This window comes from Netta rufina (genome assembly GCF_964035555.1).
Source record: "Netta rufina genome assembly, chromosome: 15".
In the NCBI taxonomy this organism is placed as follows: domain Eukaryota; kingdom Metazoa; phylum Chordata; class Aves; order Anseriformes; family Anatidae; genus Netta; species Netta rufina.
In genome coordinates this window covers 8,793,630-8,865,718 of record NC_140138.1, presented here as the reverse complement: position 1 = coordinate 8,865,718, position 72,089 = coordinate 8,793,630, and the positions used below count along the sequence as shown (strand labels likewise).

Here is a 72,089-nt window from a genome sequence, read left to right as displayed (position 1 = left end):
ACCGCCAGTGAAGCTTTCTTCACATAACCCAATGTCCAGTGACAAAACACATTTTGCTTTGTTTAATTTTATACCATCCCATTAACAGCTGCCAATATCTGGTCACCAGCAACCAGAGACAAGGTGCGAAGGGATCTGTTGTACTGCTGATCATTACTTGCACCTCTTGCTTTTCTCTTTGGTAGATTATGCAAGTGTCCTACTACACCAGTCAATATAATTTCCAGCAATATATACCTAGCAAAAATAAGAACAGCAAAAGGCTGCAGCATTTAATGAGAAAAATGTTAGGCATTGATGCACATTTCTGACTAATTCAGTACATTTCACAAGTGTAGTACTCTTATTTCCATATGCATTTTTTCATCATATGTTCAAGCATGATTATGCAGCCTGCTTAATATTTCTGAATTAAGTAAAATGAGCCTCTTGTGAATAGAGTTGTTTATCATTCTAAGTATTTTATATTGTTAAACTAATTCTATTTAATTTACTATCCACTGCCTTACACCTTTAATATATTTCAGTGATATCCCTTCAGGGTTTTATTTTACCCTAAAGTCAACTTCAGCAAAACAGTATGTAAACTCCCTTTCAATTCACCTTTGATTTTACCATTACTAATTCTTCACAGCTCTTCAGATACAGTGCATCCCTAATAGTATTCTGTAGCATGGAGACACTTGCACTTTTTTTTAAAATCAGCTATTCCATTTGAGTTAAAAGCAAGTTGTCAGAAGAGCTCACAGCAGCACACTGGGATTCCCATGAAGCCTGCTGCCCAGCCTCCTTCCACTGCAATAGCCCTGGCCACAGGCCACACCTCAGCACCTACACATTCAGCAGAGCCAGCCTGCTTGGTAACAGATATGCGATGGCTTCCTAATGGTCCAGAAGCCCTCTCATAGTCTGCATATTAAGTTGCATTGTTAATGGTTTCTTCCCCAACCTTGTCACTGTCACTTATCTACCACTTCATCTTACAGCCCACAAAATATATGATCTAGGCACACGTGAAGTGCTCCCTCCTGCCTCCTTGATCAAGCAACCACAATCACCACGGACAAATCTTAATATTTGCCATCTTAGCTTTCCAATAAGCACCAGACTTGTGATAAAGCCTCATGATTTAACGTTCCCTTCCTGTTTGAACCATCAGGCTACAAATGGCACTGTCTGAAGCTCCCTGCAGTACTGTTGGTCTTTGTGTGGCCTGAGGGCAATCAGCTTCTCGTTCGGTGACACATCAGCCCTCAGCAGGTCTCATGGCAGAACACACTTACCATGCTGCTCACATCCATCACAGCAGTACAAGCGATGCTCCACGTGCTCCACCCTGGAGTCAGCTAACTACGTCACACAACAACAGGAGCTCAGGCTGCACCAACCCTGGAAAGCTGTGGGAAGGTTGCAGTTCGCAATAGAGATACTGCTCAGAAAAGGGAGAGAAATGAACCCTTGAGGAGTCACACCACCACGAGACAAGACAATTTGCTCCAGCCTCACTGCCTTTATCACATAACTGGCATATTTAAATGTTCAATGCAATGCTTGGTTTTCACTATAACTGTAACAGCCAAGACCTGCACTTGGTACATCAGCCAGTTATTCCTATTCAAGGCTTTGCTAGAAGCCCCCACAGACCAGAATTCAATTCTTTTAATTTTTGTCACATACTTCACAATATTTAAGGCAATAAATATATGTCAACAAAAGGGTGCCTAGGGAAATCACACAATATTAGCAGAGCAAACTTTTTAATGTAGAGCAAGAAAAACATCAAGTTTAATTACTAGTTTTACAATAACTGTATGATACAGTAATTGGGATAGATTTGAAGTGCCTTCAGCAAACTCCATTTAAAGAAAAAAATCAAGATAGTTAATAGTGATATTCATTATATTCAGCCATTAGCAAATATTCTCAACTAACACAGTAACTGGAAAAACAATTCCTAGAAGAAACACTTCCATTTCTCCAGTAATTACTGGAAATGAAAACATATTTAGTAATATGAAAATTAATTATTTGTCTGTACTGACAAACTCGCAGCTATGAATGCTTTCTAATTAATGAAACCTTGCTTCAAGAACCAAACTTATTTTCTTTTTCTCCACTTCTATTCACTCATTAGATTAACAAAATGCTATTCCAGATTTAAAGCATTACTCTACTACTGTGCAACTCAGCTACAGTCACTTGTAAGGCTGCATACCTTCAAACGCATCATTTTTAACTTATAACCATGTCAAAGTTTGAATAAGAGTATCTGATTTTGAGCCTTGTGGTTTACTTTCATTGCACATCCTACCCAACAGCACACTACTAAAGTCACTTAGAGAAGACCTCTGAGGACTAAAATACTCTTATCAGGCAAACTGCAATACAAAGCCACTAGAAAAATCACTAAGAATAGCTGATTTAACATGACACAACACACGCACAAAACGTGAGCATGTGTAAAACGTTGGTGCTCCACCAGCTTTAGTTCACATCAGTCCAGATTCCAGCTCCACACCAGCAAGCCTTTGTCTGCTGACTTAATCCTGCTTGTGTTTTAACAAAAAAAACCACAAGTATGACATAAAGTTGCCAGTAGACTAGAGTGCTTTCTATGCTGCTTTAGCCCTTACTGCTATCTACATTCAGAAAACAAACCAAGCACACTGCAAAGTTAATTCCCCCAAGCCCTTTTGATTTGGAATTGTTTTTTAAACCAGCGTGTCTTGTCTGTGTATTAGACTCCGAGATAAACTAGCTACAGCATCTTGTGATAACATCACATACAGCAAACACTGTCATCATGAGCTTGATGATTTCTTTATCTCTAATATGATTTGTATATTTTGTCCTTGCAAGCGTAAATTACCTTCTTTGCTCCTTTTTTTCCTTCCCTTTTGCAACTCTTATCACTGCAAGGTCATCACGCTATTATCAGCCACCATTCAGAGAACGCCAGTTGGCCGATAAAGTGCTCGGTGAAGCCTTCCATCCACCCGTCTAAGGATTGTGAGGCAGCTGGGAGAGGAATTGAGTCATTTGGAAACATAATTCAATGTCAAACTGGCTCACATGCCACAGTAACTCAGACCTGTAGCTCAGATACATACTGTGCCATAACTACAGCCTTAAACATAACCATTGTTTTCATCAGGTAGCTAAAAACTCATTCATTACATCAAGCAAATTTTAATCAAGCATGTCACTGGAACATCAAATCTGGCTAAAAACAACTTGAAGCAAAGGTATTTCAGCTGGTGTTTTTAAAGCCTCCAGAAAGTCAGATGCACACCTTCAAATGGGGCTTCTGTTTTATTTAGAAAATGTTGGCCTCTCTCCCCAGCTCCAAACACATGCCTGCAGGCACAGAAGGACCCCTGGTGATGGTCTCCATGCTGTCATCCCTTAACAGCTGCTCCTTCCAAACACAGTACTTGAAGGCTTAGCTTGAGGTTGGAAGCCCAGAGCTCAGCCTCCATTATTTCTTTTACAACACGGATAAACTAAACCCCAAGAATCAACTCGCAAGTGTTAAATGTGCTAGAAAAACACGTACCCAAATAATTATAATACATCACTAATGCGGATTAAACACATTAATAAAATTACATGCAGAGAGTTCAGTCAATTGCTGGTATCTTTCCAGCTAATTAATACTTGGCACTGCATAAATACTCAAGACTGTATTTTACTCCATTATATTCATATAAGACAGCTTCCAGAACCTTTTTAGGTAGCTACTAATGAGAACTAATACTTGCCTGAGCAGAGCTCTGGACTAAGTTGAAATGCAAGGTTTAGCTGCAGAATTTATTTTACCTACAAATCCTAAAGAAAATGACTTTCACTTCAGGATTGCGATTCAGACCCATACCTCATGTGGATGGGCTAACTTCTCCAGATACAGCAGCTTTGCCATATGCCTCAATCCTGATCTGTTTGCAGGACAATATCCTGCACTTGGGAGTAGCCCCAGAAACCTATGAGTTCTGTATGTTGTACATACCTTGTTTGTAGCTGTGATGCTAACTACTATACATAAGTCGTTCTTTTGTGCACCTCTTCCTCACAGCAGAAGGGACGACTTCAGCCATTTTTCTTCAAGATCAGAATACGAATGTGTGTTATCTGCAGACCAAACACTGCAGTGAGTTGGTCTGGCATCTTCCTCTCTTAGAGACTGCCACAGTAAGCCTTTGTTTTGGCACCCATTCCTTCCAGAAGCAACAACTGGGGCCTATTTAGCTTTGGTCTGGCTGCGTGGAAGCATTCATTTGGACAGTCAATAATGCCAGTCTCCAAAATGCCTGCCGAACACTGCAGCAGAGAAGCTAAAAGCCCTTTTACCTGTGCTAAAAAAACATCTTCACAGTGGAGAAGTTCAGGTATTCATTTACATAGCAATTATGCACCCTGCAGTAGATACATTTAAGGTGGTTGCAGAATTATCTGACCTGTCAGATGGGAATAACTGTCTGCTGACCCTAAACCTTTACAGCTCCAGAGCTCTGCGTCATGCAGAGACATTACCAGCTTCTATACCCAGGAATCAACAAGTTCCCATCTATTACATTATATTCATGCATTACACAGAAGAGGGGTAACTTCAACTCCTCTCTCCTACAGAGGCAGGTATTTCCTGCAACAATAAGATTTCTGAAAGAAACATGATGTTTGAGCTGATGATTTCATCTTTTCCACTGAAAATTAAACCGTAAGTTACATCAGGATGTCCTCAGTGGCCAGTCAAGATGCTCTGACTCTACCGCCACAAATGCCCAAGCAATCTTCCGTGCTGCAAGAAAATAATCATTCCTCTGCAAAGTAGTAAAACTTTTCCATATCCTCCCTAGGACACCACGATTTTTCTGCTCCTGCCAAGTCTGGAGGATGACAGTACTAGACAGGTTATCATCACCCTGTCAGAAATTCTTCAATCTGCTGCTACTACTTCAGCCCAGTTTTCAATAACCACAGCTCACCCTGCTCCCTGCCAAAGTCTTCCGCTGCTGGAACACAGTCATTGCCGACTGGCAGGATTGCTTCAAGGAGGGGAAAGGCTTTGCTAGTTGTCTGCTGTGCATCTTCCCCTTCACTTAAAAAGCAGATGCCATTTACTGACAGTTCCCTGTCAACAGGGGACAACGGGCAGGTTGCTTGTATTTCTCAAGAGAACAAGACTCTTGAGAACAAGACCTGCAAATACCCACTTCAAACTTTTAAGAACCCATAAGCCAAAAGGCTTAATAGTAGCTCTTCAAATAGAAGGACAACTTAAGGCTAACTGCTCCATTAGCATGCAATACTAAAATAGATTTACATAAATACAAAGTGCTTTGCTTTTTAGCATTCTTTCTCTTCAAATCATTCCATGGCAGAGGAGTTGTGACCTTATTTAAGCACCCTTTGAACTAGCAGCTTAAGAAATCTTTCAAACTCAAGTTTTCTTCAGTTAGCTGAATCAAGGAACTTTCTCTGCAGCAGGGAGAAGATCAAACATTTGTTACAGGGTTTTACTCAGTAACGAGTAGGTCTGGTGGGTAAGCATAGAAACCTTGGCTGGGTCTCAACTGTGCTGATACAGCCCACTCCACAGAACAGACATTTCTATATCAGTTTCTATGTCAGTTTTACATATCACCAGACCTTTAGCATTTACCATTGAGAGTGCTTTCTTACTGCCTTCTCAGGCAACAGGAAGATGCCTGAACATGGACCACCCTTGCTTCCCAACACCCACCCTGGCAGGCTGCACAGGCTCTCAGCTGAGCTCTTGCTTAGATTTCACCTGAAATGAAAGCCATGGGTGCTCAGAGCGTGTTCTGCACAGCACCCCTACAAAAACTTTCTTACTACAGGTGTTCACCTTGTGTCAACCTTTTTAAAGGAAAAAATAAAAATAAAAATCTTTCAGCAAGCAGGACAGCCTGTCATAAAATTCAAGAAATGAAGCCCTGATCTAGCAAACTATATCCTTTCAAGTGTTTCTCATTCACATACCTAGCCCCACTGAACTCAATAAGAGCAATGGGATCTATTTGGTGAGTGTCTGCAGCCTGTCAGGATCCACTGAATGCTATGGAGCATGTGTCAGAGTATATGGGCTTCCCTGAACAACTCAAGTATTTCCAGCACTGAAAACAGCTTTAGGAACAGTATAAGTAAATAACACAGAATAGCCCTGTTTGCAAAGTTTGAAGGATCACCGAATGCTTTAACTGATCTGCACACAAAGAGCAGGAGACATCCTCCTCGAGGATACAAGCATCACCTCAGCGTCCCTCTGCCATCTTGTTGGGAGCATTAGTCCCCACACCTGAGAGTGCACAAATCTTTGTGAAATCTGCTTTCACAAGGAAAATCTGGCATACTTTAAAGCCTGTCATTCATGGTCTAATAGGTATGGCTGAGAGAAGACATAACCCCTGTCTACAAGGTTTTTCTGCTATTATCCAGACAGGAACTTTAAAAAAAGATCAGATTATCATTCTTATATTATGATCTTCCTCACACATGCCTTGCTTTGCTCTGCTCCCAGACAGAATCAGCAACCTCAGTACTGACTCACAAGGCCTGGAAATACCTTAGCTTGGCCTTCCCGTTTCACACACCACACCAGCTCCAGAGCTGAGGTTACACCAGCAGCCATCTTGTCAAACACAGCCGCACTGAGGGAAGAACAGGAAACATCCACTTGTGGCACCTTAAAGGCTGCCGTTAATGGCTCTAGGTGTTGTTACATGCCTGAGGAGGAGCATCTGGACCCACATGTGTCCCTAGATCACTGAAGGAAAGTGGCTTGACTGCCGCAGACACAATGCCCTCTGGATCCCCCCATGTGCATCTGCCCTCACCCAGCCCACAGCAGCTGAAATCAGTCCCAGACAGCTCCACAACTCTGCAAACTACAGAGGATAAACCCACTGCGCCCCAAAACCTTACCCACTGTGCCCCAAAACCTTTCCCACTGCAGCAGGGCTCCATGAAGGTCAGGAGAAACCCCCCCCCCAAGGCACACCAGTGACCTGACAGGGCCCCACACCCTGCCCACTGCCTCGAGGGAGGAGTGCTGACACCCACAGCAAAGAGGCGGGAAGTAGAGACTGGGGAGTGGGAAGGAGACGTTTCATCGTGTTCATGTGTTTTCTCAATACTCAAATCAGTAACTAGAAGTTTGTGCTGACTGGTATCAAGTTAAACTTCCCCACTAGGGACTGCTCTGCCTGTGCCACAGGGAGAGCTGGCAGGCAGCCTTGTCACCGTGCTACCACCTCCCTCCCAGCACTGGCACTTCTGTTTCTACACAGCAAGGTTTAGGTTGGAAGGGACCTCTGGAGGCCATCTTCTCCAACTCCCCTGCTCATGCAGGGCCATCTACAGCTGCTTGCCCAGGACTATGTCCAGGCAGCTTTTGAATCCCCAGGGAGAGAGACTCCATAGCTTCTCTGAGCAACTTGTGCCAGTTCAGTCACCCTGGCAGCAAAAATACAGTTCCTCACATACCTCCTGTGTTTCAGTTCATGCCCATTGTCTCTTGTTCTGTCACCAGCCCCACTAAAAAGATCCTGGCACTCTCCCCTCAGGTGCACCCACCTGCCTGACATTCAGCCTTGCACAAAGCACCCTGCAAGTGCCCAAGGCTGAAGCCAGACAGCTGTCTGGCCAATGCAACTGGGATAGCATCCAGAAAATGAATACTAATGTATCATGTTTGCTTCAGATTAAAGCATTAATTATTGCCCTTCTACAGCCATAAGAATCCCCCCAAAATTTACTTTCTTCCCATATTCCCACTAAACAAGTTTGATATTAGTCTCCAGTTATTCATTTTGCAGAAGCAAATCCACCAGTGAGCTAACACAGCAATTTTACATACTAACTCCAAATCTCTTGCTTTTTTTTCCCTTCCCTAACTGCTAAGAAAAATGAAAGGTCAACGGTATAAAGGTACTGTTATCCAGGCACGGCAGGGGGGAGCATGGATGAGACATGGAAAACATACCCATATCAGGAGCAACATAGTTTATGAGATCAGATCCTGCACCTAAAAGTGCCTCATCAGTAGCCTGAAAATTAAAGTGACCTAGAGCCACTTACATGAATTTTATTTCTTTGCTCCAAAGCAGGAGCCTCTGAAGGAGCCAACTCACAGCAAACATGGAATTTAAAATATGTCAGGTTTGGAAACAGTGAGTGGCTTGCCTGTAGCACGGTTTCTAATCATCTGAGAAGAAAAAAAAATCCTAATTCATATATATATACACACACACACGAAAATGTTTGCTAGTTCTTCAGTGCTTCTCCAATGCATTGGAATATGTTGGGTTATGGTTAATAAAAACTGCCCCAGTACCTGGTATGATTAATGCTGATTACTCCAAAGAACAGGATGAGAACAAAGAGAATAAACATTTAGCCTCATTTTAAAAAACAAGGATTATATTCAAGAAGATTAAATCAGCAGACAGAAGTCTGGCAAGTAACTACGTAGTCCCATTTAAGCACTTGAATTATTTTCTTGTTTCCTTTAGGTCCTAAGCACACAAACACATGAAATTTAGGCATGTGCTGAACAACTTTCTTAAAATAGACCCTAAAGAACTTCAGTGAAAACACCTGGAAGGGGAAGTTACCAGCTAAAAAGCTTTCTCTACTAGTGAGGTAATGAAGTAGTTGGCAGTTAGTCTTACCTGGATCCCAGAAAGAACCCCTCTAGAAGTACCAAAGTCTGATGCCATTCATTGCTACAAGTGTACAAGTGCCCTGCAGACGTGGGGCAAAAGAGCATCAAAAACTGCGTGGGAAGCTGGCTCACGCAGAGACCACAACAGGCTTTCTCCAGGGCAGCTGTATACTGGTATTACAGCCCTCCAGCAACTTTTTGCTATTTGAACCTCACTTTGAATCTCTTCATTTGTTCTACAGCCCAGGCTGAGATATGGACTACTTGAGGTTCAGTAGTACCAGCTTAGATATAACATACCCTGTCCACATAGGGCACAGGGTCGGGCAGTTCATACAACAACACAGCATGTCAAGTGCCTGTTCCTTCTGGGAGTACCTTCCAGTCTCACCAAACAGAATAGAGGATGTTTTGCCAATAATTTAACACTGATTTAAAATTTTATCTTTTATCCACCTCTGATAGGCTTCCTCTACTACTCAGGCTGCCACAATTAGAAAAGCACTGCTGAGTTAAAGGGAGCAGTGCTACCAAGGCTCACTGATGTCCTTCTTATGGACAGTCTCAAGACTAGTGGCTCAATAGGCTGTAAAATAAATTGGGATAGTATCAAAAAAAATTTAATAAACATTAAATAGTATTGCATTATGAATTTGAAATTCTTCCCTCTAAACGTAATCACAGCATTAGAGCTGGGTGTTTTGACAACTTCTGAGAACTCTGCCAAAGCCATTGGAAATACAGGCTTTGTATCAGTGAGCCAAGGAATAATATCTTAGAAAAAAATCATGATCCACACAGCAGGTGGATGTCCTACTCTATCCTCAAACGGTTCATACATTATTTCCAGTGGAATGTGAAGATCATGACTGGGGAAGTGGAGAGGAAGGCAGACAGGACATCCAAGTTTACATATTTCTCATTATTTTTTCTCAGAAGAAAAAAAAAAGACAAATTTTCTCAGCCCTGCAAGGCCCAGGAATTTGTTACAAGCTCTTCATTGCTTTCTAACTCATCTTCATTCAAAACAGAGCAAACTCCTGGAACAAGACAAATAAGGCACACAAGGCCATCGTTCTGTTCTTGCGAGGAGTGTTAAGCCTTATCCCTTTAGGGGGAAACTAATTCTCTATCTCTACCCTCTATGTACAGCGCCCAATACCAGTGAAAAACATGACAGAAACTGGGAGCAAACACAGAGTTATTGCTCCAGTGGTGCCACCTACACCTGCTCCCACACTCACAAGCACAGAGGCACAACTCTCTCCTCAAAAATAACACAGCACTTAACAGGAGAACTTACCTCAAGGTGCAGCAGAGGAGCTCACCATCTCACTTTTTCCTCCTCTGCAAACTCAGCTTGTGTTTCAATCTTCCAAGTTAAAGTATTTCACCAGGAGACCCAACCAGAAAACCCCTCATCTCCCTGCTGCCACCACTGTAAACTTAATCAGTAGGACTCTGTAAGCCAGGTTGTTTAAAAAGTGAAGCAGAGGAGAGCACAGGTGATGGCTCTCTGAAATATTTATCAATAATCATGTTATTGCTATCAGGTTAGGCCCACAGCCACTTGACCACAGTGTATTGCAGAGACAGCTGAGTTCCCTAAAACCAGCTGCCTTCCCTGCTAGTAGCTGTTTAACTGTGGTGTTGTGAAGGTCAGCCCTGACTACCATCTCTTATTTTTTCACTATCTTTTTCCTGTGCTGTGTTTAACACTGTGGCAGCTAGTCATTCTCTGTCTCTCCTAGCTTCATGTTTAAAAACACCTTCGTAAGCTGTTGGGATCCCTTTACCAACTCTAGCAGGGAGGAGTGACCTGAATCTGAATGATTTCCTACCCTCCAAACAAGTGCTTCAAGTAGTAAAGGTGGGACTGGCTGTAAAGGAGCAGAAAATGTTTCAGGGAAAAACAGAAAGGCATGATTTATGTCCTAACCTGGAAAAGGTAAAAAAATCCAAGCCTCCAAGCTATTTTAGAGATCTGGAAAACACTTTCTAACCCAGACCTACTTTACCTGACAGATTTCCCCTGGGGAGGCTGAAGGATGGAGCAGTGAATTTCTGCAAGGAGAGATTGTTTCTCCCAGTGGCAGACATACATGAAGAACCCCACTGGCTGCCAGCAGTGCCAGGTGTATCCCATACCCACCTGAATTTCACAGATTAGATAGCTGGCCTGCATAAACATCAGCTTTCAAGACAAGGACTTTCTTGTTCTGCAGAAAACCTGCTGAATGTTCTGGATTCTCTGGCTAGGGCCATTTGAATTGACATTTTCTTTTCAGGAGAAACACCTGGCAATTAGAGAGTTCTTTCTAGTACCAAATGAGATGGAAAGAGACAAAAAAAACTACATAAACATCCAGTTAAATGAAATTTCCAGAATTGTTATGGGCAAAACCAAACCTATTTTTTATTAAATTAAAAGTTCTTGTTCCATTTTTTTATTTTTACTATTACTGTAAGGAATTTACTTTAGATGATACAGTATAATAAAATAAAAACTTATTTAGAACTGTCTCTCTCAATATGCTGCTTTATTTCCAGTCTTTTAAAATATGTTTTTACTGAAATCAGCACTTTCTCATTAATACAATTAATCACAAATTTCTTAGATTCTTAGTGCCAGTGTTAACCCGAGTATTTAGCTCCTGAAAAAAAAAGTGATTACATGTCGTAAAGTCAGAAAGTATTTTCATCTGGAATATAAATGGAAGTAACCTTTCCAAACAGAATATATTAACATATGCTGGAGAATCCATTGGTTATTCCAAGACCTCTTTCTTTCAGTCTTTAATCACTAAGCCATCATTTTAGAGTCAGTTTTACAAATGACAAAAAAAAAAATATAGCTGTCACATGAATGCATTTTTTTTCTTGATCCAGACAAGGTCTCACAAATGTGTTATGTTCGATAAGTTATTTTTTAAGCAGAAACATCATCCCATTCCCTAAAATGATAAACAAATCTGATTCTTCAGTGTACCATTAAGCTCACTGCAAATGAAATAATCCTTGTCTGAGAGGTACAAATATGCAGATGGCTTCTCCCTATTTTATCTTATTCTTTCAAACAGAAGGAAATTAGAAGAAACCAGAAACTGAGAAATATCCCCAGGCAAGAGTTGCAAGACCTTGAAGAACGTGAAGAAACACATCTGTTGCTCTCCTCCTCTTGTGATATGAAGAACAAAGCTGATATGCTACAACTTAAAAAAGGGCTCCTGTAAGGAGAAAGGAAAATATTTAACATTACTTTAAGGAAGGAAGTTGTCAAACACTCAGGAGACCTGCATCATCGTGTTGTTTTAAAGAGCAGATCTCTCTGCTACATCTAAAATCAATAAAGTCAACTTCCTGCCTTTGGGACAAGTTGCAAAACTACGGATTTCAGTGCATGACATGCTTTCCTTCAGTCCCTTTTCCCCAGATACCAGAAGCACCATAACATCTTCTTGAACATACATCTAAAAGCTTTGTCCCTCAGAGTCCAAGCAATGAGGGGTGTGGATCCACTAGCAGGGAGCAGCTACCTAGGGAACGGGCACTGCACTGTTCAGTGACTGAGGTGTAGGTCTTGACCACTTTGCATCTCAGTGGCCATCATATAGACTATGTACAGCTGAATTTCCAAACATCTTTTATCTGTCCAGTCTGTTTAGACTGTAAACTCTTTGGACTTCATGTAGGAACATTTTATTATAGAAGTAATGGTTAGAATGACAGGCATGAGAGCTTCAGCTTGGCTTTCAGAAAGCCTTCACACTTCAGCCAATAAGTAAAAACTAAGTCAGACAATGTCCAGACCATTTAGCACTAAAAATTTCCAGATTTCCAGTATGCCCTGAAAGACAGAGATTGAAAACTTCCCTGCTCTTGACAAAATCTTTTTTTCTGAAACATAGTAATACCAGAGGAGTTTGGAATCTGGGACTGTTACGTACTTTATAGCTGTGGAGCAAGTGAATATAACGGACTCTTGGGGTGTGAAGAATAGGTGAAATGACTAACTGATTGTCAGTTGTACATTCTGACATTAAATCTGATTATTAAAGAAAGTACTACAGCAAATATGATTAAAATTACAAAGGGAATTAGAATTTACTTAGTGAGTTTTGTTAAGCAAAGAATGATTTTAGATGCAGCTCTTGGCTATAATCACCAGACCTAGAGATGGAGTTTTGATACCTGAGAGAGAGAGGCTGAAACAGATGAAGAAAAAAAAACATGAAACAAGGGAGCATCAGAAAGGTTCTGCAGAATTGTAAGCAAATTCATGAAAGAGCTGGAAGCTGTAGTTCACAGGTCTCTAATCCACACCTCTGATGTCTCTAACAAAGTGAACCGGGAGAGACAGGAAGATGAAAGACAACAATGGAATTCAGTTCTTCTTCAAAAATGTAGCTTGCAAATTGTTTAACACTTGTGCATAAAACTCATCTGCCTCTGTGAACCACAGCTGGGAAAGGTGGAGTTGCTGGTAGAAGGAAGGCTGCATACTAATGGTGCTGTTCCTACAAGAAATGTCCAGGTTGATTTGAAGAGCATACAGCTTCACATACAGTTCTCCTTATGTCCAGATTAATAATCAAAACTAGGTTAGCCAAGGACTTTGGGCTCCATTTATGCCAGGAACTAAGAATTCCCATTCTTGACCCCACCAGCTTTGTGCAGGTCAGAGAAAGCAATTCCCTTTGAATCGCCCCTGACCTTAACTAGTGTTCAACATCATAACGTTCGCACTCCATCCTTCATCAACATCTCTGCGGGGAGCATCTGCAATGGTCTGAACAAAACTGGTCATGACCAGTAAATACAAGTCATTGTCCAGCCTTATCTAATATTGGATCTGAAGCACACTGAAGAGAACCCAGCAGTCTAAGGGCACATCCATGTCTACAGTCTGAATGTTTTGTTTTTAAGAGTTATGAGTCACACAAAATGTAATCAATGCAACTCATTTGCCCCAATGTATCTTGTGTAATAGAACAAACATTAACTACTATTGGGTATTTTTACGAAATTGCATTCTTTTAATTGATTTAGCACTATATTAGCTCTCTACTTCCTCCCAGAAATAGCACATAGTACAGAAGAAGTTTGATTTGGAACAGGAATCTATGTGTTTATACAGATCAAGACAGAGGTATTATTTCCTATATAAAAAATAATGAATGCAATAATCACAGACAGCACTCACTACCAGAAAGAGCACAGGCTCATTGACCTAGCAATAAGCTCAGGCAGGGCTTTATGGATGGAGTTTTTCACTAATTAGTTTGATGGAGAACAGAAATGTTGCACAGCATAATGAGGAATAAAACTTAAACAACCAAATACATTTGTGCCTTCTATTATCTTCTCTGCTCCTTTCTCTCCCTATTTACATAGTTGATAATTAAATAACTGAAGATCATTAAAAAAAAAAAAAAAAGGAAGCCTTCTAATTGTGTAGGCCATCTTGCCATCTTTTTATTGAAAAGCTGAGGTTTTCCAGTATTATTTTATTCCCCTCCTTTAGAAGATCTGTCTACATAGATCAAGTGCAACAGAAACACACCTGAAGACTGAAGCTGTATTTAGATGTAAGTCTCCAGCTGAGTCTGGACCATGCAACAAGCATTTTGCAGGGGTATAGCTGCCGTCTTCTGGAGAGATCAAGCTTGTAGCCTGGGAATGGGAATTTTGACCACTCAATGCTCTTGTGGCAAAGCTTGCAGGAAAAACAGCAGCTGATTTATGAAGTAGCCATCTGTTCCCTATATTTAAGACACAGCAGAGTGTGTTGGTACCAGCTTTCAGTGACCAGCGATTCTCATTTTAGAATGTTAGAATCCTATTGCAACTATTTATTTAGGTACCTCAAAATGCAAATAGATGTTTACTGGATATTTTCAAAAGTATGTAATTATGTAATTTTTATTAAAACCCTCTGAAATAGTGTCCTTGCTTGTTTAAATCATTTTAGAAATTCAATTTTTTAAGCAATGAAATATCTTTAAACATCGGCCTTCAGTGTTCCAGGAAGCCTAGTTGGAGAGAAAGATAACAGCTCTTATTTTAAGGAAGATTAGGAAAAACGACAGTGTGTGATAGCAGAGCATCCAGCTAAGGTGATGATCACCATGGGCTAAACATGTCCTAGAAGTCCCTTACTCTCTTATAACAAGAGGAAAAAAGAAAAAGTGAGCAAATAAAGATCAGCTAGGAGTCCAGACTACCAGTAATGAGAAATGCCCATCAATATTAAGCAGTTAAATTTATTGATTATTCATGTTTAATGAAGTACAGGATAAATCCGTTGTGATTTTATTTTGGGTTTTGTGATGTACACGTGAATCAGATTCAATACTGGTGATATTAATCATCCTGTCCTCACCCAAGAGCTGTATTTGTTGACATTTCACTGTTACTTATTGTCTCTCTGTTTCTTGCTGTTTCTCCCTTCTGCAGTGCTATACTTCTGCAGCATACAACGTACAAAGGGAGACATTTGTTTTGTCTTTTCCACTGTACCTGGACTGCTCTGGTCCTAGTGCAGGAACAGAACCTCTATGAACCAATGTCCCATCTCAAAGAACTGGAAGTTACGCACAGACAAAAGAAAGTTAACTTCCTAAAACACCAAGATCTCTTTCTGGTCGTCTTCTACTCTGGTGCTCACCAGAAACAAAAAGCATTGAAAACTTCACAAAGTCCACCTGTACAGTAAGAAGTGGAATCAGTAATGAGAAATGAAAATGAGATGACAAATTTTAGAGGTAAATTTTGCGCACTTATCTATTTATTTAGGAAATTCAGTGTGTACAAGATTCCAGCAGACATGGTGAAAAGGACTTATCCCTGTGATCCCCTGGACATGGTGAGTGACAAGTCACAGAGGATGTAGCCTGAACACAAGGTTGGAAATCTGGGCACACCAAAAGCCAAGTACTAGAAGGAGACTGGGCTCCATCAGGAGAGAACAAAAATAAATAATATCGAGTGCAAAATTATACAAATCTGAAAGATTTCCAGCTTGTGGGTGGCACGGGAAGTTAAAATGACACACTGGTGTCTGCAGGTATGCAAACTCTTTGGAAAGATGTAGGAATAAGCAACAAGATAGCTGATGAGTGACATTACAGAAAGAATTACATGATCACAAATAGGACTTATACAGATATAAAAATGAAAAACAACATACGTACTTTTTTTTTTGTTGTTTGTGAAGTTCTGCCTTTATTGTATGTTGCTAATTCCATATCTGGTCACAACAGCTAGAGATCACTGCTGGACCATTTTGCTGAGCTTTGTATGAGTATGCATAGCCACATGAATCCTTATTGATACTGTAAAGCTCCTTACAGAGCTTGTTCTGAAGCTGACACTTACTAGTTAAGGTTGGGCTTTCCTTTCCTTATGCCAGAAAAAACAAGAGAGTCACCCTTGTACTTGTACTCTGCAATCGCACTGAGCCTCCCAAAGGATAACAGTGCATACAGCTGGAGTGAAGAATAGAAGGGAAACACCATTTCTGATTTTAAATGCATAATCAAATTTGCATCCAATTTCCATGCTTATTAAAACAAAATAATTTGTTTCTCTCTGCACATGAAGTGTTTCACTCCTCTAGCAACAAAGAGGGTTGTTTCAGTCAGTCTGGTAATCACAGGTGCTGGTTAAAATCTGTCAGGCATGTCCTGATGGCTGAAAATAAGCCATGCAGGACCCAAGTCCGCAGCTGTGCATTTGATGAACTTTTTGAGCTTGTCTGCCTAAGAGAGATGATTCACATCTGTCACCTGTCGCATGCAGTGAGGAAAGGGGAGACAAAGGCATGGGCAGCATACCTTTCAGAAGGAGCAAAGCCTACGGTACAGAGCAGAGAACATGAACATGCTTCCTACTTCCTAGCAAACACTAGAGACCATAAAACCAAAATAGTCCGTCTTCCTGTGGTTTACTTAAGTGTCTATTATTTTCTTTTGTGGCTAATAGTAGGAAGGCCTGGAGTGAAAAGTTGATGCTTGTTTACCAAAATGCTATGCAGCAATAAATAAACAAATAAAAGTAGCCAGAGTCACTGTGATAAGAGATCTGTGAAGAAATTGGAGTCTTCATGATGGGGATTTAATTATTCTAGTATCGACAAGAATGGGAATTAAAGGAGGAATCAACAGGCTGACTTCCACAGGCAGTAAAAAACAGGTTTATCTTTCACTGTTTATTGAGCTCTTAGATATGATAAATTCAATAATGGTCTGGTGGGTGTTTAGTGCTTTATGATAATATATCACTGGGCTTAAAGTAATCATGGTCTTAGGCTATGAAGGTAACAAATAAGACTTCAGACAGCATCATGTTGTTAAGCTCAAATATTCCCAGAAAGATGGTAGGAGAGGAGGGGGGAGAACAAGGGAAAAGAAGTGATATTTAAAGCAAACAGAGTAAATAATACAATCATGTTGATCCCAGTAATAGCAAACAGTTAAAAGTGATAATGGAAGTTACTGAAGTAAAGCAACAACATATCAAATACAGACAGAAAGCAATTACAAAAGGTATAATAGAAAATTGAAAGGACAAGCTAGCTGATGTAAAAAGCTCACAAAAGCTCTGTAAAACATTCAAGGGGAAAAAGTTGCACTTGCTAATAATAATCCACAAAGGCTCAGGGAATGCTAATTAGCGAAGAGCTGCTCTTTGTGTGTACAAGGACATACGGGCCTGTTCCAGGTTTAAACAACTGAATGACAGAGATTAAACTCATTGTTGTTCTTTTAAAAGTTAAAAAAATCACAGTGTTCTGGCATCAGCTAGTAACGAACCAGAAACAGATTTACTGGATTTTCAGAGATTATCAAAGGCCACCAATCTATCTATAAGGAAAACATGACAGTGCACATTACATGGACCCGCCACTCAGCGTGATTTGAACCAACACCGCTGTACACAACTTGGGAAATCCGATTGCCTTCAGGCTTTGTCTATGCTTCACATTTTATTGCACCTACCTTTGCAACAAACTCAGTTTAAATTACTTGTAGACTAGAAAAAAATAGAAATACGGATACCACACAAAGTAGGGAATACTGAATAGGAGACAAAATCATCACAGGGTTCAATTATCTGTTCAGTCTCAGCTTTCACAGATGAGTCACTTACATGTCTAGTAGGATTTTGAACAGCACTTTACCTTCAGAATCCTCACTGTCTGTTTTCTTAGCACAGGGCTGAGAAGGGTGCTCATTGCTTATTATGACAGCTGTTTCTATCTGAAGAACAGAAATGCACAAGGACAGCAGCAGGAATCAAGTTGTGGTCACAGATACAGGGTGTGGATGGGTGATACTGAAGGCCCCCGGTGTTCCCTTTCTGTTTTCATAGTGTAGACGTATTTGCCGATAGAAATCAAAATAAGGGTAACTCCACGGTACTGAACTGCCAAAGCAGAGGGTGTCCTGTCTGATCCTGCTGTCAGCCTTGGCTAAACTCATTTTATTTTCTTTCTTTAGTGGGATAGAGAAGCTTGCAAGTATCATACCTATTCACTATGTAAAAAGCAGCCTGCAAGGAGGTGGGGAGCCCCAGCCAGTACATCAGCGCATAAAGCAGCAACACTCATTTCAGAGATTCCCTCCTGAAATCCTATCCTCTGCAGGCAGAGGAACACCAAGCTGTTGACCCCTCAGGTACTTCACCCTGTTCTGCCCCAAAGAGATCTGCAGAGCTAATCTCACTGTACATTATCTTTTTTTCCCTAACATGATTGTAATTTTAAAAAATGAACACTTAACCCCAGGGATCTGTTGACAAATATGTATATTACTAAATAGTACCACTTAGCAAATATTGAAACTTAGACTTCAAAAAATAAAGGCAACAAGGACTATTGTAAAGAAACGTGTGCTTCTCTACCCTTGCTGAAAAGGCTCATTCCCCCCATTTTTAGTATTCATTCTCTTGAACGTTTTTGTTTTTAAATTGCTGCATCTTTACTTAACAACATTGTTGCTTATGCAGAAAAAATACTTTTTGGAACCTGACTTCATCTGACAGCCATAATAAAGAGAATGCTTTAGAAATTAAGCTGAATCATCTATACGGAAATTGTGAAACTCTGTATTAATGATCCATTTCATTCTTAAACAATAGAATTCTGTGCATCACTGATGAGACAACCAAATATACGTAATATTCATTGTTGCTTTAAAAAGAAAAGTAAGTAACATGCAATGCTACCTTCATTCAGAAGGCCTTATTCTCCTTTCCAAGATTCAGATGGTTGCCTGTATTCAGGTCTCTATGTAAACGAATTAACCGTTCTTTCACTACTATACCTGCAAAAAAAGAATACAAAACAGTGAGCCTTGAGTGTTTCCTATTAAGAGTCAACATCTAAATGCTAGTCCCGTTTTGCATGTATTAATAGAAATAAATTAAAGTTGCAACAATTAAAACCGAAGCTGCTTTAACTGACATTTTCAGTAGGAAATACTGCAAAGGCCAGTCCAGCTCTTACTGGTCTTGGTTTTAAGAGCACAAAATCAACTGCAAACCTTAGCCGGGAAGAGCCAGCAATACCTACAAACTCACTTCAGAAGAGTGCAGAAGGTAGTTCTAAACTGAACCCCACTGTTTCTGCACTGAAAAGCCCAGAAATACAGTCACACAGAATAAATACTGTGTAGAACTGCATGCTGTTACACCAGCCCTGGGGCTGTGGGACGAAGGGCTGTGAGAGCTGCAGAGGTCCCCAGGTAACACCCAGGTTCTGAACTGAGCAGTTGGAGGCAGAAGTTTGCCCATACAGACCACCACATTCATACAAATATCTCCTCCCAGTGTGTTGGGCTGGCATGCACACATCTCGATCTATTTTTGTTTTATCCATGTGGCTCTGGGGATTTGAAAGACCACATTGCTGATTTTTCTCCTTGGCTCTGTATATCTGACTATTGGTTTCTAAATATAATTGGAGATATTGATTTCTTGACATTTAGTACACAAGTTCTGCTTTAGAAAATTACCCCATGCATCAGTTTTCACTGTGTTCTCAAATAGCACCCTAACTTCTCTGCCAAGTGAGAAAGAACAAGCTATAGTTTTTGCGAGGAACAAACATTTCAACAAACATGGGGCTGGAAGCAAGCAGGCCACCCTTGTGTTGCAGAAGTGAAAGAACAAAATTTGAGCAAGGCACCAGGCAAATCCTAGAGGCAAAGCTGTCCACACAGGAGAGGCGTGGGCTCATGGTGACTATTCCCCTTTTAGGCTGCTCTCTGCCTCAGCCCCACCACTGCAAGCCCATCTCTGCTCTGCCACCTCAAGTCCCAGAGGCTGTTCTGTGCACCAACACAGCACAGCCCCAGCTGTCCTTACCCTTTCAGGCTCACACATCTCATCAGCATATACAATTTTTCTGGACAAATCAGTATTGGGATAAAATTACTACAAAATGCTTGCAAAAGTCTGGCACAAACCCATTTTCTGTACTCACACACTCAGACATTTTGTCTCTCCCAACTCACTACTGCTGTAAGAGGCTGCAAGAACTATTTACAAAAGCTGATCCTGAGATCTTCAGTTAGCAAGGGAAAATGGATGTCACAAACCAAATTGATTCTGTCAACAAATTAGCAAGCATTAATGCCTTTTTATTAACAGCATTCCCAGTGTTTAATGTCAATCATCAGCAAGTCCCACAGTTCAGAGGTCAGAATATCCCGTAGTCCCTCAAGTCATATGAAATCTTCATTTCCTCCTCATGCATTTCCCCCAAATAGCAATTCCTTTATCAACATTCACCAACCTAAAATAAAAGTGTATTAAAAGGGTACAATTTATTACAAGTCCTCCAGCAGTTTTTCCCCATGTATTTCATCACAGCAAATTATAAATTTCTAGGTCATTAAGTTGAGAGCGTGATAGTTTATTAGAGCTTCATCTCAAACAGTATATATACATGCTTTTTTGACATCCTTCATTTTTATTATGATCTTGGTAAAAGTTCCCTCAGATTGTGTTGTACAGATATGAGTTCAAGAAGAATGATTACCAATTGAAGTCTTAATTATTTAGGTCCAAACTAGTGCAAAATACCAACAAAAATATCAAAAAGCATTTTGCATCCCGTTGTCTAAGGTAGGGTTTATAAGCTTTAATATTTAAATGTAAAGGGACTTTATGTCAAGTACAATAGAAGAGAAACATTGCCACTTACTGGCAGTACCAATGTCTTCACAATAGTTGTAGGCATTTATATGCATCTTTCAAAAGCTCTATTAACCTTTATATTATTTGTCAATAAAAAGCCCCATTAACATTTAAACTGTGTATGTCTAACTGTCTGTTTCAAACAAGAATCAAAAGATAACCTGTTAAGAAACAGGCTATTATTTATTACAGTCTACATTATCGGAACTGCACATGTTGGAGATTTCCAAAAGCTAACATTTCTTCAAGTAGTTTAAAAAAACTCCGTCAGCAGTTGGCAAAAAGGCTCATGGCCTGAGCAGGAGATTAGACAGATACACAGATAAATGGGTATCACAGACAGCATGGTACAACTTTGGAAAGAACAGTACAACCAGCTTGAGCTACTTCAGAAATGCTGGAGGTCTAAAGAGATCGCACTGGACATGAACTTGAAATTTAAACACTGCTTTTGCAGTAGGATCAACAGAACTTACCTGACATTAACAACTAATCTTACCTGACATTAACAATTTGTCTTTATTGATTAAAATCATGTATTTGTCCAAAGAAAACATATTCACTGGGTAAGAACTGAAATCACAGCTATGCAAGTAACGGACTCTTCAAGCTGATGAACTGGAAGTGCCAAGGACGTAACTTATCAGTTCATGCATGTTCCCTAGAACTTTGTTTTTTCAAGTACCACTGATTTAGTAAAATACCTGTGTGCTGCTTCTCTAGAGCAAAGTGGGTATTTTGAAAGGTAAGGGAAAATGTTCCCAAAATACAGAGACCGAAAGAGAATTCAAGCAGTTTTGTTGTTTGTTTTTTTTTTGTAAAAACTGTAAAGCCACTGCTTTTACAAATCATTAATGGAAACAGCATGACTCATTCCACTGAAGAGAAAAAGAATTCACTGATCGTCTTCAAGTATGGGAGATATACTCACAGTAATAACAGAGGCATTCCTTACTTTATAAAGAAACCTATAGACTCCATAGAAAATTTACAACCAAAATGGAGCTAGTGTGACAAATAGTGCTCAGGTAGCAACAAAAAAAAAATACAAAGTTCACAAATTTATCAAAAAATGCATTTCAGTGGCTTCACTTCCCCAGGATCCAATTTGATGGAGCGTCACTTCATGTAATCATCCCTTTCACCTCACGTCCGTCTTGTCTTCTGTTTTTTCGTTTGTCTTTTTGCTTCCTCTTGGCCACCTGTGTCAGAACCCGTCTGTCCAAGCGCACGTACTCCTTGCAGCCGTGTCGTCAGTTGCAGCAATAAGGGAATAAGCTAGGACAAAAAAAAAATAAAAGGGAATTAGCTTGTGATTTCAGTGACGTGTAAGGTCTGAATTTTAATGTTATTCAGACACATGCATCCCCAAATAAATAGAACCTGTTGCATAAATAGCATGTCTATGTGTTTTGTTTTGGTTTTGTTTTGTTTGTTTTTTCCAAGAAACATCAAATGAGAAATTCAAAAATGCGAAGGAACTCAAACTTTACACTACGGTTTTCTAAAGGAAGGTAATTCCTCAAAAACTTGGCTACACTCTGTCTTTTCTTGAAATGTGTCACAAAAGGTGATCACTAACTCCATCGCTGAATATCCATCACAACCAACCTTCCCTTAACACAGTACACGAAGAATTCATGGATATTCCTCAAAAATATTATTTGAGTAAGGACAGAAACATGTGACCTACCTTATCATGATTGTACCCAGCCAACAACAGAAGCAGGGTCAGTGGCAATGCAATATAAGATCCTTGGGCAATATCTTGCTCTGGGAGCTTTCTCTGAAAACAGTGGAGACCACGGATTTTTTTTATTTATTTTTTAAACAGTAATCTGTGACACATTCAGCCCTTCCCATCTGACTTCCTTCCAAGCACCCCTAAGATTTACTTTACTTTTAATTTCAAAGCAGATCATTCATCTGTTATCTTGATTAGACCCGTTCATCTGCTACCTTCTTGGGGTCTGTTGTTTTTTAAAGCTAATTCACCAACAGTCAGTCTCCACAGTTAACCTGTGGTTCTTTGATTTACCTGTCACATGCCACCCAAATCTCACCAACCTCAATGATAACACTACAGCAGCCACACTAGCACAAAATCTTCCAGGCGCATCTGCATCCTTCATTCGTAACTGCCATTTCATGTTCACGCCCCCACATTTCACTGAACATGCAGTGATGTAGAAAAGAAATAGGTAAATATTACTGAATGAATACTTCCCTAAACTGACCACACTGCTCAACTCTGGAATGCACAAAGACATTTCTCTCTCTTACAGGAGATTTCCCCTGACATTAGTTTGAAGACCCTTCTGCTTCACCTGCAAAAACTGAAAACTCTCTTTTGGGCCTGGTGACACTTGTTTCCTTTACAGAGAAGTCTTTCAAGGAATTCCTACAACGATCCTGTCTTTCTCCTTCAGACCCCAGTTACTACATCCTTTTAGTTACTGTAATGTCTACAACTCCTTTGCAAACTCCCTACGTGCTTCCCACAATACATCATGCTATTACATCACTGCCTGATGCCTTAAATGTGGCCAAAACCAAATTTACTGTCCCTTTAATGTCTCTCATAAACTGCTTACATTTACATTAACAGCAAGTTAAACCAAGACCACAAGATACATGCAAGCTAAACTACTCAGTCAATTGCTCTCAAGGTGAGCACTCAAAATAAATGTTTATCTATTTTGTACTTACAGTGGGACTAAAGACCAACGTAATGTGCTTATGATATCCAATGGCAGTGAACGAAACTTGAGGCAGGGTGTAGTCATACTGTGATTTAGTTAATGTAGAATCCAGGAGCACCACATAATTCTGTGGGTATAAAATTAATTCAGTCTACAGCACCTGCAGCAGTCTGAGGCAAAATTAGATTCAAAGGCAAAACTCAGTGTAATAAGCTTCAAATCTTCTGAGACACTGGTTACTCCAGCATGAATACAGTACTGCAGGCATACCAAAAATAACACTTCAGCATGCTCACGGACGAAAAATAAATAAAACAAGCTAAGCTAACTGTTCAGCAATATTCTTACCTCTCCATCTCGGAGCAGTGGTGGGAAATGGAAGAAGAGTGATTGGCCTAAGTTGACTGTATGAATTGGGTTGTCAAGGTTTTCACTTTTGTAGAGCTTCACCTGTGAAGGAAAGAAGAAATCACAAAACAGATATTTCTGAGTCTGCACCAGAATAGCTATTTTAGATAGCCTGTATCTTTCAGGATAAAAGCACTTAAAAATTTATCATGGGTTTTATAAACAGAAAGGTGTCAAGTAAGAACACCTGGATTTGTTCTAACCTACGATGTGAGAAATAACAGAAACACGCTAAAATAACTGCAGGGACAACCGGTATCTGCTATTTTCACATATCTAGATGTATTAGAAATAGTCCATGCTTTGCATCAAACAGAATTAAGTAATTATTTTAAATAATCCAAACAGTTTCATAGGAATTTGCAGTTGGGGATTGTTTTTATTACTCTATTAGGCTCATTTTGCTTGGTTTCAATTCCCCTGAACTTATTTAACAAACTAGACACCCTCAAGCTACAGAATAGGCCCGAAATACTGAGCAAATAGTTTGCTTAGAAATGAGCATAATTAAAAGAGGATTGCATCATACTCAGTAAGGCTGGTGGGGGGCAGCAGTAACTCCTTTTATGAGATTGCATACTGGGTCTGGCTGGGATGGAGTTAATTCTCTTTATAGCAGCTTGTATGGTGCTATGTTTTGGATTTGTGGCCAAGTGTTGATAACACAGCCATGTTTTAGCTATAAAACATGTGTCCTCCAGAGGACACATTAAGCAAACTTTGGGGTTTTGTGGACTACTCTGCAGCAGCCTTCTGGCATCCATACAGATATTTGTAACCCCCTGGATCAGATTTTTGTAAAGACTCGACTTCCCTTGCACACACCCCAACTGAAATTCTCATAAATTCTGCACAGTGCTACCATAGCTGTGGCTCCAATCACAGCTCACTGGAATATTTCCAGTTGTTTCATCAAGGTTACACAACAAGAAGGGGCCAGACTGAGATCACAAAACCTCTCACTTCTGTCTGCATCAAATTTGAGCACATCTTTCAAAGACAAAAATCTCTGCACTGGAAGCAAGAGCTATGATATGCACACTTGCATTACATCCAGTGCAATGCCCAACCTAACATGAAACAGGTACAGGCTTGAATAACTTCCATATATTTATATCCTGATGTCAATTTCCTATATGCTTAGGCAGAATTGAAAGGGCCTAAATTTCCTGAGAAAGATGGAAAGCACGCTCAGGTGCTCCCCACTGAAGTAAGTTGTTTTCCTTTCACACCTGCTCTGAGTGTTGGATGCTTTGGACAGCTCCCAAAATAACCAACAGCTTAGCAATGAGATCTTGTCAGGTAAGATGCATAATGGACTAATATAAAAGAAATCCAGGCATTGTGTTTGTATTTGTAGACAACATTTCCAAAGAAAAAGCTTTTAAACTTGAAAAATTGTACGGTAACTCCTATCACAATAAGAACTCTTGCAGATACTTCCAGCAGTTACACCATAAGCCAAAGGATCACACGCATGTAGCAATTTTTTTTCAGATTACAGTACAGTTTTTTGAATTTTGAAAATTTCAGCTTTACTATGTTTGTACTTTCTTCTATAACTGTACTTTTATATTAATGTACCCTATGGTATAGCTGCATTCACATGGCATCTTCTTGCTAGCTGACGTGCACGTCAAAAATTCCAAGTATTTCAGGAACTAATGCAAGTTCTCTGATGCAAAACACTCATTTCACCTCTGGTGTCTTCCTCTCCCTATGGACAGGCCATCTCAAAGCAGGGGAACAGACCAAGAAATGGGCAGGCCAACCTGACAAAATACTTCTTGCACATATTCCAATAAAATATTTGAGACACTAAAACAAAGCAGTGAGGAACACTGGAATCTGAATTCTATATGAAATTCAGATCCATCTTCATTAAACAATTAGTTGTAACTCGAATTAAATGTGTGCTTCTGGCTACTGAATGATTTCCAGTGATCCGACAAAAGAACATTGGGAAACCAAAAGCAAATACACTTGACAAAGATCGAAGGTTTGAACTTACACATAATGTGGACAGATATTCAGAAGATGTGATTACATTTCCACTCAAATCAAATTGATTAATTTGCCGAAATGCTATAATATTAATATCACCAATGTCGCTGTTCCCAACCTGCAACAGACAACAGAGTCATATTTACAGACAGACAAAGAACAGAACACAAATACTGCTCAATTTAAAAAAAAAATACGGATTTTGTTCTCTAACAGCCACATGGAAACTTAAGGTCTTTCCAATTGCAGTTTTCCTCCAAAGAGTATAGCTCACAATTACAGACTTGTACAGCACAGGGCTAATGGCATTAATTTATTTAAACTAAAAATGGAGGAAGTATCAAAAGCATGCATCAATGTGAAAGGCTGAGTTGCATCCACACAACAGCTTTAAGTCTGAACACTGGTTGCAGTATTTTATTTCTGTGCTGAGATGCATATTACTATGCTAGGATGTGTACGCAGTTGATAAATGATAAATATATCACAATATAACCTGCTGCAAAAATATGTAACTTCATTGCCTTCAAAATTGTTTAAAATATGTAACACTTGTGTTTGTAAATCTCAGCTCTGATCAGAGTATGAAAAAACATTTGTCTAATAATAACTACAGTAAGAGGTAGGTTGCAGTCAGGCCAGGTATCATATAAACAGTCTGGCACCACTGGGGCAGTGTATTTTTTCCTGCTGGTGTCCTTCAAATGCTTTTCCATCCTGAAGAAAATGGCACCCAGTTAGGATACAATCTGCTGCACACAGCTCTCACTTGCAGTATGTAAGCTTCATGTGATTTGCTGGAATTTGTGTTGCCATTCCCTTCCCTTTCCCAAGCAGCAAACAGTCTTAGCAAGATGCTAAGGACTTGAAAGAATTCAGCCTGTTTTGCTGCAAAGGAGGGTATCCTGGTCAGGCATGCATCTGAGCTCAAATAATGACTATCTCCCACTGAAAAGTTCTAGACAATAATGAAGGCTAATTAACCTTTGCTGAATGTCAAGAGATAAGTGAGAAGCAGCTAATTTGAATCTGCAAGGATGGAGGAGTATTTAACAAGATTTCATCAGTTTTGAATTTGAAGTTATTATTATATTTTATAAAGATTTACCAGTCTGAATGACAATTTCATCTACATCAAGACTGAAGGATTTGTACCAACTGAAGTACAATAAGGTATATTTATCAATCAATAAGTGAATATGAGGATAGGATAATATGACAAATTATGACAATCTCAAATCACTAATACTCTGTTCCACATCATAAAGAATGCTAGAAGATAATGCTGCATATTTATTCCCTCATTTCTTGACGTATACTTTTTATGACTGTAAAAGAATCCTTTTCACTTGTTTACTGTTTGGGCTTTATTTTATTTCAATTTTAAGTTATGATGCTGACACACAATAGGAGACCTGCATTTATGGAGCTAACTTGCTGAAAAGCCACTTGTCGAAACAGAATACATTCAAATATATTACTGCTGATAGAAGAGATGTAATGCCTAGACAGATGCATTTCATATTTAAGTGATACCACACAAAAAAAAAGAAAAAAAAGTAATTACCTCAATTGCCCGGTGCTGTGGTAAAGCTCTTTCAATATGATCATTGCCTTCAGCTTTGAGTTGGACATGATACACACAACCAGGCTAAAAGCAACATTCAGACAGTAAGTCTCAATGCTGAATAACATGCACTTTAATTTTAGAAGATATTAATTGAATTTTCTAACATTCCATTAGTTTTCCTTATCCTAAATAGATAATTTAGCCCACTAAAACCATTAAGGATGTTTACTTCCAGTAAATACAACAGGACTATCAGAGCTTTCTCTAGTTTATTACATTATTAAAAGAAGTCACCTGCTGTGAAGTTTTAGCTAGAAAGAAAACACATTAATCAGGATTAAAACCAGATGAAATACTCCTTTCTACCTCAGCATAATTGCTTACTCCACACAGCAGTCCCAGAAATACAGGGTTTCCTGAAGAACAGCCTACTTCACATCCATGCTGCAATACCCAACAGACCACTAGAATACACTGTCACAGTACTTCCACTAGAAAAACTTGAGAACAAAAGAGAATTCCCTGTTATACCACCTATATTTTTACTTGAACACCTGTGAGACACATTCTTGTGTCACAATGTGGGAACTGTTCAGTGTTTATGTGAAGTCTGTCAGCATATGCTGGCAGAAAGATGGACAGACACTACAGGAAAAACATTCTGTTTTACTAGAATGAACGATCACTACATGACAGTGCCTCCTAACAAAGACAGACTCAAGGGAATTTGAGCTAGCAAGTGTGATGGGAAAACAGAAATCTGTAGCTAATTCATAATTATTTTTTTTTTCATAAAAAAAAATCATATTGTTCCATTATCACACTAACATAAAAGTAAATGTTTGAGGAGCATTCTAATCCTTACCAGAAGGCCACGTAGCCTGAATTTGCCTTCTTCATCAGTTATTGTGTCTTCTCCATAGATGCTACACTTTTCCTGCCCCACAGCTTCTACTGAAACTCCCTGCTCAGGCTCTCCATTTAATGAAGAAACTGTGCCATAACAGCTAGAGGGAGAAAGAGAAACAATTGCTACAGATGTGCAAATGCTGGTTTACTGCTTGTTTTTAAGACGTGCTATTGTTATAACTCATGGGAAAAGTACTTGATATAATTAGCATAGCACGCAGAAGGGGAATTTGTAATGTATATATAAAAAACTGCTTTAAAACATTTAAATCAGCTGCAGTTCAGAGTACAGCTTTAGGGATCCAAGTTCCAAGAACCCTCCAAAACAGCATCACTTACCCCTGAGGGAAGGGAAAAGGAGGAAGTCAGGTGCCTGAACTAGCATACAGTCCCTATAATACACCTCACCTCTCCCACTGGGCAAAGCACAAGACATTTCCAGTGCCACTGACACAGTACTTTCATAGCAGTGTTTTTGCTTACAGCCACGTCATCTGGGCCTAGCTATATATTCAAATGCATGAGAAGATGTTTAAAAAAAAAAAAAAAGTACTTATAAACAACATAATGAATTTATATTGTGCCTTCAAAAGTACCCTCCAAACCTTCAAAACAGTGTTTTTTCAGGAGAAAAAATATTTTCCATAATGCATCCTTACACAACATGCAGCATTTTGCACAGATTTTCAGCTCTACTGACCTGTACGCTGTTCTGTAACCAGTTATCCGAATTTTAAGATTCTGTCCTTCTTGCACTTCAATCATTTGTGATGATGGTTCAAAGCGAAACTCTTTCATCATGGGTTTAAAATAATACTGCCCTGGGCTCTGCAAAGATAAATGAAGCAAATTTACTGATACTGACACAAAAATTCACCAGCTCCAAACAATTGTTTCTGCAAGAGCTCCCTAAAGTTCTCTCTCCCAGCCATCAGCTAAACTGGTTGGAATATATGAGCACTGCAAAACAGGGAACACGTTGGCAAATGAACCAATGGAGCTCTACGAGAAAAAGCCTGAAAAAGGAAAAGAAACCATGACGCTAATACTTCATCACAAGACCACAAGGACAGGAAAGTGACCAGGAGAGAAGGATGTTTGCAAGGAAACTATTCATGCATGTCTACACAGATGTACAGATCAATAATCTAATTACATTTCTTTCCTCTAAAGACTACAATGATCACCAACCAACTGGCCTGTTTCACGTTTATAGACTGCAAGTTTGTAACCGAGATCAATCAACATCATCTGTTGCCCATGGGGGAGATTTTCCAGGTGAGATTTCACATCTTCCACTCTAAGATTTTAAGTGCTGTCCACTCTGAGGGACCTACACCTCTCACAGTGAGTTATGATTTCACCGGAGACCATACATCCCCCGCCACTGCTAACGTCCCTATTTTAGAGGGTAAAGTTACACGGCATCACATATACAACCACTTTGAGATGAACCAATTTCAACTTACCAGATTGGAGAAAGTCAACATGCCATTATCCTGTGTAAGGAGGTTGGACCGGAACATCCCTCCACTAAGAGACAAGAGAACTCCAGCAAGAGCCTGATCATCCTCAGATTTGATCTGTTTTTGAAAATGCAGCAGTTATAAGGAAAGATAGGATTGCCTCATGAAGAGGGGTTCAATTTGAAAGCCCCGTGGAAAAAGCCTAGTCATGCTGGTTCTGAGCACTCAGTTTTGAGCAGAAGAGAACTACCAGCATCTGTAGTGTGACACTGCAGGGCTAGTCTTGTGCTCTCAACATCTGGGCAGTCAGAGACACACACATCATGTGCCACCAGAAAAGTCATTCTCAGTCACCTCACAGGACACGGTGGGGGCCAGAACAAAGTATTCATGAAACTAAAGCCAGGCACTAGTTTCACCAGACTGTCTATACCTGAGAAATAGAAGCAATTAAGAGAAGGTGGTCAAACTCTGCCAAAGCAAGTAAATCCAGTCTTTTGAATTGCAGACCCTTATTTTCACTCTATAAACCACGCAAAATATCATCTGTATGGCAAGTCACAATTATATCATTTTGCTGAGGTTTGTTTCCACTATGATGAAATTACCCGATCCCGACATCCCACACCCATTTGCATTTGCCTGGAACACACAGTTTAATTTTTTTGCCTGTCTACCTCTAACTGCACACACTATTCATTCAGAACCCAAAGTGTTTAGAGCATTACCTCAAACGTCACCCCAGCAAGGGCAAAAGCTTTGAAGTCTCCAACTGTTCCTTCTACTGCAGTCAAAACAAAGCCTTCTTTCTGAGCAGTAACTGTATATTCCATGTCACTGTGGAGTGGCCCAACACTTCAAATATAAGGAAATAAGAGCTCATTTTAAAAGAAGCATTTGGATATTACATGTGTTGTCAAGTCACCATGGCACTTAAGCCAAGAATCCAAAAGATCAAAATAAATCTGCTCATTACCTGTAAGCACCTTTGTCGTCAGTGAAAACTGTGATGAGAGGGGACGTTGCTCCCTTTTCACCAATGACAATCTCAACGCCTTCCAACTCAGGATGAATCCGCCCTTCCATAAATAAGCCTGCTTTTCCATGAATCTCTATCAGCTTTCCAGGACAACTCTCTTGGTCATTGCAATGGGGATTTAAAACAAACAAGAAAGTCAAGAATACACTCATCATTGCATCTTACAGCAAGACTTTAACTACTTCCAAAGAGATGAGCTCTTTTGCCTTGGACTACAAGATCAATCCACATAATTGTATGGGCTCTTAACATATGTTAAAAAGTCTGAACGCTCAGTAATTTCAGTAACTGAGTACCAAAGCTATAAGCATGTGGCCAGCACAACCATTTTGGATTTGCTAAGTACTTCACAGATTCATAAAGTTCCATATACTGCAGCCACGTGGAAAGTATTCTAACAGTAACAAAATTTTGTGAGATCAAGTTGAAGTCAGTGTATGCTATGTTTAATGACATACGTTAATTTAGTTTTGTTTACTTGATGTATTTAGAACGTGCACAACAGAAAGGCACGTAAAGAGAGGTACCTAATTTTCTAGCCATTTCAAACCAAGCATGTTCATTTAGAAACCTTAGAGCAAGATGGACACTGACTCAACAGGTAGCATAGGTGACTGCTGATAGTTTTCACATTTTTTTTGTGATTGTTTTTATTATTGTAACTTAATACAGAAGAAAACTTGACAGAAACTTCAACTGGCTATCATATTTTAAATATAAACAATGCTTTTGCACAACCATTTTTCTAGATCAGTGTAATATGAGTAGTTCTGAGAATCTGCTGTTATATACAGAAATCTAGTCCTTCCTCCTGTGCCAGGTGGTCTGTCAGCACTTGAAAGCATATTTTACTGATGAAAACTGTATTTGCACCCTCTGCCAAAACCCCATGATTCCAAATACCATAGAGTGAAACTGTCTTACAAAGAAACTGGTGCAATTGAAACTGCTTTCCTAGTATTTCCTTTGAAGAGCTATTCATATGTTGATCTGTAGGGATGCATTTCTGTCTTAAAAATCTATTTCTTTCAAACTAGATTTAGATTTACCTCCACTAACAACTGTTTCCACATAAGGTGGGTAGAAAAGCAGCTCTTTTGAAGACGGCGTCACAGTAATTTTCTCTCCAGACCTACAGAGCACACATAAGACAGTATTAGGAGAAAACAGAATCAGCATCTCTCATGTAGTACTGCGTATTGACCTCAGAACCCATCTGAATACCCCAAGGGAAAAATACCAACAATAACCTATGCAATATTCATATTATGTGGTATTAGCTTCTATTTAGCTAGCAGTCAACCAGAACAGACACAAGCATCCACAGAGCAGCTCTTCCCTATGTGGAATATATCAGTATTCTTTTTTGTGGAAAGGCCAGGCAACAGAGCAAAGAAAATACCCTGTCCATTGGAGCTTGGTAGTACCTTGCCCAGTAAGAAAATTCATATAAGAATGGTCCTTGGAGTTCCTCCACCATTTCTTGCACTGGTGGCTTTGTTCCTTCCTCTTCTTGACCCTTCTTTTCTCTCTCTTGTCGGCGGGCCTCAATTTCTGCCAGCTGCTGCTCCCTGCGTAACTCCTGTACAGATTTCAAGGGCCCTAAAACTAAGTCAGGTTCACTGTCAATAGAAGATCTGAAAACAAGGAAGAGAAAACAAAATAAGCTCCTTTCATACAAAGGGAAGAGAGCTTGTTGTATCAATTACGACCTTTATACCACAGCAAATCCCAGAATTTTTCTTTTAAATCTATTCCTTTTTAATTTTTCTGTTTATTCCAAGCATAGGTAAAACTTCTATGCCCATAACACCATCCATCAGTTACTACTTGAAAGGCTTGTTCACAGGGACCACTGGTAACCCACTAGGTCTTGCAGGAAAGGACCTATTCACAACACTCACAAATTCTGCCTCATCATGCTATAACCATTCAAGAAGTTAGGGTCCTACTGTCTTCAAACATCCAAATACAGAGCAAACATTTCAAAAAAAAAAAAAAAAAAAAAAAGCCACAATTGTCTCAACCACTTTGCATCTTAGCTGAGGGTTCCTTTTTGATTGGTTAGTTTTATTTTTTTTTTTACGTACAGTCTTGTTTTTGCACCAAGTAGCACATGGCAGCTCTGTTGCAGGGACAATAACCCCCCTGGAAGCAGTGATAAGACCACATGGGTGGTAAATTCTTAAGCCAAAGCAACAGTTTACAAGAGTACCTTTAACAAAGCCATAATCTAAAAGAGAAAGGCCTAAATTTCAAAACAGCAAACATGCTTGATACAGAAAGAACGTTATACAAAATAAACAAGAAGACTTGTATCTCCTTTTTTTTCAGTACTATAAACTTTCCCTCAGAACCCACCTCTCAGGTTTAGAGTATACAAGAAGAAAATAATCTGTCACAAACAGATGCTTCCAATAGCTGGCAATTCCCAGGAAAAGTGCCAAGTTGTGACCTATTGGCCCTACACCTTTGAACCATCTAGCTGTCCTGTCACCATCTACTGAACAGATTGCTAGGTAAGTTTAGCTACCTTCCCTAAATCAGCTCAGAACAATAGATCTCGTTTCACCTTCCCTGATCTTACATCCTCTCTTTCCTACCAATTTCTTCTAGTCTCCAACCATCCTTTGTATCTTATCTCCTGTCCTGTCTACAACAGACTGAAAAAATGACGCAGAACACTGCAAAATCCTCTAAAAAGGAATGAACTGAAATGATCACCATTATTTTTCCTACAACCACTTTAGATTATCAGGATAGTTCTGTCTCCTGCTTCAGTCCTCATCTATCTCTATATAGACAGAGTTGTGTTTTTTTGTGTGTTTTTTTTTTAAAGATAAACATACTATTGCTCTTTCATACTATGTTTCATCAAGCCTTTAAACTTTCTCTGCAGTCCAGAGACAATCCAGAAACTTACTAAAAAATTTTTGCCTTAAAACCTATTAAAAATCTGTACAGACACAGTCTCATGATATTGCTTATACACTACTCCAGTCTCATTTTTGAAACATAACAATTCATGTTCAAAAACTGCTAAGAATTAGCTTTGATTTTTGGATAACTTAAAGTTAACATGTCTCTGTTCTGAATCTTGTACACAAGCACAGACTTTAAAAAACAAGCATTTTGCTTTTAAATCCAGAGCTGTTTCCTTTATGTTGACAGTCAACAAATTGGATTTTGTCTGAAAAGCTTCACGCAGGCTTGAACAGAGACAGTCTGTGGCAACTGAGCTGCCTCCAGAGCACTTGCCAATAGTCTCAAAAATCAACAACAACGAAAAACTCAGCCTGGAATGCTGGTACAGTATTTGCTTCTATGCTAAATTGGTTTTGAAATCCTAATGTCTCTCTACTGTCTCGCTGCTTCTTTTCCGGCTGCTGTTGTTGCCCAGTAGTTGCAGTTGTAGATTCATTAAACTCAGGGACTCAAGGAAGAGCTCTGCAGGAAATTTGTTTCTCCACAAAGATGCTTCATACACTCAAAGTCTGAGAGCCCCTAGTCTAGAACAAGTGGACATCAGGAAAGCATTAAAGCACTCATCATTATCAGCCACTTTCAGGCAGAGCTGGCACCTCATACTATTAAAGCTGTTCACAAATCAGCGCTCCCCAGTGAGCTGTCTGTTCAGCTAAACATAAACTGGCACATTAGTGTGTAATCACTCTGCACGGTTTTCCTCTTATAGCCCTCTTCACACCAGTAACAATGCTCAAAAGAAGCAGATTCTCCTTCTGAGGTAACAAAAAAAACAATCCCAGTGCTAAAGAGCTCAGAGCAAGCTACAACAGTATTCTCTGAATTCTGAAATTTCAGATCATTAAAATATGTAATCACTCAGAAAATCATTCCTTTTTATCATGACACACAAGTAGAAAAGAGTTATATTGAAATCAAGTAACAGCATTCAAAATGAGGGCTCAGAATTATTTATCCATCTACAAAGAAGTCAAAGCACAGCTTAGCATAAAAACCTCCTGCAGTCTAGAGTAGGATGCCATTCCCTTAGAAAGCAGCCACTGTGGTATTAAAATCAGAATAAAACTTCATGAGAGAAACATCTTTCTTCCCTTTTTTTTTTTTTTTACAGCCCCAAGATTTCTTTGTTCTTACTTAATGGTAATAGTCACATCCATCAGTTTATCTGTTACAATCGAGCCAAGGACATGGTGTCGAACAGCAGTGAGCGTCAGTATACTAGGAGAGGACCTGTAAATCAAATTAACAAAGAGATGAACTCAAGGTCTCCCTCCTAAAGAAAATAACCAAATCTTATTTAGCTGAGTTCGTGTTCCCATTCCCAAGTTTATAGTGCTTTATAAACCATGACATACAAATTAGATAGCAAAGTTGTAGTGCTAACATGATAGCATATTGAAAAGAGCACATTTTCCAGCTGCGAAACCCAAACTACTACATGACATTGGCCAAATAACTCCCTTGCTTTGTGCCTTGCACTTCCTCTCAAGCTGATGTTGATTTGATTGATTTCATATGTATGATCTCTACACACAGCAGAGGGACACTCACGAGTTACCAATATTGGACATGGCTCACCATGATACCCAAGTCTAATGGTACTTTGCTGCCAAAAGTGGTTCCTGTTCCAATTCATCTACTCAGTTTTTCCTGTCTCTAATGTTTAGTACGTCTCTTTCTGAAGTACTTTTAATTCACCAAGCAGAAATGAATCAGATTTTAATGCTGAATTTGTTTTCTGCCATGTTAATGAATAAGTAGTAGTCAGGTAGCAGAAACCCTCTTTTTGGAAGCAAACAACTGTCAAGCACTTTGCCAAACCTTAACTAGAAAAAAACTAATCAAACATAGCTGACTTTGAAAGTTCAGCACTGCCCACTCGTGATTAGAATGAGTACTCACTCAGCCTGCAAAACTGGGGTGAGCAGAATCAAATCACCACAGGCAGTTATGGCAGGAACACACAAGTAGTATGCGCCTCCTAGTAAACTTAATACCCTATCTTGCATTTCAACCCTCACAAATCATCAACAGTTTCCACTGAAATTTCTCTGCTTTGTTACAAAGCAAAAAAGCATTAAACACAGACACAGAGCAGACAGAAACATCAATTTGAAGTAGCAAAAGCATCTTTAAAGCCTATCCTTGGTCACATTTTTCTTTTTTAAAGGGCAAGAGGACACATCTCATACACTTTGCTAAAGCTTCCCTCTATTGGTTAGAACCAGCTATAGCAACAGATCCTGAATTAATCAAAGAAAGCAGCTGCAGCAGAAGGAAGCTTTGTGAAAGGATACTGATAGGTGTAAGTTTAAAAATAGATTTTGCTCTTACGTGTCGTAAGTGTAATATTCATGTTCAAATTGGTGGCAGGAACGCGGGGTTACTTCATAGACACCTGTAAACATTAAGTAAAGGAATAATCCACTGGCAAAAAAAAAATAAAAATCAAGCTTGCTGTGTTGGCTGAATTCTCAAGAGCACATGAGACCTGAGGTATAGAAACAATAACTAAATTTGATTGTAAATTAATTCACCTCTCTTCAGTCACAGATCACTACTGGAAGCTGCACAGAGTTTCTCGTATACACTGATACAAAACGCAATTAGTATCACAGCAGAGTGGCACATAAAAACATAATTACAAGTAGAACACACTAAACAAGGTCAGAAGTAATCTATTATAGCTGGTCTCAAAGCTGATTTCCTTTGATTACAGAACTACAGTTGAAACTGTGTTACTGTATTGTGAATGAGGCCACTGACTCTAAGGATGAACTGTGCAAAGATGAAAACTGAATCAAAACCAAATTCATTTCTAAACTGTTTTGTTAATGGACATTAACAAGGAATTAGCTCTGAGACATTAAAAGTGAAAAAAAGAACTAATTTTAAAACATTCTCTTTTTTTTTTTATTGTTTTTATAGATAAACTTCTGGTACCTTTAACAGCTAACCTTCAAGAATCCTGTATTGAAATGACCCATCTATTTATCAGTCACATTCCAGTCACAGAATCCATATGAACAAGATTATTTTAACATGCTCTTGATTAGTCCAAGGTTAACACCCTTCACCTAGTCAAAAAAATATTTTGCTCCTGAAACTGAACCTAGGTAAGTGACTAAACAGTAAGAAAATATTAAAATATTAGAACAGAGAATTTATATTCAGATGTAATAATGCCTCTCAGAAACCTCAGAATCCACAACAGATTATTTTTAATTCCCAGTAGTATTAGTTGACTGGTTCTTTTTCTTTTTTCAACTAACATTTTAGAGCTGTTACCTGGCTTTGAAAGACAGAATCTATTAACTCCTTTAGACAGGTTATAAACACCAACATTCTCCGGTCCGTTTCCGTCCTGGTAAAATTCCTGTGAAGCCGCAACACAATTCACTATTAGTAACTACCAAGCATCAAAATGAGAATAGTGTTTGCCTAAACGTACATTAATTCTTCTGTTTTATAGCAATTAACAACAACAGAAAGCCATTTTACTAAATCTAAGGGACAAACTTAAAAGTGTTTTAAGCATCAGTGCTCCTGTGCTGCAAGACACCCTAAAGAGAGAGCCTTGATTTCAAGAATAACACAAGCTACCTACACAAGTTCATTAAAAAGAGAATTGAGGATGTTTGTTTACCTACGTACCAGTGTAATCGCATGAGAAAGGGAACATCTCAGCATATATCCAGTCTGTCTGAATTCTACACCTGAAACATCCTCCTCCATAACTTCCAGCTCCAAAGATTTATTCTTCCAGCACCAGTCTTCATGTACAATGCTTACTAGAACACACATCACAAAAAGGTTTTAGTAATGTAAAACTGTGTGAATAAAGACAGATTTTGTGGTGTTAAAAGCCTGTACCACACTAACTTCCCCTGACAATAATCTTCAAAGCCAGGTATACATGTACAGTAAACGTAAGCACAGAAAAGAACTGTAGCAACACACCTGGCTCACAGCACTGCTGTATCACCAGGAATCCAGCATATCTCATTAATGTAAAAGCTATTCTAATAAGGAATAATGAAGTCTGGTATCCCTACAAAATTCTGCATTCTGCGTTACCACTGTGGTAGTCAAAGATGTCTAGAGGACAGCAGAACCTAACTCCAATTTCACATGCTGAAATAATGTTCTGACTCATATAAAAAGAGCAATATATATGTAGCCCTTCTACACCTTTCCTAGGAAAAGAATTTCTTTTCACAGTAGGCCAAGACAGGCTGGCAAAAACACTTTTTGCTCTTTGGAGAGGCTAGTTACTGTGGAAACAGAAGACCTGTGATGTTCTTCTGCTCTCAGGTTTGGGACAAATCAGTTCACGACAAAGGCCTTTAACTTGACACCATGCAAGTGTATCCTAAAACATATGGAATCAGTTACCTGGACACTGAAAAAGTGGTTAAGCAGACAAGATGAAGAAAGCCCGATACACTGGTGTATAGCATTTTCCCAGATCTTAAATTTGAGAACTAGTTCCACATTGGGCATGTCACATAGAACATGAACAGTATCCATGATAAAAGAATTAATACAGACTAAGTCACTAATTTAGCTAATAAGTTAACACTTCCAGCAAATCCCCATATTCCTACTTTTGTATTTGCCAGGTGGCACGTTTTCAAATGTGAAGGCCACTGAGTCCGTATTTCCAAAGAGCTGAAGGTTACGTTTTTCACCCTGGCGGCTCACAGACTGTAACGTCACCATCAAATCACCGCAAGCATCTGTGCAGAAAAGAAAGAAGAAAATGAGGCTGCATACTGTCTTGTCAGCTTTCTCCCAAAACCCCAACTCCAAGGAAGCTTCTCGCGTACTAAGATTAAACCAACTGCTCTTTTCTAGTAGAGAATATTTCCAATTAAAACAATTAATCTGATTTCCTAAGCATCTGTTTACTAATGTTTTGTTAAACTTGTAAGTTTAAGCTTAATCATATTCTTGTATCTAAGGACAAGAAACTTCCAGAGGTCAACACTGAATTCCTGGGGTCCACCTTATACTGCAGAGACTACAGGGGTCCAGAAAACACATGAGATGAATCAGAGAGAAAATGTAAGGAGCAAAAATGACAAAACTCAAACTCTAATAATCACCTGCTAAAATTAGTGGGTACTCAAGGACAGCAGAAGATAGAAACCTTTGACTAAAATTAAGTGAAAACACTGAGAAAGAGAATAGACTGCACGCTTCTGGCAACAGCCTGAGCTTCTATCCTACAGGTTTATACATGCACTGTATTTTATTTTTTTTAACGTTTTTTTCAGTATTTCTGACATTGTTGTAAAATGTCCCAACCATCAGCCAGGATTGTTTGCTCCCACAACTTAAGTGTCTTTGAAAATAAACAGGTCAGAACTTATTCCTAGCAAGTATTAAAAATAGGTAGGTAACTTCACTCCAAACTTCATTAAGGTGCTAACTAGGCTGTAAGGTCTCTTGAAAAAAATAACCATTTCATTTATGCGCTGGAAATTAATTTACTTAACTGTTGATGGGGCTGACCACAGCAAGTGGCTTGATCAAAACTGCGTTCATACACACAGTGCTGAAGTTCTCCATTCTCTTTTCCACTTGACTTTCCAAACTGGCTTACCTAAACAAGAGATCTTCCCAGAGACTGATGCCAAAAACTGAGAGAAAGTCACATCCATGACTGGTCTGTCTGTAACAGTAACAGGGAACACTTTGGGTTTCAAAGCCAATCCTGCTCTGGTCTCAGCTTCTGGAATAATTACCTGTGGAGTACAGGACATCAACATATCTCCAGCTTTTAAATACCAGTCCAAATTCACCCACTCTCCTGACTTTAACTCACCAGAAATTAGAAAATGGATATTTACTGTAAGTCTCAGGCAAAGCAAAACCAGCCTCTCAAATATAATGTTCAAAATTCTTCACTAAAAATCCTCCAAACAACTGCAAAAGGCCTGAGCTAAAAATTCTCCAAATATCATGGTTTCAAAAGTCTGAGCGAGTTTCCACTTTGAGATCTATCTACTCCTGCTTCCACATTGGGCTGTTTCATTATCTGTAAGGACAGCCAGAGGCCTTATAACCCTGCACTTCCTTATCTCCCAGCCTGCAATTTTCCCCCACAAGGGGGGGATTCAACACAATTTTTAGTGTTTGTGCTACAGGTTCTGCTATGACCTGTTAGCTCCAGAACCACTGAGACACCTGAAAAAGCTACACATTACATGTGTCATTCACAGGAAAATATATGAAGATAGTAAGTGAACTAAGGGACATTACAAACAGAGGAGAGAGAGATAAAACCCTTCAATCTCAATGGCCTGAACACCTTTTAACAAGTGTGAAGGAGCATGAGAATTTCAGCTTATAAAGAAAAAAAAGTAACCATCATTGTTTATATAGTACAAACAGGAGAAGAGGGTCATGAAAATCTACATTCAACTTCTCAATTTTTAAAAATCAAATGTTTTAAATTTTCTAAAATCTCTCGGCAGTCCTACAAGGAAGAAATGGAAGTTAACTCTTACCTGAATGTTGTATATACCCGATTTTGCCTTAAAACAAAATGCTCCATGAGGGTCTGTTTCTGTTGTAACCAATGATCCTTTGTCCTTGTCTAGAGGCATCATGGTTACCTTGTATTTATTCATCTGTTTGACTGTGTCAGGTAAACGAGTTACTGAGATCCGGCCACACACACTGAATCTGTAAAAAAATTCCAGTCAGAGATATACTGGTTTGACAAAACTCAGAAAATACTTGTTTTAAAGTTTCCTCAAGATTTTAACTGGTTTGATATGTTTTGTGTCAAATATCGCAAATCTGATATATAATGCACTGGAACAAAACCCTACCACACTATACCTGTGAAAATATAAGAAAAGTTTACAGATTACAAGCTGCTAAGTTTCACTTCTCACCTTAAATAATGCACTATATTTAGTCACTGATAAAAACTGTAATTGATCATTTAGCACAATTTTTTTTAAATTGGCTAACAGATTCTGCACAAGCTAGTTGTGATTTGTCTCAGGAAATTCCTAGTTATCACTTCTCTTGAAGGTTGCCATTACTTCCTCCTCAAGAGAAGCTCTTGGGCACAGAAACTATGCCCTTTTTGCCTTTCTCAGCTCACACTGTATCTCCCAACACTGCACGGCCTTACAGCGCACTGTATTTAGTCACTGATAAAAACTGTAAGTGATCATTTAACACATTTTTTTTTTCTAATTGGCTAACAACACTGGTACTTACCCTGTTGCAATGATGTTTGCCAGCTGAGGGGTATTTGGTGCGATCTTCACTGTAATAGTATCAAAGAAGAGATGCTCTTTCCTGGCATGAATTGTGTATGTACCTGTTGTTATGTTCTCAAGGCGGAAAGATCCATCGGCTTTTGTTTTTACTGGAATAAATAAAGTGAAGAGTTAAAAAGCAGAACATTTTTTCCAGTGTTTATCTTCATGTATCTAAAGAGCCAGACGGTATGTACTGCTTTAGGCTATTTTAATTTAGATTGCACAACAAAGAAACAGTATTATGTTCCTTATTAGATCAACCTTCAATTCTGTATTATAAAGCAACATTTCTAGTTTGGCATATGTTTGAAGGGAATTATAATAATTTTTCTACTGCAAAACAAATGAGCAGCTAATACTCTCATCTAAGCCAGAAAATGAAGAATTACTCAACTGTATGCAAATCAGTGTAATATTGCATATAAATTACAAAAAAATAGTAGTGTATTATCCTGAAGGTCCAATTCCATCGCATACCCTGCTCCTGTACTTGAGATTATCAAAGATTTACCTGTAGCAACACAGACCAAGACCATTGCATACCTTTAATCTGATTGTTTAGGGTCACAGTGGCATCAGCAACTCCTTCCCCTTCGGGACCATTCAATACCCTGCCCGTGACAGAGAAACCCATCACATGGAAAACAGGCTGAAATGGAAAAATAAAGTTATCATTAATCTTCTCCCAGTAAAAGCATTCACACATCTACAGCAATCAGTACGTATTGGTTTTTGTCCCATACACATGCAGTAAATTTACTTCCAGATTTAGGAAGAAAATTCAACAGGATAATCACAATAACGTATGCATCAAGCTCAAGGCATATTGTCCTGCTAAGAAGTACAGGAACCAATTCTTAAGTTACCTGCATTAGCACACTTGAGAAGACTCTCACCGTACATCATAAGACCATTACTCAAGAAACTCTGCAAATCAGAGTTTTATTTACAGGCCCTTCTCAAGAGATTTGACACTGCGAATGAGTAAACTTAATCAACCCAAAGGATTACTGCCTGTTTGCCACACAGACATGAAAGTGAAAGGGACAGCTTCTCCTTATTTTGTTTCTTACTGGTAAAACGGACTGAAGTATAGAAATACAGAATAGATATTGTCATCTACCTGCTAGGCAAGAAGGTACATGTAACAAATCTCTTTAAGCTTCTTACAAAGACAATTTTCCACAGCACAACTGCCTTCTGCAAGATCAGTTATACTTCCACAGGAATTGGTACAAACAAGATGATTTCTCTACATGCCTTACCTCAATTTGTAAACTGTCATGTTCTACAACGAAGTCCAACCTTGATGGTGCAACATCAAAGGTAATTCTCTCTCCCCTGTAGAATGGTATCTGAAAGGAGAACACATCACTTTGATTCCTAAGAAGCTGTGACATCAGAAGTATTTTCCTTTACCATTTTTCAGGTCTTTTTCACTAAGACACTTCCACAAATGGCCAAATGGGCTGCAAACTTGCTGGAAAAATAACTCAGATTGATGGCGACACAAATAAAAGCAGGATTTTCAAGAACGTTTGATAGAAACCATGAGATAATATGAAGAAACAGAAAAGTAACCTTCTAATGAGAATAGAGCAATGGTATTCAATACAGAGAGTTTACATAAGAGAATATATGATCACTAAAGGATTAAGGGAATAAGAGAAGTTTGGATCCCACTTCTAGATCATGCAGTTTGAGACTGCAAGACCGTCATTCTAGGCAGTGCAAAGACATCCATGCTCCAACACTGCCTGGGCATAACAAAGAGAATGGTATAAAAAGAAAAAATAGTATAAAGAGAACTTCAGGGGTTTGAGGTGGCTGCAGCCCATTGAAACTTTCAGCTTCCCATCAGCCTCTAGAAGTGGTTCTGTGACTGGCCAATGTATTCAGGAGATCTGTAAACAAATACTTCCTCAGAAATCACACCAGAGTCCTACTACAGCAACTCACTTCACTGTCAAATGCTTTATGTTGGAGTCTCCTCCATTTTTTTCACCCATCTCAAAATATTTCAACTGGCTTTGTCTTTAACAGCTGCAAAATTATGCACAACCTTGCTTAGAGAGCAAAAGTTAGTATCTCAATGGATAAACAAGAAACAAACTTGCTAGCTACTTACCACAGTGTATTTCCCACTTGGTAGGGAAAGAAAGCTGAAAGATCCATCTTCTTTTGATACAACATTGCACAAATAGGTTAGAGACTCATCTCTTGACTGGAATCCATCCACAGGAGAAATATTGCAGCCCACAACATCCTGTGTCAATAAATGCATTAATTATTTTTTTTCTCGTGGATGAACATGGAAAACAATTTGGGGGGATGCTGGATGATTCAAAATACTATACCATGATGAATGAGAAGTACAAAAAACAATTTAGACGCAAAGTTTGATAGCATAGTTTACAATTCTTATACAGGTAAAAAAAAATAAAATAACCAATAACAGACTTTATGTTAACAAGGACAGAAAACTGAAAAATTAAACATCCTTTAGATGACAGACAGAACTGCATTGCATATCTTAACATAAACTGTCTTTAGCTCTGAGGATGAAGTTAACATTACAGAACAGAGCTCTACTCTACATACCAAATCACAGTACACAAATGGAAGTTCCATGCTCGTTTTATAAATAACACATTTTTAAGGTGGCAAAAGAAGCTGCTGAACTTTGATTTCATGTAAAAAAAGCACAAAGCAATTAAGGCTTTATGTTAAAGACAAATTACAGCTACTATCTAGTGAAACTTAGGGTTTGTCTGGCACTGTCTTGAGATTTTTTTGCACTATTTTTACAGAAGCTGATATTACACAATGGAGGACTGTCATACTAACAAGGGAACATTGTTACTAACCAACATTTAACATGCAAAAAGGTGTAAATGGAAAAATATTGTCTTAAAACTGTAATCCTTAAACCTGCTGACTCACAAGGAACGTAAAGAGCAAAAACATGCAGTGAACCATTTTACATTTTGCACTTGTTGCCTGCTTCACCTCAAGTTTTAGTTTTCTATGCCCCTGAACAACTTGAGTGTTGGGAAAAGTTCTGAGACACCATTACCTCTTTGGTGACTGAAGAAGAGAATAGAAGAAACATGACTCCTTTCATTGGTTCTCCATCACTCCTTACTGACCCAGAAACGTTGTAGCCAGCAACAATCAGAGGGCTAGCAGCATAAGCATTAGAACTCGTTACCCGTACCACCGTGTTTGCCTGAACACAGAAACACATACATTTGCATCACAAGTAGACATTAAATCTCATTTACAGCACTAAATTACAATCAGAGGCTGAATAATCAACATCAGAAACAGAAGCCAGAGCAGCAGTTCTCAAAGAGAGCCCAAATGCTCTTCAGAACAGAAAGATGCTAAGGCAAAGATACTACTGTAAAATAGCGTTTTTACTGTTTCACTGGTTTAGGAATTGGTCAGGATTTCAAAGCTCGTTAGAAAGTAAGCAGTCTGAGAGGAAAGGTTTAAAGCATCTGCTATGTTCTCCAGGTTCCTGCAAAATGCATAGCATTAGAAGTCCTAAAACAAGAGCTCATCTGACAGTCTTTCCCCAGCTGGCTCCATTATCTCCAAACTAGGCCTGCACAAGACAGTTTCTTGCCTGCCTCATTAAACTTAAGGAAAAACGCATTAACCTCATCCACTCACACAAACCCTTGTTCATGCTAGCTGATCAAGGTAAGGTCTAGCCAATGCACTCTCCCTAAGCATGTAGAACAGAACTTTTGTAGGCTCTAACCTCTTTCAACATCCAGGTGGGATGAGATGCAAAGATTTCATATTCACCAGGAAGCACTTTAAAGAAAGCAAACCTGTAAAGCAAGAAAAGGATTGCTTAATGACTGTTGCTTAAGAAACAGTCATTAACATTTGCTTACAAAAAGCAATTCATAGTCTCCACGCATTACAAAATGTATTTCAGAACTTCTATAATCCCAACCAATATGGCAGAATTGAAAGAATTTCATGTAAATGAACACATGAGGTATGCCCATGCCTATTCCCACACTCACTTTCCTCCAGGCTGGGTAACAGTTGCTTGTATGTTTACATCACTGCCAGCATTTCTCAGTACAACCTGGACTCCAGCAGGACCTAAAGCCTGACCTTTGCTGAGGACCTGTCAAAATGAAGAGAAACCAGTGTACAAGTGGATAAAAGTAACATGCAGAGGTGAATTAGGACATTTTTATGAAGGTACAATTAACATGGGATGGAATAAATAAATATAAAAAATTCTAACCTTTCCATTCACAGAAAATCCCGTAAATACAAAGTTAATATCGCCTCCCTTTGTGCAAATGTCATTAATGCCATCTACATGGATATCTACACTGGTTGGTTCTAGAGGGGAAGAACAAGAAAACATGGTAGTTAGTGACAGAGGAATAACAGCACAACTCTACTTTAGCTTTACAAAACTCTCACAGAAATGCACTAGCTCAAGTGCACTATTTATGCCCTAGAAGCCTTGTCTTATCCAAGTTAACCACCCACAAATCCTAATGTTGAAAATCCTTCCCCCTCCTATTACATACATTTTTATAAAAAATACACATTCATTTGTATCAATTCATGGGCTGCTTTGTCAGCGTCTACCTTACAGCTTTACTTTTCTCCTGTACAGTAAGTACATTTTAGTTATTAAAACCATGCAGTAGGGCTTATGTCTTTTGAACAGCAGTGGATTTTCCCTGCCAAATGCAAGCTAGTGATAATTGAAGTCCCACATTGCAAATACACTGTCCTATCAGAAGAAGAGATATGAGCACTTACCAAAACTCCACCCTAGGGGAGGCTCAATTTTAAGAATGAAATCCCCCTAAAAGTAACATAAAAAATAAAAATATATTTTTTTAAAAAACAATAACAGTCTTCAATGATCTGAATTCAGTTTAGCTGAAGAATGGAAAAAAAAGTCAGAATACAAGCAGCATGCTGCAGAGAGTAACACAAGACTCAAGTGTCCCATTCTCTTCTTATTCTACCTAGTGTTCAAAGTAGCAGCAGTATCTACCCAGACAAACCAGGATTCTGGGCTTGTGTCCAGACAGCTAAGAGTAAGAATTAAGCAGCATCACATTTATACCACTTCCACACCAACCTGGCTCATGGACAAGCAGCTCAGTGTTAGAAGGTGTTCAAATCTCTCACCTGTCCCAATAGACGTGCTCTAAATCTGCCTCTAGTGTTTCTACTAGGTGATCTTACTCAATCGTTCTGCCCAAACATGAGATAACAAAATTCCAAACCTATTAATATTTCTGCACCAAAAGGCCATTAGACAGAGATCCTCTTTAAATCTGAAGGCACCACATATGTGCTGAAGTTCATCCATTAAAAGGCTCAAAGACCAAAGAACAAACCCACCAAGGTTAAAAAAAAAAATAAAAAAAAAAGTCTTAAGTCCTCAGATTTGGAAATTAATTTATTTCTGAACCATAAGTTAACTGGTTCTTTAAGAGCAAAACACTTTGACCACCTGAGAAGAGCTTGTAAAAATTTGAATGTCAACATTTTTCCAGCCAAAACAGACATCAAACTTCTGCTACATTCTGTGCTTATACCATTTTTCATATTTAAGAAAACTCTAATATCTGCAATTACTTATTCAAGATATTTTCAACTCCGACATATCAACACACATTTTTATACAGATTATTTATTTTCATTTCCATCAGTAGATGACTTAAAGCTTTATCTCTTCTCAGATTGCAAGAACCTGTACTTTTTATTCATTCTTTGTACAACTGTTAGCACATCACAGTTGTCGTCAGTAACTACGGCTCCTAATGCTGCAGTGACACAAATAAAATAGCACAAACACAATGCTGCAGCTAAAGTTAACTGGCTTTTCTCTTGATAACACTTACCACAGAGAAACAGAATAGCTGCATTGCAAAAAGAAACTGTGGAAAGCTTTATTGTTATTTTATTTGTTATGTGTACTGTTCAGACATTTCATCTACCTGCAGATGTTAATGTGGAAGCAGCTTGTGCCCCCAGTGCAGGGGAGAAGCAGCAGCGCCGTGTCAGTTCCTTACCTTATCATAGAGGGGAATCATGAAATACCCATTGTTTGGAGCACAATCTGTTTGGTATTTCAGAGTACCATGCTTTGTATACAACTTAATCTGTAAGAAACAAACAAAAAAAGGAGAAAAGTGTGAACGGGGGTGGAATCAGGTGCTCTCAAGTGTTTGTACACGTTAGGGGCTGCACGATCCCCTCGGGTAACAGAGGTGGCAGGGGAGAGGTTTACTGCAAGAAGGCTACGCTCTGCCAAGGGAAAACCAGCAGAGACCTGGCCTCAGGAGAGCCAGAGGAACACTCCAGGAACCCCACTTCACACAGCAACCCCCCAGAGCACCTGCCAGCTCGGGGCGCACTCAGGGCACGGGGGCAAAGCCTCGCCCAGCCGCTAACCCCGCACGCAGGCCGGCCTGCCAAGGGGCCGGCGGCGCCCACCTCGATGAGGGAGTAGTTGATCTCCACGTCGGACTTGACGAAGCCTCCGCAGCCCACCACGATGTCCTCGGAGCCCCGCACCAGGGCGCAGCACAGGGCGCAGCCCAGCGCCACCACCCAGCCCCGCATGGCGCTGCCGCCGCCCTGCCTCAGCGCCGCCGGAAAGGCCGGCACCGGCAGCGGGGCCAAGCCGCGGTCGGTGCCGCCCTCTGCCGGCCCGGCGGGCCCGCAGCCCTCCGGACTTTGCTCGGCGTCCCCAGCCGGGACGGGTCGGGGCCCCTCGGGTGCGGGACGGGGGCCCGGCTGTGTGAGGAAAGGCTCTGCCCGCCCCGGGCGCCATGGCGGCGGGCGGCTGGCTCTGCGGCTCCCCGGAGGGCTCCGGAGGGCTCGGGGTGAGTGAGCTTGGCTCTGGGCTGAGGCGCTGCAGATGTACATGGGCGACGTGTGGGTAACGGCGGGCTCTCAGTGAGGAAGCTGTCACTGTGGGTGAAGGCAGCTGGCGTTATGAAATCTTCCTCTCCGAGGGATATCTGCACCCACATGCAGAATGATCTGGTGATCTGGTTCTCTGTGCGGTTGGAGTAAGTTTGGTGAGAGGTGTGCGGGCGTGAGGTCCAACTGCGCTGCTGGAAGGGTGTGCAAGTAGCCTGTGGTCCGTGTATTGTCCTCAGGAAGTGTCTGCTGAGCAAACCAGTACAGCGACAGCTTTAAAAGGGCACCGATGAGTTGATCAGTCCAGGATCACACAGATTTCCATTGTCAGGATTAATAAACTCCTATAATAACTCGTGAGCCGTTATCTTCCTAATTTCATCTAGTGATTCCTTTCACCAAGCCTTGCTTGGCATCACATTCTTTACATAAAGGATTTGGGCCACCTCTGCAAGCTGCTGCAGAAAAAATACACTATTTTACTCAAAGCTGGAACAATCATGTCCCAACCAGCCCCACCTTCTTCTCCAGCAAAAATTGAGGGTCAAGGTTTTCCCACTTGGCTGCTTAAACTTTGGCTTCAGATTGCTTTAGGAGCACCTAGTAAAATACACTTCTCGGACACAGAGTAGCTGCAGGTTCCTTGGGAATCAGGGTGAGCTGTAGACGTGTTGAGTACCTCTGAAAAAACAGGTCATTGTACCTTCTGTGCTAATAGGTCATGTAGGAATGCTCCTTTTGCCACACAGTTTTGGAACATGTTACTCAGTGGCTCTTTTGTCTCTTATGTGCACAAGTACCAGAATCTCTGAGGCTTACTTGGCAAGTAAACCAAAGCCTGCTTAAAATACCTGAGTGACCCTGACTCATCTGAACCATGTTCTTGTACAGGTCCCTGATGTTCCTGGCAATTACCTGGTCCCCTAGATCTGTCTGGATGGAGTCTTTGCTGTAAATTTAAACCAAGTGCTTTGAGTCTTCCTTCTCACATGTCCATCTGCAGTTGCTGCATTGTTAGTTTTATTATGTTAACAGATGAGATTCAACTATTTATTCAGTCAGAAAAAATATTAATGGATTATAAATACAGCTGGGGAAATGCAATTGTGATGCAGTTAATGCTCTGGGACACTTCTTTCCTCCTTATCTCTACTTCACCAGGCATTCTATACTGACCACTCTTATGGTTCCCAAATGCTGATAATCTTTTTGATTCCAAAATTATTTTTTCTCATTTCACATTCAGTAACTTAAATTTCCTCCTGTTTTTTTTTCCTTCTTCAGTTCTGACGCATGATGTCTTTTCTTTGGCATCTTTCACTTTTCAAACCTTTTTTTTTCCTTTTTCCACCTTCACTCCCTCCAAAATGCTACTGCTGATCTCTCCCTCCTTCTTTCACCTGTGGCACCTTACGGTTCTCCCGCAGCTCCTCGCTTGCCAAATGTTTTTTACATTTGAAACCCAACGTTAAGTTCCTCTAACATTAGGCTGAGTTGGAGCATTAGCAACTTGCATTAGCTGGTGAAATTCTGCATACATTAGCATTACTGTTTCAATTCTGTGTTGCTTTTGTGACAGGACTGGAACCAGACATGGCACGCAAAGACCCCAAGATTTACCTGGTGCTTTGAGAAGACAGTCATTGCTTGGATCCCCTGTGCCTATCTTTGGATCAGTTTTCCCTTCTACTACATGTATCTTCGATACAAAAACAAAGGCTATATCAGGATGTCCCACATCTTCAAAACTAAAATGGTAAAGGAGGAGGATGGGGTTTGATCCTAGCATTATTGCAACTTCGATGCAGAACTTAATTTTTCTAAATCGTTAACTCTTTTCTGATGACCCACCTCTGTGTATTCTTTGATATTTACCCAGTCAGGTAAAGTCATATCAGCACAAATCAAGTAAATCTTTAGGAGTAACTGTCACAGGATCTTTCCTTTTATACCCTCATATGTTTTCTTACTGCTTCCCATCATGTTCTCTATCCCATATCTGCTCTTTCACCTCTCCAGTCTTACAGCCCAGGGTGCTTGGAACAGTCAGTTCAGTGGATCATCCCATCATCATTTCACTCTATTTCAACATGTGTTTGCTGTCTCTGCCTCAGGTCCTTGGATTCCTCCTGGTAATGCTGTGTTTTTCTAATGTCTTCTTTGTACTATGGGAAATAAGCCAAGGAATTCCACGGACTCCAGCATTCTTCATTAGCCCTGCAGTGCTGGGGATCACAATGGTAATTCTTCTTCTGTCTGTGTGTGGCCCGGCTTAGCCCTCCTGGGGCAGATCTCTTATTTCCCATATTTCTCAGTGTCTTTGAGCACAAAGATAGCTGATGGGGAATAGAAGGCTGGAGCCATGCTTTATGAACTTGGGCTGTATGAAGCAGCAGGGGACTGGAGCTAGAGCAGTGGATCTACAGCTACATTACATAGTCCTGTGGGTTGAATATGCCTCAGAAGAGCTGAAGCAGCAGTAATGCCTAGAAAGCGGTCTCAGAGCAAGATCCAGTTTCCGACAACCACAGTATGTGATTTAGTATGGCTGGTATCATGATGGGATTTCTATTCAACTAAATGCCTGCCTTCCCTTCTGTCATTGCATCTTCATAGCCTAGAGTCTTCTAGCTTGTTGGCCCAGTTGTGGTTTTACTACTTGCTCAATAGTGACATTCCGCAGTGCAAAATTGTGCATAATTCCTTCACAGTTTTAGCCGTTTAGGAACAATACTTCAGCTCTGAGCATCTTGAAATATTTGGACTAGAAACTAGTTGATTTTGCTTTATTGTGTTCATTAATTTGATAATAATGTTTGGCATTCCACTACCAGCTATTTATATATTTCTACTTCCTCACAGATCCTTGCCATGTTCCTTACCCAGGCGGAAAGAATGATGGGCATCCAGTCGTCAGGCATCTTGTTGATATACTGGCTGCTCTCATTCTTGTCTGCAGTTGTGATGTTTAGTTCCAAAATCCAACATGGCCTGGAAAGAGTAAGTGAAATCATGTGGCTTTAATACGCAAGGGTATGAAATCTCTCAAAAATACAGCTCTTTTTGCCTCATTGATTGTGAGGCAAAGAACCAAATTCCTTTCTTAAGATCTGTGCTGAGAAAACTGATGGATGACTCTTTGTCATCTCTGCTTATGTTTTCCCTTTCGATGTAGTGTGGTGAAGAGTTTTTATGTCATTCTCAAGAGCATTCTGTTTCTTAGGGCTTCTTGGAAGACCCTTTCCACCATGTTGCAACTTACCTTTATGTTAGCCTGGTGTTTGGTGAACTTGTGTTATTCTGCTTAGTTGATCACCCTCCCTTCTTCTCAAAAGCTGTCAACAATCCAGTAAGTATAATGTAGCTTTTCATAATGCTTTGTATCATTGCTCAAATAGGAATTTAGACTTTGGGGGATATGCAGAAACATGATTATCTGGAAGATGCAAAATGCATCATTCCATATAAAGGCCAATGGTTTTAAAAGGTAACCAGCTGAATTTGGGATAACCACTTTGCCTCTCTACGTATCTTTTGAAAAAATAACGACCTTTTCGATCCACACTCATGTTTGTTTTCACTTAAACTAGTATAGGGCTCATTTTGCTTCTCCATGGTCTTCTGTGCAGCAGTACATTCCTCTGCCTGACATATGAGTATGGCAGAGCTCTGTGCTTCAGAAAGTAAATGTCTGAATAAGAAAAATAATATTCTTCCTTCCTCCATCTGAGAAGTTATTCAAAGCCTATTTCTCCAAAGTCTCCTGATCCCATTGATCCTCCTCAATACATTTACACTGTCAGAGGCAGTGAATGGGGGCTGGGTAACTTTTTAATTGTTTTTTCCTTGGGGAGTACAGAAGAGACATCATTGGAAGCACACTCTCTTCTCTATATAAATATCATCCATGTTTTTCTTTCCATCAGAATCAGTGTCCAGAAGCCAACAGCTCTTTTCTGTCCAAAATCACATACTGGTGGTTGTCTGGGTAAGAAAACATAGAAGACATGGTTTTGCTAGAACATGAGTTAAAACAGCAGCATAAGAGGGTGTACATGAGAACCAGTCAGAAGCATCTCAGCCCCCAAGTTAACTTATGTAGTGAGGATTTAACTTCCTTCTCTGGGGACTTGAGCTATTCTCATGAGATAAAATTATAAAAATTTAGCTTACTATTTTAAAGCACCATTTGAGATTCTGGATAATACTCTCCCTGCTTACAGCAGGCTTCCAGTGCCTTCTTAATCTTTAAATAGGCTTCAGCAATCTCAAAAAATCACTGTACACCAACCACGCTCCTATCTGCCCGCCAGACCTTCTGTAACAAATGCTGGTCAGAGAGAAAATACTGGATGAGGATATTGGTCTAACCTGCTGCTTAGTTTTCAGAAGTAAAATGATGACATACCTTCACCTAATGTCAACTCTGGTAATGCTTCCTCTGTTTCACTGAGCGACAGAGTAAGTTAAGCTGAACTTTGTCCCCACTGTCCAAGACCCAACTGTCAGTATTGACTAAAATAGAATTAGGGCTTACTTGGAAATCACAATTCTGTTGACAGAAGATAGCATAGGGATTTAAAGCAAAACTGCTGCTCCTAAATGCTCATATTTATTCAGGGAAAGGATATTCCTAAGTAGCGTTTATGGAAGTCCGTATGTACTCACTGTGGAGCACTAACTTAAAGCCCACCTGTTTTGAAAACATTACACCTGCAACAAATCCTTCTGCACTTACCTTACAGCTGTCTGTGTGTTCTCCAGGCTTGTCTGGAAAGGCTATCAGCGGTCCTTGGGGGTGGATGACCTGTGGTCAGTGAGGAAAGAGGACTCCTCTGAAGAAATTGTTACCTGGGCTGAAAAAGAGTGGAAGAAGTATCATAGCAGAACCAAGCAGTGAGTACTTGATCTAGAGAGTGTGTCATGGATTCAGCTGGGCAGTTTCTTTCTCCTCTAAATGATGTAAACAAATACGCTCACAGAGGCTGACATGTCATCTCAGAAGAAGCTTAAAGCCCTCCCGTTTCCCACAATGTGCTAGACAGACTGCTTCAGTACATTCTCAGGTTCTGAATGTAAGCTTTGTTGGTGTTTCTTATCTGATCAAGGTAGAAATCCCACTGAGTTATTTTTCTGTTAAATTCAAAGGGTATTCTACATAAAATCTGAGTAACTCTCTGCTATGAAAACTTAGTTCACTTCTTCACTCTTTGATGAGTGAGCACTTAGTGAGTTCCTTTGTGCAAAATCACATTTTAAATGTTGAAATCTGCTGGAGAACACCTTTAGTTCCTGGAAGCTCGGAGCTATAAGATTCTTTTGAAAGGGGACGTTTTTCAATGTGCATTTATACTGGACATGGCATGAGATGCACTTTAGGATATTTAATGATTTTTTGAAAACACAAGATCCTTAATCTTGTTCCAGTTACAGCTAGCTTTTCCATTGTTTCTTTAGAAACAAGGAGTCTGCTACTTTTAAAAAGGGTCAGAAGAGTGAAACTGGTACAACAGAAGCTGAAGAGACAGAGCTTCTACTGCAGTCAGAGCACAATCAGAGCAGGCCCTTACTGAAAGCATTTTGGAGCATGTTTGGAATCTATTTCCTTCTCGGCACCCTCTGCTTAGTTATCTGTGATGTCTTCTTGTTTTCCATCCCAAAGATACTGAGGTATGTATTTAGAATTTATTTCCCAAAGGAGACAACATATGTACAAGATTGCTGCATACATGAGCACACAGAGATGTATATGCCAGCACTCACAGAGCTGGATACACAGACACTTTTGAAGTCTCTGATTACTGTTGAAAGGAGCTGGATTATCATTGGTGCTAAACTCACAGTCAATTCAGTGAAAAAGACATCACTGTCTAAAGCAGTGCACACCCTCTCCATTGCTGTAGAAGATACTTAGCCCTCTGTGCATCTATTCTACTATTTTACTGACAAAGATCAGCTATAGAGAATACAGAAAAATCCCTGGTACTTCTGCATTTCTGGTATTTCATCAGTTAGACATGGATTCATCAACATTTTGCTCCTGTTTTGCAGCCTTTTCCTGAAGTTCATTGAAGATCAAGAAGCCCCTAGCTGGCATGGTTATTTCTATGCCTTCATTATGGTCCTGCTAGCTTGCCTCCAGACTCTGTTTGAACAACGATATATGTACATGTGTCTTGTTCTGGGACTGAAACTGAAAACTGTAGTAACAGGGCTTGTGTACAGGAAGGTGAGTCTGTAGGTTCATTTTCAAATCTTTTTTCCTAGCCCTACATTAGTAATTATGACATTGTTCTTAATATCAAGGAAGATATTACTAGAGAACTACTTCTAGCATGTAGTTCTGTGCTATATTCATCTCTGAACAGTGTGTGGGAGGTATTTTACTATTTGTTTTTCAATCTTACCTCTAAAGGGAAAGCCAAGAAAAGGAAGCAACATAAGATTTCTTACATTGTAGATTATGGTTGGGGAAGGGAGTAAATTTTTCACCCTGAAGTGAAGTCACATATCCTAGGCAACAGTACATTTTCATTATGTAGGATTTGACCTTTTTCTTTTTTTCCTTTCTTTATAAGGGAAAGAAAGTTGTTTGATTTTTAGATCAAAGCTGTTGTTGACTCTGCCTTTCCTTTATTCTCTACCCTATCTAGATCCTAATAATGTCAAACGCATCAAGGAAAGCAGTAACAGTAGGTGAAATCGTTAACCTGATATCTGTTGATGTCCAAAAGCTAATGGATCTTATTATCTATTTTAATGGGACCTGGCTTGCTCCAATTCGGATTATCATCTGCTTTGTCTTCTTGTGGCAGGTAAAATATGATGACGGTACCTATCGAACCCCTTCTGTTTTAGGTATCAGAGGAAAAAGGAGCTTTCAAAATTCTTATTAGAGCTTTTCTGGCCTGAACAACCTGAAATTGCCACATTTTTCTTACCTGCTTAGCATGGGGCATTCACTTGCATTGTTAGAAGTTATTTTTATTGGAATAGAATCCTTACCTGATTCTTCAATTCATCTTCTTACCTGTGTATTCAGCATTCAGTCTCTTTCAGGGAAAACACTGGGAGTGTGACTGTTCTGAGCTGCCTGTTAATATTCTGCCTGAGATTCTCCTTTATCAGTGCTCTTTTCAACCAAAATATAGTTGCCCACTGCAGGCTCCAGTTGCAGCTCCTCTGCATGGTTACTAGTTACAAATAGCAAACTATTTGCTATTTATATAATGCTATATAAAATATAAAAAGTATATAAAATGCTATAAAGCATTTTATGTACAGAGTACATACCAACACTCACCTTTCTAGTAAACGTAAGCCTTCTGCAGACAGATGCAACTAAACCATGATAAATAAGCTCTCTGTTTTGGCACGCAAGTTATTACAAACCCAGATATCCAAGAGCTGTCCAAGAATATGTGGCATAATATAGTGCTGCCATTTCATTTCTCTAGTTGATGTAAATTCACACAAGATTGGTTATTTATGTCACAATAATATTTTGCTTTCTAAACAAAAACTGGTTTGGTTTTGTGTCACTTATGCCAGCCACAAGATGTCCTCCTTAACACATCCAAGAGCAGCCAGGAAGCAAGAGATATTATTTAAATTGCAAAGCATGCTTCTGGATCTCTTTCAACACTAATCTAGTTCCTAAAAGGGAAGCAAATAAATTCAGCAGAGCATGATGACAGGAGTTACTCTGCTTGGAGAGTTAACAATCCACAGTGCTTAGGCAGCCCAACTACCAAGAAAGGCAAAGGCTGGACTAGAGGAAAGCCTTAGACTTGGGGGATGTTAGGCACCAATTTCAAATCAGAAGGAAGGTAAGCAAGGAGGAGTGGAAGACTTGTTTCTGTAATACCATAAGTTCTTCCTCTTCTCTCCTGACAGCTTCTTGGGCCATCTGCCTTGACTTCAATTGCTGTATTCCTTTTTCTCTTGCCTCTGAATTTTATGATCACCAAGAAGAGGAGTCATTTTCAGGTACATTTTGCTTCATAAAAATGAAGTGTTTTATTGACACGAATTATGCTAGGATTCAACTTTTGAATCTCAGTTAAAGGCTGCCATGCTCTCCCAAGGAAGGATGACATGAAACCCACAGCTACAGAACAAATCAAAGGCTGAGGATTACAGTAGGCATGTTGTTTAAAAAACAACAAAAATCATTGCATTGATTAGAGTCACTAACATGTGACTCTAAGAGATGGCTTAGTATGTTATGATGACCATGACTCTCTGAAGGACCACAGGAGGATTTAAAGCCTACAAAGTTTCTTCAAGATTAAACTCTTCTGCATGTTCAGTCTTTTACTTTGTCTGCCCACCTTTTCTGTTCTTGTTCGTACTGTCAATAAAAACAAAGCTCTGAAGAGAAAATGCAAGATATTTCCCATCCTAAAAGATGTATAAGCTAAAGAGTAAACACAGCTCAACTGCAGGGAAATTTCTTCAGAATTCATTGGCAGTGTTAAGGTGTGTTAGTTGTGTTTTATTTTCCAGAATAATTGTGCAGTTAAATATGCAACCTGCTAAGTGATAAAACTCAAACATTTATTACAGGAGGCCCAGATGAAACATAAAGATGAGCGGGCCAAACTTACCAATGCCATTCTTAGCGACATTAAAGTAATCAAGCTGTATGGCTGGGAGAAAACCTTCATGGAGAAGGTGCTTGGTATCCGGAAGCAAGAACTTAAGGCCCTAAAAAGATCTCAGATTCTCTTTTCAGCATCTCTAGCTTCTTTCAATTCATCAACTTTCCTGGTGAGTGACTCACCTTCCTACATAAAATGTGCTATTACTTCCATTTCTCTTTGTGGTCCTGTCTGGACAGATTTTTCCTGTTGGAAAGCTAGAGATAATGTCTGCCTGGAGGAGTTGGTGGTCTCACAGGAGGAGTTGAGCCCCAGTGGGATCGCCTGCAGACATTTACACTGTCCTAGCAGTTCCATGGACAAGTTATGTGGTCTGATGACATGTTCCAAGCAGATGGAGCCTGCTTTGTAGGAATCACCTGGAGATCTTCAACTACACAGAGTTCACAGCACAGTCAGTATCTGCACGAGCCACTTCTGTATATGCTGTTGCAGGTCAGCCATATGTGTTTTAAATGGAGAATGGCTGTGTTTTCACCTTACTGTGACTGCAGCACAAAAACTTCCTTAAAGGAGAACAAACATCAAATGGTCAGAATTGGTTTTGTCACCTTCACCTATGATATTTGCAGGCCAGTGGTATCATGTATATGAATGATAGCCTGGGTTCCAGGGTATGTAGGAAGGGACCTGCCACCGTTGAATCATTCTCTTTTCCCTGTCTGAAGTAAATGGTTTGCTTTTTCTTTGCTCCTTTCCAGATTGCATTTGTCATGTTTGCTGTCTACACCCTGGTGGATAACACACACATCCTGGATGCTCAGAAGGCCTTTGTATCTTTAACACTGATCAACATCCTCAACACTGCACACTCCTTCCTGCCATTCTCCATAAATGCTGTTGTCCAGGTTAATTGCAGGATACGTTTTCTTTTTTTTTTTTTTTTTGGCCACAACTGTTTTTTAGATACCACCATTGAAAGGTAAAGGGAGGGATTTCTTATGGCTTTGAATTTCAGGCCAGCTATTTAATTGCTATTGTAAAAAAGCAAAGTGCAAGGAGTTTCAGCTAAAGGTACTTTAGAAGTACTGTTTTTCAGAAAGGTTGATATATTGACAAAATAGTCACCAAGAATAATTCTTAAGTCTTTTAGGGCCATATAAACGTCATATGGTATAAGGCAGAGACTAATACTTTTTTGGTGGGCAGTATCTGGGATTAAGCTCTCTTTTAGAAGCATTAATTACCTGTTAGTCCTGTATCACAAGCACCATTAAATCTCAGACATGTTTCCAGTTCTATTTTTAATCACAGAGATCAGAACAGATGGGGCAAAATCTCCATGGGAGATCAGAGGAACCTTGCTAGCCCAGGCCAGAGAGAAAAGCAAATAGTTGTTAGTGAGAAATTGGAAAATTTTGCTTCTCTCTTGCACCACAAGAAGACTGTCATGATTCTTCATATACAGGAGCAATCACTGGGAAAACTGCAGGATGAATTTGGGAAAAAAAGCAGCAATTTCAAGCATTTGAACAGAAAATACATGGAAGAACATGGCTTTTTTGTTTAAGTGGAAATAAATACAATTAACTTAGGGAAGAGCTGCATTTGTCCATCTAAGCCTACATAGCATCTGCAACATAGCACCTAATTAACAGTCTTCAGTGGGTTTTCAGGTTGAGTCTTACCTTCTAGTTGTCCTCCCTTTCTATTCTACATCTTACCGTTTTATGTGCTTCTTCATTTTCAGGCCAAAGTTTCTTTAAACCGCTTAGCAGCTTTTCTGAATCTGGAAGAACTGAATCCCGAGAGTTCAAACAGAAACACTTCTGACTGTGGTGAGCTTCTGTCTTAGTGTTGTCTTACAAGAGGAGTAGCTTCCATTGTTTAGCTTCCACAATGGTGCCTACCACAGTCAAGAGAGAAAAATGTTTGCCTTTTACCATCACTTTCTCTCTCAGGCCTATTCATTTCTAACAGTGAAATCTAGTCTGGTAATTAACCCTTCTTTTGATAATTAAAGTTCATTTTATATAAATAAAAGCACATACTGAAACATAAACAGGGATGTTTCTATACTTACTTTTGAATTTCACAAGTGTTCTTTTTCTCCTTATATCTTAGTACAGGCAAGTATCACCATAAGAAACGGAACATTCTGCTGGAGCAAAGAAACATCTCCTTGTCTTAGAAGGTACAGCCGTAACCTTAGTCATCTCAGTTCTGTAGGTTAGGGTGGGTGCTAAATGAAAGAATTCTTCACAGCCCAAAGTGAAGTCAGTGTGGAATATGTACAAGTGTCTGAGTTTGCTTCATATTTAATATTGAATTCTGAAAATTAAAAAGTCAGACAAAATGTATTATTGCTTTTACACCTGTCTTAATGGGAACACAGAAATAGGAAGGTCTCTGTATCTGAATGTTGCCTTCATATGCAGAGACTGTTTTCCTTACACAATTTGTTGAAACATGGAATTACACTAATGTAAGTGTAAAAAAAAAAAAAGTCAGCATAACTACAGCAAGAACGTTGCTTGTTTTCTTTTCAGAAAATGTATCTAAAAGGTGGTCAAAGACTGACTGAGGTGGGGTGCTCTTTTCTCTATAGGATAGATCTTACTGTGCCCCAAGGCTCCTTGATTGCTATAGTTGGCCAGGTGGGTGCTGGAAAATCTTCCTTGCTGTCAGCATTACTTGGTGAGCTGGAACAGGTGGATGGCTGCGTGACTATGAAGGTAAATTTTTCGCTTAGCATTTGCTTCTAATTAGGCTATCTTCAGGAACAGTAAGGTATCAATGAAGTCATCAGATATACGATGAAAACCTACTTAGTGCTGAACTTTTAACAAAATTTATAGTGTAGCAGCCTGCATTTAGTCATCAAGAGGTGCTTAAGACCTGCCAGATGAGCTTGACCTGTGGGAATGGGAATTGGAACAGGATTTTGGAGAGCCGGTTCCATTTCCCACTCTAGCAGCGAGCTGAAGTGACATTATAGTAAGTAACATCACTTGAAATTCTGTTTCCTCCTCTGTAAGACAGTGAGGGTGTGATCCTTTTATTTTGAAAAGGGCTCAGACCATTAAATGGTGATGATCATTCCATATTTTTATAAAGCTAATTGGGGAGGGGTTTTCTTCAAAGACCGGTTCCCACCTGTCCACGTTGTGCTTATGATTGGTAATATTCTTCCATTTCCATTTTTATAGGGCACAGCAGCTTATGTTCCTCAGCAAGCCTGGATACAGAATGCTTCAGTGGAAGATAATATTCTCTTTGGCAATGAGATGGATGAAGCATGGTTTAATAGCGTGGTTGATGCTTGTGCATTGCAGCCTGATTTGGAGAGCTTCCCAGCAGGGCAGAAGAGTGAAATAGGCGAGAAGGTACTGGCCCAGTTCTATGAAAAAGTTTGTCAAAATATGAGTAATGACAACTTTGGATGTCCCACTTAAAACAATGAGAAATGGATTAAACTTGCAAGAGGCAGGTGCTCAGGAATTTCTGAAAAATTGGGCTACAGCTTACTGGGGTCTGAAGCCCACCTCCTGACAGTTAAGTTAAAGAGAGATATAACAGACGCATAACAAGAATAAACAAATCCAGGTCATTCTTGGGTCCCTGTTTGCAGGAGAGCAGAGTTGCTCAGGAGAAGATACCTCTGTCTCAGCATCTCAAGAGCCTCATTTCTTGGGGGGTGGGGCGGTAGGAGGGAAGAGGGGAAAGACAAAGGCACTGACTTAAAAGTAAGTCATAAACCATCAGTGTAAAATGGAGTTATGAGCTTATAAATATGCTGCAGCTTAGGAATAAACAGTGTCAATGCATTTTTACAGGGAATAAATATATCTGGAGGCCAGAAACAAAGAGTGAACCTTGCTCGTGCCGTGTACCAGAAGGCTTCAATTTACTTACTAGATGACCCCCTCTCGGCTGTTGATGCCCATGTTGGACAGCACATTTTTGAACACGTTCTTGGACCTAATGGCTTACTGAAGAACAAGGTGTGTTATAAATCCTGAACTTTAAGAGACATCAAAATCTATATAGTCATAAGGGCACCCCAGATGTTTCCAGTAAGGTAGGTTACTTTATCAAAGGCTCCCAAATTCTTTTTTGTTAGTCCCAGGTAGGTACTGCTGTTAGCAGCAATGGAAGGGGAGTGGGTAACCTCTGCAGCCCACACAGCACACTGAAGTCCTCCAGTGAATCTCACCTAGGCTGAATTCTCCTGAAAGACTACCTCCATCCTCACTCAGCATGCCTAGTTCCAGCCTTACTTCTACAGCAAGTCTGTAGTTCTCTTGGTCTTCTGTCAGCATTATGCTGGTGCCTCTTTGGATTTATTTCTAGTATAGTTTGGAAGAACTGTATTTCACTTCCAGTTCATCACATTTTACCACAATTTCTCATTCCATCACTTTTGAATACTTCAGTACCAACTTTACAGTTCTCATCACCCAACTGTTCATTGCTTCAGTCTCAGGATTCACCTTAACCTCTTCTCTTCCTTTCTTCTTTGCATTGGATGCATTTTGGTGTTCCTTGTTTTTTCTCTGTTGTCAGGCAATAGAGATGATAAATGCGGGTGCATGAGAAGGTCTGGTGGGGCACCTCTATTTGTTTAATGATATAAATTAACTACAATTATTTTATTTGATTTCAGGTTGTAGAAGAAAAAGAGGTATTTATTTTCATCAGAAAGTCCAACTAAAACAGACGCATCTGTGATTACAAATACCTTTTTTCATGAGTAGATTGGTTGCAGGTATCAGAATATAATTATTATGCTCAAACATAGAAAGACTGGCAAAGAAAGCAGGTATCAGATTTAAAATATACTCAAAGGGCTTGATTGTATATTAGAAACGTAGAACACACCAATTTCTTATTTAGGGAAAAAGTGACAGGAATAAACAACAAAAATATCCCCATGTTAGCAAAAATTACAGGTTCACACTGAGCACGTCTTCTTACAAGATAGCTAACTGCACCAGCCCAAGTGAGCAGGGGAACACTGGAACAATTTAACTCTTTCTTCAAGCAGACTCGTGTTCTGGTGACTCACATGATCAGCATTTTGCACCAAGTGGACAACATTGTTGTGCTGGTGGATGGAATGATCTCAGAAATTGGTTCCTACCAAGAACTTTTACAGAGAAACGGGGCTTTTGCAGAATTTCTTCATTCGCACAGTACTGCAGAAGAAAAGGCATGCTCTGGCTTTCCAGGTAACCTAGACAAATTGGAATTGTTTTTCCCACACCTATCAGTCACTTGTTTCCTTAATGTTATATTTAACTAACTGGGGGTCTGCTGCTGTTAACAGCTGGGAAGACGGAAAAGAGAATAAAACAGGAAAAGCCAGCTGTAGATTTTTCTTTGAAGGACACTTAGAGCAGGGATCTCATCACAGGAATCTGTCGCTTTATGTGGGAAAATATGCCAGTTAAATGAGCTGTGTCATCACCTCAAAACTGGTTCTTGAATTAAGTTTCATCTTAGTAGGCAACAGTCATGCATTTAACATAATTACCCACTATATGTGCTGTTCTTCAACCTTGACTTTGATATTTCTACCCTTAGAAAGAATTCTTTGTAATGGATCTTTCCTCTATGTTACAAGTGTCTCAAAGGCTATACAAGACAAAATGGTATTTGTAAAGCACTTGGAGAAAACAGTGCATTTATTTCACAGCTATAGGAGACACCAGCAGCACCGTCACCTCTAGAAACTGTCCATCACAGGAGAAGTTCTTTCGGTAAGCTTCAAGCTGTCTCACACACCAAAGAACTTGCTCTAAGAGTCCAATAAGAGCCGACACAGAGTCTCTTAATGAATACAATGCAGGCTTGGGTTTGATCTTTAATAATGACAAACGAGCAAAACTCAAGACCGGCTAAAGAACTGCTTTTGAATATGGATGTTGTTCATATTAACATATTTCCCAAGGAGACAGAACTTGTCCTAGAGGTCAGTATGAGGCATATGGATACATTTACCTGCTGTTCAATTCCTAGGAGGGCTGTAAGGTCTGACTCGTTTCACACCAGCCACAGCTAGTGTATGCTCAAAGCCTCTGTTAATGGCTTCACCTGACAGAGCCCAGTGCCTGTGATATGTATGGACACCTCTTGGGGTCACTCTGGAGGATCACAAAAACTGCAGCCTTTGAAATAAGCATGAACAATGGGGAGATGGGTGAGGACAAGTAAGCTTCCTGAATTCCCATACCTTATTTGACTCCGGGAAAATGGCATTGCCATTATAGGAATCATTTTAATGTGATCTAGGGAAGAAGGAAGGGCAGTTCAGGTTTACACTCCACCATAAACATACATGATGGTGGGATTCCCTGGATCTAAATAGGCTTTAAAATACTAATTGCCCTAGCTAAAATTTGAAAGAATTTTTGTTTTCCTTATGAAGCGACAATTCAGTCAAATCTGCTACAGGAAGGGAGACCACTCATGCAAGTCAAGACACTACTGCTGCTGCAGCCACTGAAGGAGTATTAACCACAGGAGAGAAAGCTCGGCATGGCAGGGTAAGCTCCACACTTTCCTTTCAAGACAAAGACAAAGTACCGTGGGTTTATTACTGACCCGCTAACCCCCATCATAGGTGGGTCAGCTCACTGCCTAAGTTAAGCTAGTGCAGCTTCAGAACAGTCAGCGGAGTTGTCCAAATTTGCCTTATAATGGAGACAAAGTTACTTCCAAACTATTTTATGTAACACCGCCTATGTAAACTGTATCTCCCAACATGTGCCCTGATCTAAGCAGTGGTTTGAAAATAGGAATAACGTTGCAGAAAATACGTGATGGGAATGAGAGAGGAAAGAGTAATTTATGACCACTTGAGAAGAGAGAGCCTGATTCAAGAATTATTAGAAGGGAGAGGGCATCCTGAGGCAGTCAGGGTGAGGTGGTAACAAAAAAACATAAGAGTACACATTACAAGGCACTTGTAATCTTGGATCTGGCTATAGGTTCTTGAGGCTGATGGGAAGGGGTGAAGAGGCACATCACTCTTCTCGTCTTTCCCAAGAGGTACACTTCAAAAGGCCAAGGCAAGGAATAATGGCTTCATTATTCATCCACCAGGAAAATAAGGAAAGAATTAACGTTTGCTGTAGCCCGTGACATACTCAGCAGATATGCCCTCATAAATCATTGTGTTTCAGAGCTGTTTTTCATTGCTAACATACTTAATCCTTCCAACCTCTCCTTCCATCTCCTTTTCTTTTTTCCTAATTGTTTCACTCTAGGTTAATACTTCGATTTATGCAGCCTACCTGAAGGCGACAGGCATACCGCTGTGTGTGTACATCGTTCTGTTGTTCATGTGTCAGCAAGCGTTATCATTTTTTCGCGGTTACTGGCTCAGCATGTGGACAAATGACCCTGTATACAATGGTACACAACAACACACAGAGCTAAGAGTTGGAGTCTTTGGTGCACTAGGAATCATTCAAGGTTCGTTTAACTTGCTCACCTAATTCTTCTCTGTGTTTCCCATATTCAGGATGTTTTCTAAGAATATAAACAAGTGTATGCCCACGGGCTCTTCACCTCCCAGGCTCTTGGCACCAGCCCTAAAAGTTTGGTATGGGACCTAAGGCTACAGGCTCTGACGCACAGAGAGGATTTCTAAGGGATCTGAACATTTTGAATGTTACTGCTTGAAATTCCACCTCATGATGTACTAGAAGTGTTCTGTGCCTTTCAGCAGACCACAACCAATAGTCTTCCTCTGTAGTTCCTGCTGGAACTGTGTTTATCTGGACCAAAAACAAAACAAAAGAAAAAATCATCAACAAAAGAACTACGCTATACTTATTTTTCCATCCCACCCCCTTATATCCAACATTTTCTACATTTTTCTTCCTCTCATCTCTTTCCATTCCTCCACTATAAATGAATTATAACCAAGTGCCATGGTGGATCTTTTTCATGTTGAATTAAGTCTTGGTTTAGGCTTTTTAACTGTAAAGAAAGAAAAAAAGAGAAACTTGGAAGACTTTATATTCCTTTAAACCGTAAAAAAAATTGCCACAACTATTTTGATCACTCTTAAAACTTGCCTGTTTTAGAGCAGAAATCAAATCTGAAAAGACAGCAAGCTCAGTAGCAGAAATTTGAGAAAGCTTTTTAGAAGTTCAAAAGAGCAGGAAGGGTTGGGAACCTTTCTGTGCCAACAGCGAATCTGTAGTCCAAAAGCCTAAAACTTCCGTGTAATTCAAAGTAGTTCCAGTCCAGCTCATTTTGTGAAGAACAGTTTCTGTGCATTTATGTTGCTGAACTCCTCTGCAATCCCAACTACCCTGGAGAAAGGCTAGTTTACCTTGCAGCTCTGAGGCTTTGCTTAATTGCTACCAAAGATAAAGGCAGCTCCTTTCACCACTATTGCATTCACACTACGAAGTGAAAGTCATGATCTTGCAAAGGGAAACTCCAAGGTGATTGTTCAGACCCAGTAACACTGATTTATTTTTTATTTTTTTTAATATTGCAGCCATTTGCAGATTTGTCTCCACAGCAGCAGTCCTTCTAGGTGGTGTGATAGCTTCACATAAGCTGTTTCTGCAGTTGCTGAGGAACGTTGGTAGATCCCCAATGGTCTTCTTTGAGCAGACACCCATTGGAAACTTACTGAACCGCTTCTCCAAAGAGATGGATGCCATCGATTCCATTATCCCTGACAAACTGAAATCCTTGCTGGGATTTTTGTTCAACTTGGTGGAGATCTACCTTGTGATCGTTGTGGCTACACCAAAGGCAGCGATGGCCATAGTGCCTTTGACTGTTTTTTATGCTGTGTTCCAGGTAGGATCTCATAGAAATGTATAGACAGAAGAGTAGCATTTCCATGACCTTGCAGAAAGCCTGCTCGCATTTCTTAGGAGCAGAGCCATGCAGAAACTATTTTCATCATCTCCAGTTGCATTTGAGTAATAATATCATCAGCAACATTGCCCATGTCACCTCAACCTTCCAAAGCACCTCCGAGATGCTTTTATTTTTGTATTGTCCAAATCAAATCCCACCTAGAGCTATATTCCTAGTCTCCATTAGTGTAAATAAAATCATATTAAAACCAAAGGCACTTTTCCTTTTCTCCAGCATTGCTATGCTGTCTTTTTTTTTTTTTTTTTTAAATACAACCATGTATACGAGGCCGCTGCCCCATTGGACTCAAATGCTTAGCAAGGTAAGGCTAAACAGAAGAAAAAAGGACGTAAGTGTGTATGCATGGCTCCATTCTCCATCAAGCAAATGGCAGGTCTACAGGAGAAAGTAAACATGAGTTTTGAGGCTTTGTGAGTTCAGAGTACCTCAGCTTCTTTACATTAACCAGCTATGGGGTTACGCTCCATGGCAACAGAAGATAACACAGGCAAAAATGCTACTGCACCTTTTAAGGGCATCGCCTGCCTGCACATTAGATTTTATAATGGTAGGATAGTACGTACTGTTGCACTCACTGAGCCATTTCTCAATTTTCTGTGGAGCATCTCTACAAAGGCATTAACCTTCTGGTCACTTCTCTTTCCATTTCCTTTTGTACCAGCACTTCTACGTCATCACCTCCTGCCAGCTGCGACGCATGGAGGCTGCCAGCAGGTCACCCATCTACTCCCACATTTCAGAAACTTTTCACGGGAGTAGTGTGATCCGTGCTTACAAAGACCAGGAGAGGTTTATTTTGAAGAGCAATTTCCTAGTGGATGAGAGTCAGAGAATATGCTTCGCTGGAGCAGTTGCTGACAGGTACAGATCTGGAGTGGAGAAGAAATGACAGTTTACTCCCATGGCCCTTGTGAGTAGAGGTAGCTGCTCTTGGGGTGTGGGTGTAGGTACTCAAAAGATGAGGTGCACAGTTGTTGAGGAGTTAAGGTAGTTTTTCACTTCATCACTCATATTACACCTCTCTGGCAACATTACTCCTCATCCAACTGATATACTCCATCTCTGTTGTACGGTGAGGCAGATGTACTGACACACAGCTAGAGGTATAATCTGATGTCCAAAATGCACAGCTCTAGCACGTGCCTGATGCAGCCCATCATTATGTGGCAGAATGCTTGAGGCCTGTGGGATATGCAGAACCCATCATACAACAGATCCATCAGCCATGAACAGGTGAGGAGCAGCAGTGAGAAAGGTTAGACCAATTAACCCGACAAGCTATGTGCTAGCTGTGCTCACCCAACAGCCTTTGGATAGAAAATCCTAGCAGAGGTGATAGGTCAACCAGTTTGGACAGCCTGGAGTCATTCATGAGCTACAAAGGGGCTGGTTAGCAGCATCACGGCCACAACAAGAGCTTCGTTGTGCACCCTGTACCCTCAGCAGTCCCACAGCTGTTTTGCAAAGTAATCACAGGTGCTATGGGGAGAAAGTAGGAGGGTGCTCAGCAACAGTTCTATACTGTCCTTCTCTTGCAGGTGGCTTGCCACAAACCTGGAGTTTCTAGGCAATAGCATTGTATTGTTTGCAGCACTATTTGCAACAGTTGGCAGAAATCACCTTAGTCCAGGAACTGCTGGCTTCTCCATTTCATATGCTCTTCAGGTAACTTAGCGGTGAAGTAATACCATGCTTGCCTTGCAAAGTCAGTTGACATTTTAATTTCTGTTACCATTTCAATTTTCAGTCATGAATTCTTTGCGTAGCTTTCTAGACACCTTCTCTTACCAAACCCTGCTGTTAATGCTGAAGCCTAGAGTGTCCAGGGCACATGGCCCCTTAGAGATAATGAACCCATTAAACATATGCAGCAGCCATCTTTTTCCTTCTGCATCTGAATTCGTATTTAATTCACAGCATGTTTCAAGCAACTGAGGCATGTTCTTCAGTGTCTGTTTTATTTGCTTTTAGACTAGCTACAGAACAGCCTAAGAAAGTCACACTACCTTTAACGCCCAATCAGTAGCATTTCAGAGGAAGCAGGCCAGGCTCTTTAACACAGTTTTATAACCATGGGGGCCTTATGAAAGTTTGGTTTTTAGTCTTTTAAGGGATGATTTCTCAAGTAATTAGCTGATGAGGATGTCCTTGTAAATAAACACTATAAGAAAGTTAACAGGTACCTTGTGAGCACAGGTCCAAGGTCTTTTATCTACCCTAACATTTGTGCTTCTTCCTGCTAGATAACTGGTGTTCTAAACTGGATGGTGCGCTCCTGGACAGAAATTGAAAACAACATTGTTTCTGTGGAGAGAGTGAAAGAATACTCAAGGACTCCTAAAGAGGTAGATAGCCAACTACTGACTCGACTAGCACAGGAAAAATCTCTGCAAATCAGATTTGTAACTTTTCTGTTCCACATGGAGAACCCCTCCTGTTTTTGCCCCTTTGAAAGACCAGTTATATTTCCTTTAAAAAATTGTAGCATTTTGATCCAACTGACAGGTTGTTTTGTAACCTCTGATTATCGTATTTCCATGAGACTGTTAAGAATTAGATTGCCGTTAAAATAGCTTCACTTGGTAACACTCATGGAATGAGGCATATTTTCTGCCCATATTTGGAGCATGTATTTATTGTGCGTGTTCAGATCTAACTGTGTGATAACTGATGGCTGCTAAATAGCCTTTGAGCAATTAAGAATCTCCAGTGCAATCATTTCTGTTCTGTAATAGTTATTTCTCCATATGCTGACCTGAGATCCTACTAAAGGAGACTTTCTGTACATTCCACGCACATGAATCTTTTTATTGAAACACTCAGTATCAGAACTCTGACATGCAAATAAACGCTTATCCCTATTTTCAGTTACGATGACTGGGATCTTTGCATGAAGTAAAAAGCCGACGTGCAATATAAAAGTCAGCGGCCTTTTTCTCTTTTGTAAATGGTAAACAGATCGGTGCAAATTTAGCACAGATGCCTTCATAAGCTTCCTGTTTCAGTATGGCCAGCTCATTTGGTAATTTAAATCAACTTTATACACTGTTGATTGTGGTCATCTGTCTAGGCACCCTGGACTCTAAATGGCAAACTTCAAGGTCAAGTCTGGCTTACTGAAGGAAGAATTGAATTCAGAAACTATAGTTTGAGATACCGACCAAACTTGGAGTTAGCTCTGAAGTGTATCAATCTAACCATCAACGGGAAAGAGAAGGTAAGCATGAGCTTCCAGAAGAGCTACAAGTGTGAGCAGTGCTTTGCAGTGATGAGATCTGGGCAGATATAGTCCCTGTGTTACACCAAGGTACAACAGCATGTAAACAAGAATGCTGTGGTAAGGTATGAGCCCTTTTCCATCAATCACATAGCACACTTCTAGTGAAAAATAGTGCTTCAAGAACTGCTGCATGAACTAGACATTCTTCTGAGTGAAATTCCATTTCACAGAGTATTAGCAGAGTTACAGCTAAGGAATTTTACTTTGTAAATCTGGTGCCATATCAAGGCCCTGATCCAGCTTGTGAGTCTTGTAGCTATTCTTCCCATTAAAGGCTTTCAAGATTCACTTTCATACAAAACAAGTACAAATTCTAAATAATTCCTTTAAGAATGTAACCCTAGACTATGTGGGTCTTGAATAACCCTAAAAATTTGATCTGTGTAGGGCTGTCTCTTTTCAAAGGCTATACACCAGCCAAGAAGAACGACATGACAGGTCTTTCCAACTATGGGAAATGATCAACATCAAAACCAAAAGGTTTCCACTGCACTTTACAGATCGGCATAACTGGAAGAACAGGAGCTGGGAAATCTACTCTTGCTCTGGGATTGCTGCGATTAGTAGAAGCTGCAGAAGGAGCAATCCTAATTGATGGACAAGATATTGCTCAACTAGGTCTCCATGACCTTAGAACCAAGATAACTGTAATTCCCCAGGTATGAAATTAATTTCTAGAATGCTTCAGCAGAGCTGAAAGTCGTAACACATAGTAAAGGTTCAGAGAAATTCTACGAGGGAGGGACATTGAAAGATTTCAAAGTTGGAACTAACCTCTATGCCAAGCTAGTCTCCCATCCAATATAACATTAGCAACAGATTTGCACCCAGCAGAGAAAACCAGAGAGCTCGTTTTTATAATTAATTTCAGGAGTTGTTTGTGTCTCTGTGCTCAGGATCCCGTTTTGTTTTCTGGCACTCTAAGAATGAATCTTGACCCATTAAACCAATACACTGATGCAGACATCTGGACAGCTTTGGAATTGACTCAGCTCAAGAACTTTGTTGCAGATTTGCCAGATCAGTTGGAATATACGTGCACTGACAGAGGGGAAAACCTAAGGTACCTTATCTTCAAAAAGACAGTGGTAGGGTAGTGCCAGCTGGTGGGCTAAGAGGATGTCCTAGACAAGGAGTCTAATTTGCAATGAATAAATTAAATGGGAAGGGGGTGAGAGGAAACAATGGTCAGACAGCAAATTGCCTCATAATTGGCCTAATCAATAGCATGAAATCAAATTATTAAGATGCCAAGTAGAAAACTTTTGAGACTTAATCACTGTGTTGGCTTATGTTTGTGCAGTGCTTCGTGCACTGAAATCCTACTCCAAGTAGGGATCTTGTGGGTGCTGCAGCAATACACACCTTTCATTTCCTTAGCTTGTTTCATGCTGTTATCAGCAGTGCCACCAGCCTCAATCAGCCTTTCAGGGAAAGGGAACAATGACCCTTTCATTACTGTTTTCAAATTAATCATGTAGTCTGACCCCAAGGAAAAGTGACTGCTGCTCTTCATTTACCATCTTCCTTCTTACTTGCAGTGCTGGTCAGAAACAGCTGGTTTGTCTGGCCAGAGCACTTCTTCAGAAAGCCAAAGTCCTCATTCTAGATGAGGCCACAGCCGCAGTAGACTTAGAAACTGATCTTCAGATTCAATCTGCCCTGAGGACTCAGTTCAAGGAGAGCACAGTGTTAACAATAGCTCACCGGATAAACACCATCATGGACTGTGACAGGTAATACCTTCAGCCACTTTCCTAACGAGGAAGGAAAACTCGGGCAACCTGTATGAACTAGACAAATAACTCAGTATTAGTGAACAACAATTCCATGTCTGTCCTTTTCTTGCTTAATGCTCAAAGCTTTGCTTTTGATCTTAGGTGTTTTTACATCAACTAGCCACCAGCAGTAGGTTAATCAAAGATTTCATGCCATATCATAACTTGTGTTTTTTTTAATGCACTGACAGCTAAACAATGGCTATAGCTCTTGGTTTCCTCTTAAAATCATACAGGTAAAATACACGTTCACCTGTAAAACTTGGTTGAATACCAAGCTAGTGCTGAAATTTATTTTAGAAATAAGTAGAAATCACTTAAGTTTATTGCTGTTGTTGGTGTTCCCCCAGGCTTACATGTCTGTTTTAATGTTCACAGGATTTTAGTCTTGGATAATGGCCAGATATCTGAATTCGATACTCCGGAACAATTAATAGCTCAGAAGGGACTGTTTTACAGACTAATGGAAGGATCTGGTCTTGCCTGACTGACTCATGGAATACACCGTAATGCCATCACCATCAGGAATAATTGATCTCTTAATTGAGTTATTACCTTGGTTTCATTCTAAAATGACAGGCGTACCACCACAACTTGTTTGAACTATAACTGCAATGGGTAAATGAAAAAGGATGACTTGGGATACACGTTGTTTCCTTAGGAAACTTAGCAATTCCATTTTCATTATGTTTCCAGATACCCAAACCTCACTCTTCTGTTGAGGGTGAGAGCCAGAAAGCAAACAACTTATTGCTGTTACGGTATAAAACCAAACAAACTAAAAGAAAAAGACCACAGCATTTCCCATTTGTGCTATAAATGGAGCCCAAATACACTGCCATATTTCAGGATTGCACAGGTTATTTTTAAAAGCAACTACATTTCATAAAGAACAAGAATTTAACTGGTAGCAAGCAAACAACATTTACAACTTGTCCTAAGTTTCAGACAGGACAAATTCAACCTTTTGCAAATGTTTTAGGACTGCTCACACAAGCACTGTTCTCACAGGTGTGGTGGCCTCCAAGGCAGCAGCTGGATCTAGTTATCCAAAGTGCAGAAACACTGGGGGAGTAGGGGAGAGAACGTGGGACGCCACTAAGCACAAGAGCATATGGCTGCCTCTTGTCACAGCTGGTGATTAGATTTGCTCTATCTCCTTCCACGTCCGCTTTGGATGGTACCTGCATGAATCGTGCTGGGTGGAAGGCTGACAGCTTAGACACAAGCTTGCTGACACAGGAAAGAGCAACTGAGCTGGTGGGTGGGCAGCAGAATATCATTCATGGCATTTGGAGGCTTGGAGCAGCCCTGGAGTGTCCCTGCTGACAA

At 39.9% G+C, this 72,089-nt stretch overlaps 2 protein-coding genes across 2 annotated transcripts; one reads left to right on the top strand and one right to left on the bottom strand.

Annotated features, from left to right (window-relative positions):
• Positions 1-20,322: 20,322 nt before the first annotated feature.
• LOC311215082 (BOS complex subunit NOMO1) lies at positions 20,323-47,900 on the bottom strand. Its single transcript, XM_084296084.1, has 31 exons — positions 47,752-47,900; positions 47,328-47,417; positions 46,060-46,105; positions 45,527-45,627; positions 45,297-45,403; positions 45,023-45,095; positions 44,330-44,482; positions 43,382-43,519; positions 42,519-42,608; positions 41,797-41,902; positions 41,210-41,360; positions 40,483-40,660; positions 39,576-39,717; positions 38,575-38,706; positions 37,622-37,758; positions 37,256-37,343; positions 36,302-36,365; positions 35,102-35,197; positions 32,410-32,619; positions 32,032-32,114; positions 30,920-31,079; positions 30,672-30,798; positions 29,947-30,060; positions 29,178-29,305; positions 28,434-28,575; positions 27,566-27,649; positions 26,006-26,116; positions 23,935-24,036; positions 23,594-23,713; positions 22,578-22,670; positions 20,323-22,162 (listed from the first exon to the last, which is right to left on the bottom strand). Exons 1-31 carry the CDS (start codon positions 47,878-47,880, stop codon positions 22,031-22,033), a joined length of 3,627 nt encoding a protein of 1,208 aa, XP_084152210.1. The 5' UTR covers positions 47,881-47,900; the 3' UTR covers positions 20,323-22,030.
• Positions 47,901-48,089: 189 nt separating this feature from the next.
• On the top strand, positions 48,090-71,595 carry ABCC6 (ATP binding cassette subfamily C member 6; the record flags this gene model as incomplete). The annotated part of the gene is made up of 31 exons (XM_084295690.1): positions 48,090-48,143; positions 49,763-49,939; positions 50,298-50,423; positions 51,046-51,183; positions 51,407-51,532; positions 52,110-52,171; positions 52,948-53,079; positions 53,641-53,853; positions 54,235-54,412; positions 54,837-54,998; positions 56,080-56,172; positions 56,752-56,955; positions 57,548-57,694; positions 58,537-58,624; positions 58,911-58,980; positions 59,395-59,521; positions 59,996-60,172; positions 60,623-60,790; positions 61,834-62,017; positions 62,485-62,548; positions 63,217-63,334; positions 64,058-64,265; positions 65,305-65,615; positions 66,361-66,560; positions 67,238-67,364; positions 67,943-68,044; positions 68,770-68,916; positions 69,480-69,638; positions 69,876-70,042; positions 70,521-70,715; positions 71,136-71,595. 31 exons carry the CDS (start codon positions 48,090-48,092, stop codon positions 71,242-71,244), a joined length of 4,533 nt encoding a protein of 1,510 aa, XP_084151816.1. The 3' UTR covers positions 71,245-71,595.
• Between the last annotated feature and the right edge of the window lie 494 nt (positions 71,596-72,089).

Bases quoted from the DNA above. Each gene is read 5' to 3' on its own strand.
- LOC311215082 (XM_084296084.1), bottom strand. From the start codon at position 47,880: ATGCGGGGCTGGGTGGTGGCGCTGGGCTGCGCCCTGTGCTGCGCCCTG. The intron at 46,106-47,327 runs GTAAGGAACTGA...TGTTACTTTTAG, and splicing joins TGATTCCCCTCTATGATAAG to GGGGATTTCATTCTTAAAAT. The intron at 30,799-30,919 runs GTAATGAGCAGA...TTATATTTGAAG, and splicing joins GACGACAAAGGTGCTTACAG to TGTTGGGCCACTCCACAGTG.